This window comes from Venturia canescens, chromosome 2 (genome assembly GCF_019457755.1).
Source record: "Venturia canescens isolate UGA chromosome 2, ASM1945775v1, whole genome shotgun sequence".
NCBI lineage: Eukaryota > Metazoa > Arthropoda > Insecta > Hymenoptera > Ichneumonidae > Venturia > Venturia canescens.
The window spans coordinates 26910589-26973367 of record NC_057422.1 but is presented as its reverse complement, the minus strand read 5'-3'; the positions used below and the strand labels follow the sequence as shown (position 1 = coordinate 26973367).

General features: G+C 36.1%; 3 protein-coding genes and 1 long non-coding RNA gene across 14 annotated transcripts; 3 read left to right on the top strand and 1 right to left on the bottom strand.

Annotated features, from left to right (window-relative positions):
• Positions 1 to 3432: 3432 nt before the first annotated feature.
• LOC122405738 (E3 ubiquitin-protein ligase MIB2-like) lies at positions 3433 to 9982 on the top strand. 2 transcript variants are annotated; one of them, XM_043410674.1, is made up of 7 exons: positions 3433 to 3481; positions 3630 to 3730; positions 7561 to 7671; positions 8233 to 8389; positions 8834 to 9008; positions 9101 to 9389; positions 9615 to 9982. In XM_043410674.1, exons 4-7 carry the CDS (start codon positions 8375 to 8377, stop codon positions 9874 to 9876), a joined length of 741 nt encoding a protein of 246 aa, XP_043266609.1. In that variant the 5' UTR covers positions 3433 to 3481; positions 3630 to 3730; positions 7561 to 7671; positions 8233 to 8374; the 3' UTR covers positions 9877 to 9982. The 2 variants fall into 2 exon arrangements, with proteins under 2 accessions (XP_043266609.1, XP_043266610.1); XM_043410675.1 differs by lacking the exons at positions 3433 to 3481; positions 3630 to 3730; positions 7561 to 7671 and having other exon boundaries at positions 8161 to 8389.
• A 1303-nt stretch (positions 9983 to 11285) lies between these two features.
• LOC122405737 (uncharacterized protein K02A2.6-like) lies at positions 11286 to 29466 on the bottom strand. Of its 7 annotated transcripts, none has more exons than XM_043410670.1 (3): positions 29386 to 29448; positions 23639 to 23695; positions 11286 to 17401 (listed from the first exon to the last, which is right to left on the bottom strand). In XM_043410670.1, the coding sequence occupies exon 3, from the start codon at positions 16929 to 16931 to the stop codon at positions 12681 to 12683; it is 4251 nt and encodes a 1416-aa protein (XP_043266605.1). In that variant the 5' UTR covers positions 16932 to 17401; positions 23639 to 23695; positions 29386 to 29448; the 3' UTR covers positions 11286 to 12680. The 7 variants fall into 7 exon arrangements, with proteins under 7 accessions (XP_043266605.1, XP_043266604.1, XP_043266602.1 ...); XM_043410669.1 differs by lacking the exon at positions 29386 to 29448 and adding an exon at positions 26026 to 26544; XM_043410667.1 differs by lacking the exon at positions 29386 to 29448 and adding an exon at positions 25530 to 25697.
• On the top strand, positions 17336 to 23202 carry LOC122405740 (uncharacterized). 4 transcript variants are annotated; one of them, XR_006259809.1, is made up of 4 exons: positions 17396 to 17519; positions 17975 to 18134; positions 18230 to 18337; positions 23081 to 23202. It is a non-coding gene; the product is annotated as an uncharacterized lncRNA (long non-coding RNA). The 4 variants fall into 4 exon arrangements; XR_006259812.1 differs by having other exon boundaries at positions 23078 to 23119; XR_006259810.1 differs by having other exon boundaries at positions 17336 to 17428; positions 17975 to 18337.
• Positions 29467 to 29500: 34 nt separating the features above from the next.
• Positions 29501 to 39341, top strand: LOC122405739 (golgin subfamily A member 7). The gene is made up of 3 exons (XM_043410676.1): positions 29501 to 29828; positions 30559 to 30723; positions 31354 to 39341. Exons 1-3 carry the CDS (start codon positions 29820 to 29822, stop codon positions 31642 to 31644), a joined length of 465 nt encoding a protein of 154 aa, XP_043266611.1. The 5' UTR covers positions 29501 to 29819; the 3' UTR covers positions 31645 to 39341.
• Positions 39342 to 62779: the final 23438 nt, after the last annotated feature.

The window sequence follows — 62779 nt, the reverse complement described above, 5'->3', positions numbered from 1 at the left end:
AAAATCAGTGAGCTTTCACATCACGATCACGATCACAATATATATAGGTGTCATCCATGGTCACGATGTTAGGTCAACTTGGACACTGACAGCGTTCCAACCTCATTATTTCATGCACATAATAGAAATGTCAGACACGGAAATATATAGGCATACAAAATATGTTTGGAACCAGATATCCCTAGTTCTTGAAACAAATAAACATCAAAAATGTGTGCGAAAAAATGCACAATTTTCTGATGAAATTAAAAAAATAATAATTAATATCTTTCGAATGCGTTAAGCTACAGAGTTGCAAGAGGTCGCAATCGATAGAAAAAAATAAATAAAAAATACGTCAAGTGGAAATATCCTATGAAATTCTGTGATTATTATTTTATTGAAGAAAGAAATTTTCGAAACAAGTAGAAAAGCGATGGCTCCTGTAAAGAGTCTCTGGCAGCGACGTCATAAATGTACTTGTCTTTGAGTCACTACCGCGACTCTAGATCGTTATGAAATGTACGAAACTGGACGGAAATCATTGGAATTTTTTCAACTTCACGTAAAAATATTTTCAAAACTTTGAAGAACCATATTGAAAATCATTTTCTACCATTCAAAACTAACATATATGAAAGATTACAAATGAAACCATAAAAATCTATTTTCGGGAAAAAAAATTCGGAAAAGTATATTGACGATCGCCTGGTTTCGCATTATATCACAAAAATTGTGAAAAATAATTCAAATGCACCACTTAAAAGCATTACGTTCCTATAACATCTAGGAACCTTGCTTGAAAACATTTTAAAAACTGATGCCCTATCCTTCTCATTTTTTTTTCACGGTTTACAGTTACATAATAAATCAAGCCAAGATTGAGGAACTCCTGAGAAAAAAGATGCGATATCAAACCAAAAAATTCCCCTAGGAAAAAAAGGTTGGGACAAGTACAATGATGGTCCCTTGTTTCCATGAGGAAAAATTCCATAAAAAAAAATATGAAAAAAAATTTCATAAAAAAAATGTAATCATAACCAGAAAAAATAATATAAAAAAACCATGGGGGAAGAACATACTTTGAAACATTATGAAACAAATATATACGAAAATAAAAAGAAGTGACCATCTAGCTTATTGCATACGGCACCAAAATTTATGATATCAATTTGAGGCCAAGTATAATCGGAATAACACGTCTTTACTCTGAAGATATATCAACATTCACACGTGCTCAATCGTTAACTTAACCTCACAAAAAGTTGTTAAATAAATGAAACCTATGGAAAGCATAAATAGTTAAATACATCCCCGAAAGTAGCCTCACAATAAGTTGTTAAATAAATTTCCGAAAGTAGCCCCACAAAAAGTTGTTAAATGAAATAAACCGATGAAGAAATATAAATATTTAATAATAATCAAATACATTAAACTTATTAACCTTGAATGAATATTTTTTAAATTAATTGAAAGTATAGTTGTTCTACACATAAAAACATTTTTGACTGTAAAAAAATTGAAAAGAAAAAAATTGACCGAAGTAATTGGCGAGTGTTTGTTCATATAATTTTTATTATAATGTATTGATTATTACCACAAACTCGCCAAGTACTTCGGTCAATTTTTTTCTTTTCAATTTTTTTACAGTCAAAAATGTTTTTTCAATTAAATTTTCTGTTTCATTTTTTTTCCTTCAATCAAATTGTTATTTTTCAATGAAATTTTTTTTCGTTTGGAGTTTATTTTCGCATCGGAATTTTTTTGTAATTTTTTTTACTTTTATTTTTATCGGATTTTTTTGTGTAGAACAACTATACTTTCAATTAATTTAAAAAATATTCATTTTTAATCATCCGTTTAAATTGTTTATCCAAATAAAAATCAGGGCTTGTCTAGAACTGATGGTTCACAAGTCACAAGTATTCATGCAGAGGGAATTGAGAGAATTATCTTCAAGTAATTTTTACTTAGTTGCACTAATTTAATAAAAAACGGAAACAAATTATTCCGCAATATACAAAGGATTTTATTCTGCATCGATAAATGAAACAAATTGTACATAATATATATGTTCAAGCTTCCAAAATAACTCGCCAGTTTATATTCAATGATGTCAATTTTTACTTCCTACTTATTCTTCCAGCGAACGAATTCCATACGGAATAAGAACTAACCTATACTATTATTAAAAGCATTAAACTAATAATGAATCGCATTTCAACAAATTTTTAACCAGATTCTGCCGTACAATTTCGTTTTTTTATGATTGATTTTTTATTGAATGAATAGTGATGGGCCGGACAAGTACTTTTAACACTTATTTAAACATAATTTGTATCGATCCAATCGACGTTGAATTTTGTGAATAATACCAAAGGATCCTGAAAGTCTGAGAAAAATCGATTTTCTTATAAGTCTTTGCCACCATAGAGTAACGAATGACTAGCTTTCGTGTGATTTTTTTTGAATTTAAAAGCTTCTTAGAACAATTTAATAATGTCAAAATTTGGAGTTACTAATAAAATACTTGTCCACTGATTGATATCATAAATTTTAGTGCTGCACGTAACTCAAGTGGTAACTTTTTTCAATTCATTAGAAAATACTTGGCCTCGAATTGATATAATAAATTTTAATGCTGCACGTAAATTAGATGGAATTTTTTTCAATTGATTTAGCTGTTCGAATCAAATAAGAAGAATGAGGCATCGATTTCCAAGATTTTTTTTTATGGATGGAATTATCAGCAAACACGATACCATCAATGTACTTGTCCCAACCTTTTTTTCCCTAGGGGTTAAAAAAACGTAGCACGGTAACAGCAGTCATAAATTCGATCGATATATATATATATATAAATAAATACAAACAATGTGTCAGTTTTTGATTTTGATCGGATAAACAGAGTTTCGACATTACGAAGTGCGTGCGGGATAAATAAAAATAATTTTCGTCATCTAACGAAGTGCATATAACTATTTATTTTGTTAAAATTTGTCATATACTACACCGGTATCAAAACGGCCGCGTAAATGTAGTCTGTGATGTGTGTGAAAAAGAATATAAAAAAAATGCGCGATGCATATGTCAACGAAACTTTTCAAGATTTCATTATTTCGTTCGATTGTAAATAAGTGTTAACTGAAATGATCCTTCAATTAAACCAGAGTGCGGGAAATATTGTCCAGTGTAAATATATCCTCAGTTGCGTTGTTATATATCATGTGTAAATAGGTTATATATACGAATTAATAAAAGAAAAACACACGGAACTGTTAGAATGATGTCAGAAACTTTAATTGATTAAATGTTTTCTAATTTATTTCTTGTGTCATCATTATTTTTAAACATTCCTATATTTTGCTTGATATTAAGTTTGGCTCTGCCCTCTCCGATCCTTGTTTTCACCCCATCGGTTTGCAGCGGATCGATACATATTATTAATTCGTTGCCTGAGATGTGTCCTCTGATTTTCTACTACTTCTTCATGCTGATTGAGGTAACATGATTTGAGAGATTTCTAGCCATGATATTTAATTGCACATTTTGTAAATCATATTTTTTTAAAAATTTCTGGTCTTGGTATACGTATAGTCATTCTTTTTCTACTTGGTCTGTCAAATGATAAATTTGGAAACTTGTTCCAGAAAGCCATTGGATGCTTTTTTTTCTGACGATAAGAAAAGTCGTATGATCGGAATGCAGTGGGCAAACACAAATTTTGACAATAGAACTTATGAAATGACATGTATGTTGAGTATTCCCACTTTGCAGACTGCAAATGTGGAATTATTAGTGAAAAGAATCATAATGATAAGTCTACAGTTGCTCAGTTTTGGATACGATCAAATATAATGCCTGCCAACATCATGGAAACCTACAGAATTTCTAAATGTTATGTGCGCTATGTCATTTTAATGTAACATCATGACTTCTAACAACTTTTTATTATAATACTATAGATTTGGATCATTGAAATACAGCAAAAATCTGCAAACTATAAAATTTATATACTGCGCCATTCATTTTACTTTTTGACTCTTACCGTAACATATATATAAAATGAAAAATTCATTACAAAAGTCTTCAGTTGCTCATTTATGGATAGATTTGAAATTGTTGTCTTTAAAACTCATTGCGTAGATACATTGAATCGCAGCAGATCCCTGCGAACTCTGAAATTTCTGTGCATAAATATGTGTGCTAAGCATCACCCCCTATCTTTGATTATGGTAATATGAAATCGATCTTGGTTCAGCAAGATTTAAAGTGTTTCTTTTCAAATAGTATTGAAGTTTGTATTACTGCTATGAAGCGAATACCTCCAAACTTTCATATTTCTGTGTCGCAGCATGTGTGCCAATCATTCAAATTATTTACTCCAACCGTAACATGTAATCTGGAAAATTCACCACAAAAGTCTAAATTTTCTAAATTCCTAAATTTTCCTTTTTCTAAATTCTATTCCGAGTTTTTAAATTTCTAAATTAATTTCTAAATTGTCCTGAAATTGTTTTCTTTCAAAATCAATGCAGGTACCGTAAACCTCTTTGAATTCTGTTGCTCTGTTGAATTCTGGCATAATAAATGTTAGAAGTTTTCTAGTGCTTTTTTTCGGTAACTGTCAAACTGTAGACAATTGGACCTCAGCGGCCACTTGCAAACTTTGAAAATATTTTTGATCAGGGGCACGTTTTGGATGACACGAAAATCTCTAGATGCAGAATGCAAAAGCGACATTTAAAAATGGTCAATTCTGTTGGATTTGTTGTGCATTGAATTTTATCTATCTTTCACTTGAATTTTGGAGAAAAGAGATCAAAAAAATCTGTTGTATTAAAGAAGTCTCTACTTCTCTTCTTTCTTGGTATGAAGATTTGGGAAAAATCGCCAAAGTCTAAGGATAGATCCATGGCGATAATTTTTCATATCAAATTTCACGAATAATCGGTCTTTATTCGACGAAACAAATGTTACAAGCCGAAAATCATATCTCGGCCTCCAACCCGCTTTTCACCGTGCTCTTGGGTTCCTAATTCACAAAACATATTAGAGTACGAGGAAAAAAATCGCCAAAGTACGAGGACAGACCTGTGACGAAATATTTCCAGTACAATTTTGACGAAAAATAGGTCTTTTTTCGTGGAAACCAAAGTTACAAGCCGATAATCATATCTCGGTCTCCAACCCGGTTTCCACCGTGCTCTTGGGTTCCTAATAGACAAAACACATTAGCAGACAAGGGTTAAAGTCACCAAAGTCCAAGGTCAAACCGGTGCCGAAATATTTTCAGTACAATTTTGACGAAAAATAGGTCTTTTTTAGTGGAAACGTTATAAGCCGAAAATCATATCTCGGATCGCTACCCGCTTTCCACCGTGCTCTTACGTTCCCAAAAAGCATAACATATTAAAGTACAAGGAAAAAAATCGCCAAAGTCCAAAGATAGACCTGTGACAAAATATTCCCAGTACAATTTTGACGAAAAATAGGTCTTTTTTCGTTAAAACCAACGTTATAAGCCGAAAATCATAAATAATTCATAGAAATTTAAACTAAAATCCTATAGTCATCTGAACACAAATAAGGAACATTTGAGAAAAAAGACGTGATATCAAACCATAAACTTCCCCTAGGAAAAAAAGGTTGGGATAAGTACATTTATGGTCCCTCGTTTGCTGATAATTCCATCCATAAAAAAAAACTTTGAAAAAAATAATAAAAAAATTGTAAAAAAAATTATTTTATAAAAAAAAATACAGAACAATTCGAAAAAAATTACACAAATATTGAAAAAACATTATATTAAAAAAAAACTAATCTGTATCTATTTTTTAAAGTGTCAAAAGAATCAAATAACAAGTAAAAAATAAAAAACCGAAAAATCGCGCTTAAAATCATTTTAGAAACCGATGCCTCATTCTTCTTATTTGATTCGAATAGCTAAATCAATTGAAAAAAATTCCATCTAATTTACGTGCAGCATTAAAATTTATTATATCAATTCGAGGCCAAGTATTTTCTAATGAATTGAAAAAAGTTACCACTTGAATTACGTGCAGCACTAAAATTTATGATATCAATCGGTGGACAAGTATTTTATTAGTCACTCCAAATTTTGACATTATTAAATTGTTCTAAGAAGCTTTTAAATCCAAAAAATCACATGAAAGCTAGTCATTTGTTACTCTATGGTGGTAGAGACTTATAAGAAAATCGATTCTTCTCAGACTTTCAGGATCCTCTGGTATTATTCACAAAATTCGACGTCGATTGGATCGATACAAATTATGTTTAAATATGAGTTAAAAGTACTTGTCCGGCCCATCACTTTCCGTTTAAATTGTTTATCCAAATAAAAATCAGGGCTTGTCTAGAACTTATGGATCTCAAGTATTCATGCAGAGGGAATTGAGAGAATTATCTTCAAGTAATTTTTACTTAATTGCACTAGTTTAATAAAAAACAGAAACAAATTGTTCCGTAATATACAAGGGATATTCCTGTGCATCGATAAATGAAAAAAATTGTACATAATATATATGTTTAAGCTTCCAAAATAACTCACCAGTTTATATTCAATGAAGGCAATTTTTATTTCCCACTTATTTTCCAGCGAACGAATTCCATTCGGAATAAGAACTAACCTATCCTATTATTAAGAACATTAAATTAATAATGAATCGCATTTCAATAAACTTTTAACCAGATTCTGCCGTACAATTTCGTTTTTTTATGATTGACTTTTTATTGAATGAATAGTGATGGGCCGGACAAGTACTTTTAACTCATATTTAAACATAATTTGTATCGATCCATCGACGTCGAATTTTGTGAATAATACCAGAGGATCCTGAAAGTCTGAGAAGAATCGATTTTCTTATAAGGCTCTGCCACCATAGAGTAACAAATGACTAGCTTTCATGTGATTTTTTTGGATTTAAAAGCTTTTTAGAACAATATAATAGTGTCAAAATTTGGAGTGACTAATAAAATACTTGTTCACCGATTGATATCATAAATTTTAGTGCTGCACGTAATTCAAGTGGTAACTTTTTTCAATTCATTAGAAAATACTTGGCCTCGAATTGATATAATAAATTTTAATGCTGCACGTAAATTAGATGGAATTTTTTTCAATTGATTTAGCTATTCGAATCAAATAAGAAGAATGAGGCATCGGTTTCCAAAATGATTTTAAGCGCGATTTTTCGGTTTTTTATTTTTTACTTGTTATTTGATTCTTTTGACACTTTAAAAAATAGATACAGATTAGTTTTTTTTTAATATAATGTTTTTTCAATATTTGTGTAATTTTTTTCGAATTGTTCTGTATTTTTTTTTATAAAATAATTTTTTTTATAATTTTTTTATTATTTTTTTCAAAGTTTTTTTTATGGATGGAATTATCAGCAAACGAGGGACCATCAATGTACTTGTCCCAACCTTTTTTTTCCTAGGTTAAATAATCCCTCTTGGTGTGAGATTCAAGCTTACAAACTTTATCTCTACGTAGTCATACTTGAAGAAATAAGCATCGATTATTCATATATTTGACATTTTTGTACCATGTTGTAGACCGTGCTGCGTGCTATAGACGATAATGCAACTTAACTTTTAAGCGTATCGTCGTATCAAGCAATATTGTGTTATGCTGTAGCTAATCATCGAGCATCGAATCAACAAAAGGTAATAATTTTGTAATGTAGCGATATTTAATTTGTAAATGAGCGATATTTCAATTTGTTTCCGGATAGCAATGTGCTCCGAAAATATACAGAGAAGATTGCTGATTGAAAATTCTCCGAGCTAGTGCTCCGAAAATGTCGACCGCATGGTCGAAAGTGTCTACCATGCGGTCGATATTTCTCTGTTTTATACATTTTCATGAAAATTAATGCATCAATAGTTAACTATAGTGTCGCTAACGAAGAAAGCAATTCAAAATATGGAATAAATAGCATATCAATATTGCGTAAGAAGTGTAATTGAATATGTAAACTTGGTGTCGAGCCGCTACCACGTCTTTTGATTTCATGATCAAAATGTGTATTTTGCGAGCCCATTATTTATATTATAAAAATGCTACATATCTATTTCAATTTTTATGTAATTATTTCATTTTCTAATTCTTGACTTATCCTCTTCATCTAAGATTATAGTCTCTGCTAATTGAATTAACAGCGAGAACATTTCAATCATTCCCATAGCTGTATGAATTTGACTGGAAAATCATAAAATCCTGTTTAGATCCTCTACACGAGAACTGGTTTTGGTTACCATGAAGATAGGCTGCATCGTCCAAGATAAAAAATGACACTTTGTATCCTGAAATCACTCATGGACACCAGTCTTTCCGAATGGAGAGACATGTATAGAGAGTAGCATAAAAATGCCGAACACAAAGGTAAGTACTGTAAATCCCTTAACTCCTTAACTGCTAAGTGTTATCTATATAAGAAGTGATTCAACATAAAGATATCTTGTCAAAACCAGTCAAAGAAGAAAAATTAGTGTTGGGCATTGGGGGTCCTAAGCTTGGGGCCACTATAACCGAAGCTTTGGTCCAGAATTATAACTGGGGCGCTGACATTGTTTTTGGCAAATGCATTACGGGAAAAAGTTATACTCAAATTCAAAAATCACCCGCCTCCTTGACGCAGGTGGCTAGTTTCAATTTTATCAATTGACAGAGGTACTTTATATTGAGATAAAAGCAGTTCCTGGGTAATATTTTCACTGTGCAAATATCTGATAGACACTGGGGTAAAATAAAAAATAAAACAACAATGAATGAGTTTGTTGTATTTTCAAAAAGAATTTTGGACCATTCATCTAATTTGCATTCTAGACTCTTGGAAAAACGGAGAAAGTAATCAAGATTTGTCCTGACGGTCATTTGCGAGTTACTCTAGACGGTCACACAGGGACATTTAATCCATTGAGCTTTATGCGTGTCACTTCGAACAGTGAATCAGGCAATATATCCAGTACAGCGAGTAAAGCAGGTCGTGAAAACCTCTCAGGTAATATGGATGAAAGTCATACACAAATTTAAAAATTTTGTATTCACTCATTCATTTATTTAAGAACGCGTGCATGAACTCATGTTTTTCAGGTGGTTCCTTATTTCCATTTAAACGTGCTGCCCGAGAAATGGAAAAGCTGATGAAAGATACGGCGAAAGGGGAAGCCAGAGTTTCAGCACTTCGTGAATACCTTCGAAAATATTCCGGAAATGTAGACGCAAGACCCAGCAGTCTGAATGGTGAAAAAGAAACGGCTCTACGAGTTGGAGCCCATCAAGGGCATCGTGAACTTTGTGTGATATTACTGGATGGCGGGGCGTCCTTAAGGGTCGTCGATGAAGACAGCGAGCCTCCTCCATTTCATTATGCAGCGTTCGGGTACGTTTTTCTTCGTTATATATAATAAAATCGTTATGAATTCTTCATTTACTTGTATTTTCAAGAAAATATATGAAAACATTTTTTTTTTTCAATTTTTCCAGAATAATTCGAAAAAAAGTTCAATTTTTATTTCTTTATAATCGGATATAATATTTCATTGAATTTTAGGATTAAAAAAATATAGTTGTATCGTTTGGAAATAACTTTTTGAAATATGTGTAGAAATGAACCGGAAGTGATGGAATTTTTACTGTCTCTTGGTGCGCCGAACGATGCGGTTAACAACGGTCGCTGCAGTGCCCTTCACGTTGCCGCTAATATACAACATTCCGGTTGCGTTCGTGTTCTACTGTGTCACGGCTGTGACGTAAATCTTCAGGATTCGTATGGCGCTACGGCTCTTCACGATGTTATTGGCAATGATACGCTTGACATTATTGGCAATGACGGCTCTGAATGGACGATGAGGAGTGTAATGTTTTGAGGGGGGAACAAAGATAAGGAGATCCCGTCTTTATGAGTAGCAATGGGAAATCTTTATTATTAGCGTCAGAGTATGTACATATGTGTAAATTACGATTTAATTGTACAGCGATAGGTTTATTTCGGAGCTACGCATAATTCGGTAGTCCAGAGTCAACTGGGAGCTCGGTCCTCGGTCTCAGTAAGCCACACTTGTTACGAGAGATTGCCGCGGGCGCTGAAAACGCTTCCGGGATTTAAACACTACATCCCTCCATATCCAGTCTGAGACTCATTCTTTACATTCTTACCGAATCACAATTTGTCCTTAAATGACTTACACAGCCAAAACTTATTTACGTGTTACGTCGGGTGGTTGAATTCCCGGATTTATCGGAGAAGTTCACGGGGAACCGACGTGTAAGTCTATGTTGGATCCTTACCTTTAAGAGGGGGAGATCTTCCCTCTTGGGAGAAGAACCCGTGTACGCGAAATAATCGTAGGTGATTCGGGGAACGAACGAGTAAAATGAAAGAGAAAAAGGTAAAAACAGGGGGGGAATACCGTTATTTTACTCACCCCTAGTCGAGGGTTACCGTCTCGACGCCTGCAGGTACGATCGGTGCCGGTGGTGTAGGCGGTTCAGCTGTAGCGGCGACGGCGGGGCGAGGGGTCGGGCTTACCACCGCGACCGGTGCGTTCTTTGGAAAATTCGTGAAAGAGATGTGGCGTACCACGTAGGTGGATCCGCCAGGTGTTGACGGTGCGGAGTCTGTCGACACGTCCGAAAGCTCGCCCGATTCGGTGACGGTTGCCGGGGTTGGAAGACCGGTGGTGACGGACACAACGCTAATTGACGCGGAGGGTGAACCGCGACTGGTTATCACAATACGGCTGTTCGGTGTATTTTCGTTGCCGGTTCTCTGACTCTGGGCCTGGTACAGGAGGGCTTTCGCCTTGCGAACTTGGAACGTCCTGCCGGCCCGGCGCTTAGGCATGGTACTCGAACATCTTAACAATTTTCGCGGGGATCAGGATCTGCTCACTGTAGGTGGTGGAAGGAATTCTACGCTCCGTGCCGATTTTACAAGGCGCAGAGGGCGAAGAATAAGGGGTCGCAATACGCGCCGATTTGGTAGGCGCAGTGATTGCGAGGGATGAGAGGGTTTCCTGTGCCGACGTGCCGAATAGTAAGGCTCGGAAGGCAGAAATCAGGATTACCCGCGCTTATCGTAACAGCGCAGGTGGTTGAGAGCAGATGATGAACCCCAAAAAAATTGTCAAGAACCAAAGGATTTAACGGGTAGCCGGTTTTTGGAAATTTGCGGTAAAACCCGGAAGAAAAATATTGGAAATCGACGGCGGAAATAAATAAAGAGTATTTACCGATAAACGCGAAGGAGCCGAAAATGATTATGAATGATGCGGAGTATGATGTGCACACTTGTAGTTTATTGTGAATAAAAACGAGCACGGAAGTATCTCCGTAAAGGGTTAACAAATGGTTTACAGAAAAAGTGACGATTTTAGCCTTGCGACGTTTTACAAAGGTCCTCCTCGGATTGAGAGACGCAGTGGACTGATGAGAGATCGAGAACTGAGCGCGTTACAATCTTGCGCTCTTAAATAAACACCCCGAGAAGGCACCCCGAGAGAGAGAAAAATGACGTGATTGCAACTAAGCAGTTTTGGCCATGGTTGACACACACGCGCGCACATACGTGCGTCGCGCGACTCGAGGGTGTAATACGATTCCTTCAGATAAGCGGCCGTCTTCGGGAGTGACTTCTCGAGCGTAGGTACAATGTTGCGCTCCATATACTTTACTTTTTCTATAGATTGTAGTCTTTCGCTCGCTTAATTTTTTTTATCTTGCGTTATGGAGAAATACCCCTGTATTCCCGTTGAAATCGTTGGATATATAATAGGAATTAGTTATCCATCGATTACCCTTATTTTTACTCTTTTTATAATTACGGCGCGTACCATGTTCGTTTATTGGAATATCAACGATCAACTAACCTTGGTTAATTGGTCGTTGATTTGACAGCTGATTGTTGCGGGGTGATGACCTTCCGAGTTCTAAAGAGATGAAGCGAGTGAAAATGTTTGACGATCGAGTGTAGGTCTAGCTGGTTACAATTTTCTATGTACGGATCTCGAGCGTACAGGTTTGCGGGCGTGGCCCTCGACGGTATCCACGACCGCGGTACGGGGGACCGAATATTGCAGGTAGGAATTCGTGGAGCGGATATTTCGTAAATGGGCTATTACCGAAACTGATTATCGTAAGTATACGAGAGTTAATTTTTTCAGGAGGTCGTACCGCGCTCGTGAGATCGCGCCAGCACCGGATGAAGCTATCGGATATCGTCTGGAGACTTTTGCTGATAAGGGTGATCAGCAAAACACTTCTCCGCTCGCGTGAGAAAGAAATTGTGATGACTTCATCTCGCGAGCCGTTGTGTATCGGATATTCTCAACGGATGCGAGCGCGGCGGTGAGCCACGTGGTGCTCTTGTTACCACGGGGCTAAATAGCAAGTAGGCATATCTCTTTCCTTCCCTTTCGTTTACGAATTCAATAGCGGCCACTCTCAAGTGTCTTCGCCGGTTCGAACTCGAAGAGCGTGCACATCTCTGTGCGTACAAGTATATGTATGTATGCGTATGTATATGTATATGTAAGTGTGCACAATAAAATTTATATATCTATAGTATGGGCTTCGGGATTGATTTCGAAAGTCGTAGTTAGTCGTCGACGAGGGGGTAGACCCTAGGACGTAACATACGCTTACACACGCAATGTAGCTGTTATGTTACCCTTCACAGATCTAAGATTTTTCGAGGTTTCGGAACTCTCGTCGATCGACGAGGTATACATAGATCCACGTAACGTGGTTTGCTCTCGCTTTCGACCTTTATGTTGCCCCCCTGGTTTTCCTCATTATTCTCAATTTCTTCACTAATTTCATTATTAGATTTAGACTGGCAAGTTTCATGTGTTGAAACTGTTAAAGGCGAACCCTCCGTACTCTTAGAATTCCCTTCCCGATATTCCGGTTTACACGCAAGAAGTTGGTCTGCATGCCGTTTCCCCTTTTTCCCTTCACTTGTTTCCACACTGTAAGTGACCGGGGAAAGACGGTCTATAATACGCGATTTCAGCCACTTATTCTTAAATGCATCTTTGACCATCACAATTTCGTCTCTCACAAATTCCGTTTTTCGATTTCCTCTATGAAATCGTTGTTGATTATACTGATTTTTTTCCACTGTGCTACGCAACGTCGGTTTTATTAAATCTAGTTTCGTCCTGAATTTTCTCCCAATTTGGAGTTCCGCCGGGCTATATTCGGTGGTACAATGCGGAGTTGCTCGATAACTAAAAAGAAATTTACATAATGCTTGGTGGGAAGTATTTCCTTCTTTTATCAGTATCTTAAATTTTTTTTTGAAAGTCCGGACCGCATTCTCCGCCGCACCATTTGAAGCTGGGTGGTATGGCGCAGTTCGAATGTGTCTCACGCCATATTCTGTCAAAAAGTTTTCAAAGTCGCTTGAACAGAAACTCGGCCCGTTATCGGTCACCACTGACATTGGAATCCCCCATGTAGAAAAGTATTCTTTCAGAGCTTTAATAGTGGTATCTGTTGTTATATTCCGCATTTCTTTAACGTCTAACCACTTCGAAAACGCGTCAACAATTACAATAAACATTTTCCCGTCAATTGGGCCTAAGAAGTCTGCATGTAACCTAATGTTCGGGCCATCGGGCCACTTCCACGAGTGTAATGCTGCTTTAGGAGGGTTGTCGGCTGCTTCCAAACACCACTCGCATGATTTTACGACGTTCTCAATTTCGTTATCAATTCCAGGCCACCAAATATATGATCTGGCGACCGATTTCATTTTAACAACTCCCAAATGCGAATCGTGCAGTTCTTTCAATAAATTCTTACGTAAATCCTCTGGAATGATCACCCGATAGCCCCACATCAAGCAACCATTCTCGACTGTCAGTTCATTCTCTTTTGCTTTATATTTCCTTAGGCTCTCGTCAACCTTTTCCGGCCACCCGTTACAGACAAAGTTTTTAACTTTATTTAAAGTCCGGTCCGACTCCGTTTTTTTACACACCAATTTATGATCGATAATACCCATGTTTTCTGCGACGTAATGAAGATACGAGTATTCACTTGGGGAATTTTCGAGTCCCTCCATACTTTTCAACGGTAGAGGGAGTCTCGATAAGCTATCGGCTTTAGCATTATCGATCCCCTTAATGTATTTTATCTCAAACTCATAGGCTGATAGAAACACTGCCCATCTCTGAACGCGGTTTGCCGACATTTGAGGCAATCCGCGCTTGGAGCCAAAAATATAAACCAGAGGCTTGTGATCCGTCTCCAGCGTAAAAGCGCGACCATATATAAATTGGTGAAATTTTTTTACACCAAAAATGAGACTCAAAGCCTCTTTGTCCAATTGTGAGTAATTTCTCTCGGCTTTCGATAGTGACCTTGAGGCGAAAGCTATCGGTCTTTCAACTCCATTTGGAAAAACGTGTGACAAAACTGCCCCAAGGCCTACTGGAGACGCATCACAAGTTAGCTTAATTGGCAACTCGGGGTTATAATGTACAAGGACATTAGACTCCGTCAGGCTCCTTTTTGCGGCCCCAAACGCGGCCTCACAATCGTCGTTCCAATTCCATTTCACGTTTTTCTGCAATAAATGATAAAGCGGGTTAACAATTCTCGCATAATTTTTAATAAATTTAGCATAATAATTCATCATTTCCAAGAATGCTCGTAACTCCATCAGATTTGTCGGAACTGGTGCTTCAACTACCGCTTTAACTCTTCCTTTAGACACATGTGTGCCTTCGCTATCTAAAACATAGCCCAAAAATTCTACGCTATTTTTACCGAATTTACATTTCTCTTTTTTTAGCGTTAATCCATTCTCATTTAATCTTTTTAAAACTTCTTTCAGCCTTTCGTTATGAATTTCTTTCGTTTGGCCCGTAATGAGAATGTCGTCGAAAAAACAAATGACTCCATCCAGGTTTTTTAATAGTTGTTCCATTTCTCGTTGAAAAATGCCCGGTGCCGAGGACACTCCGTAACACAGCCTTTTATATGCAAAGAGGCCCTTGTGGGTGGATATCGTGACCAATTTCCTTGATCGCTCGTCTAAAACAAGCTGTTGATATGCTTGCGAAAGATCAATTTTGGAGAAAATTTTTCCCCCATTTAGGCTTGATAAAAGGTCCTGTACCCTTGGAATCGGGTAACGATCAATTTTAATATTAGGATTGACCGTGATTTTATAATCCCCGCAGAGCCGCAATTGCCCATTATTTTTAAGGACCGGAACAATTGGAGTAGCCCATTCACTATTTTCTACGGGCTCCAGAATCTCTTCTTTAACTAAACGGTCCAACTCTTTTTCCACTTTGTCTTTAAGTGCGTACGGCAACGCCCTCGGCTTACAAAAAATTTGGTTGGCATTTTCTTTAAGATGAAGCTGGATTTCTTTCTTTGAATATTTCCCAAGCTTCTCTGCGAAAACTGGGGCAAATTCTTTAATAATATTATCTATATCGTTACGATTCGAATTGGATAACCAATCAATGTTTGAATTATCCCCCCCGTTGATTATCTCTGTTACTGGCAAAGCCAATTCGCGAATCCATGTACGACCGACCAGAGGGGGTCCCTCCCCCGGTAGGACAAATAATTCCAATTTCCTTTCAATTTCTCTAAATTTAACTTTGACGCTTAAAACCCCTTTTGGCACAATTATATCACCCGGATGCGACTTGAAACATCGTTTCGTGCTTTTGAGTGACAACAATAGCAAATTTTTATTTTTCCGATAATCTTTTTCCGAGATCACTGCTACGTCTGATCCCGTATCCAGTTGAAAGTTAATTTTTGTTTTTCCTACCTCTATTTCTACCTCACACGGCCTCATACTTAATATTTCATCAAATGTTTGTTTTTCAGCTTTATTCCCTTGGCCGAGGTGAAATAGATTATCAAAACTATCGTTGTCACTCTCGAAATCGTCTATATAATTTTGATTATTATCCTCTAGCTTCTGTTTATTACCGCTTCTCGACTTAATCTCTTTGTTTTTGTTTTGGTTACACACACGTGCCAAGTGACCCTTCTTATGGCACTTATTACAACTAGAGTCTTTAAATTTGCACGTAGAAAAAGTATGCCGCGTACCTCCACAATGATAGCACCGAAGAATCCCCTTGTTGACTTCTTTTTCACTTGTTAGCCTTGAGTTTCTTGCTCCCACGAAGTTGATTGAATCTTGCGGGCTCTTTGACGATGTTGAGCCCATTTCCGCAACGTCCCTCGATGCCATCTCCAATGATTGCGCCAGCTCCATTGCCCGCGCAAATGTTAAATCGCTTTCACCCAGTAGTCTTTTTTTAATCGAGTCCGTCCGCAACCCCCATACGAATTGGTCTCGAAGATGAGAGTTCAAATTTTGTCCAAATTCACAATTTGCCGACAATTTTTTTAGATTGGCCAGATAGGTTTTAATGTCTTCACCGTTTTTCTGCTTACACTCTTTGAATTTATATCGCTCCGTAATAATGCTGGGCTTGGGCTGAAGATGATTTTTTATTAAAGTAGTTAACTCAGCAAAAGTTTTTGTAGCTGGTTTAACCGGTGTACATAGACTGCTCAGTAATGCATACCCTTCGCTGCCCAGCAATGTTAAAAATAGCGAGACTTTCTTCGCTTCCGGGATATCGTTAGCAATAAAATATTGTTCTAACCTTTCCGCCCATAAGGCCCATTCCTCCTGTAGATTGAACTCCTTCATCTTTCCAATCCTCGAAGTGTAGATTGTTTGCCTTGTTTCACGAGGTGCGACATTTGATGCTTCCCGTTGCGATTGTCTCTCCGCTGCCCATTGTTGTTGCTCTTGGGTGACTTGTGCTTGAAATCGCTGTAGTTGAGTCCATTTCTCCTCCAGTTCTTTACGTTTTTCCTCGAGAATTTTCCGCTCTTTTTCGAGTTCTTTCTTCGATGGCGGATCGCTCATTGTGGCACGTGTTACCCCCAAAATCCACTATTTATTCGGCAATTTCAGTTTTTACCCTCACTTTTATCCTCGTCGCCAATGTAATGTTTTGAGGGGGGAACAAAGATAAGGAGATCCCGTCTTTATGAGTAGCAATGGGAAATCTTTATTATTAGCGTCAGAGTATGTACATATGTGTAAATTACGATTTAATTGTACAGCGATAGGTTTATTTCGGAGCTACGCATAATTCGGTAGTCCAGAGTCAACTGGGAGCTCGGTCCTCGGTCTCAGTAAGCCACACTTGTTACGAAAGATTGCCGCGGGCGCTGAAAACGCTTCCGGGATTTAAACACTACAAGGAGTTTCAGCACTTTCGCTTTTGAGAGGTGATGGTGGAGTTCGTGTCGATTTGCGTAACAATTGATGTCAAACCCCTCTTCATCTTACCGTTTCTCAGAGTTTCGTTAAATTGTTGCTGAAACACAAAGCTGACATATCGAGTACAGATGAGGAAGGTGATACGTTTTTTACACACATAGCGATTGGAAAAAGTCGCCATCAACATTCAATTCTTTTCCAGTACCTGATAGCAACAAAGAAACAACGGTGATTTACGCTGTATGAATATTTTTTTCAAACTATTCATATTTTGTCATCAGGTTCACCACTTGAATGCAAAGTTGATACAAAATCTCATCAGGTTGAACTTTTTGTCCATAACGATTTTTCAATAGGTCACTCAATTCTTTATTTTTCATCATAATAAACAACATTTTTCACTTTTCAATTGGTCCCATTCTTCGTCCAAATTGGTTTTTTATATTCTACTTTTTAGTTTTCGAAGTTCATGAAACTGTTCATTGAATGTCTTAGAACTTTGGTAACGTTATATTAATCCTTCCAAAAGTGCTAAACGTTCCATTGTACAATGCTGCAATATTTATGAGAAACCGGTACCTTAAATTTCAAAAAGAAATTTATGAATAGTTGACAGATTATTCGTTACTCCCTTGCAATATTTTTTTTATCTCTTTTTCTATTTGTATGATTGATTTCGATAGATTTGGCAAGAATTATTGAGACGAAATGCGTCAACGGAATCGGCACTAGCGTGTTTTGTGGTGAGCATCGATATGAGCGGTCTTCTCCTCGAACGTGTGAATTTCAAGGAGAAAATACCGTCGAATCTCTTGCCTCCGGAGCAGCATACACCCGGAATTAGTAAGCTTCTAATATGATCATTTCGTCACTGGCGAGAACGGAAGCCAGAATCTCAGTCATTCGTGAATACATTCGAAATTATTCCGGAAATGTAGACGCAAGACCAGCGGTGTCTGTGTGGTGGAAAAAAACGACTCTATAAGTTGCATCCCATCAAAGGCATCGTGAATTTTGCGTGATGTTACTGCATGCCAAACACAAAGGTGAGTACTATGAATTCATTAACTTTTTTTCGATTCTGCCTTGCCAAAATTCAGTAAGAAAGAAAAATTGTAATATTTTAGAAAGAAGTAAGAAAGTGGTATGTACTGGGGATCCTAAGCTTGGGGCCAGTATAACCAAAGCTTTGTATATTTAATAATGCGATCATACCGCGACTTTTCCGAAAATCATTTGAGGAATTTCGAAACAATTTTCACCACTTGCTCAAAGACTTGACTGCCCAGGGCTTTCGCATTGCTCAACTCTGATTTCGCTATAGTTAATATCCAGAGCTATGGTCAAGTCCAATGTCAGCTGTGTTGACAACATGATTATGCAGAGAATTACCCTGTTGGAGAAATTCGACAAAGATGAAAATGCATTTAGCATGCGTATAGAAAAAGATGTTTACATTGCTCTTCGTACTTGAAAGTTTCCTTGCTAGTGTATCTATAAAAGGTTTTTTTTCAATATATGTCAAATGTTTTCTAGAACATGAATATATAAGTGTTACGTCCCAGGAGGGAGGATTAGTTGGGGGCGCACAGTCGCCGATTTAGAGAAGCAGAGTGTACGTTGAGTACCACTGCCAGTGAGTCTTCTTTGGGACTTGTGCGAGGCCCGAGAACATATACTATATTTTCAGGTATACGTGACCTTTTATTGAGGTTGTGCCCGCGAATTGGAAGGATTTTCCAATTGTTGAGCGGTGTCGAAGGCTTGATGAAATAAGTACACTCGATGATATTTTGTTTATTACAAAATATTCTGATGTGTTTATTGAGACACTTATGCACTTATTTACTTTAAAAATTAAGAAATTAAACTGTTAAACAAAGAGTTAGCTATTATTCGGAGCTCTCTAAGATGAATTAGGATTTAGAGAAAGGAGAGTTCTCTGATGTTAATGTCTTTATAGTTCGATGCTAACTGACTAACAACTAAGATTCTTAGCCTAGTTAGAGTTCGAGAGGAGGATGTGTTTTTTGGGGGTAGGATGCTGTAGAGGGGGTTTGTTCTCTGTGGTTTTTTAGTTTGGATTGGGTAAAAAGTATCGTCTGATTTGATGATTGGATTTGAATATGGGGGAGACTTTTCCGGAGATATGATTGGAGGAAAAGTCGCTCGAGATTTCTTAGAATTAGGGAAAGTGTGTTGAGCGGAGTTCTGAGATGTGCACGTGTTGCACTTGAGATAAGATCTGGTTTCGGGACTCGTGGGAAACGCGAGTTTCGGAACGCATCTCTGGAATTTTGTGTGGATTTAGGAAATGCTGCATTGATAATAAATTCAAGGATAGGAAATCGGTCTTGGAGTGTTTATTTCTGGTTTTCCGTGCTCGTCTTGTAGGATTATTTATGGCGCCGGAACGTCGGGGAGAGTCTAGGGCACGCGTTGTGAGTGTTTAAAGAATGGACAGTTGAGGAAAAAAATATGTGCGAGCGCCGAGTGTCTCGCAGGATGTATTTGTTATGGATGGTCTGGATACGCTCTGTGTTTATATATATTCTTAGATACGAACTATGTATCGACAAATGATGATAAAGGTTAGAAATATACTCGTAATAGCGTTTGAGTTGAAGAGAAAAAGTGAGGGGCGTTTAGCGTAATGCTAGGACGTAACATAAGTACCGGCATTTTTTTTTAACAATCAAATAATTTATTTGTATTTTTTTTTCAAAAATGATTAAATTGTTTGGAAATAATTTTGAAGATCTACAATTTCAAAAATATCAATCTTAACAAATCAACATAATAATTATTTACTGAAATGTGCACAGTAGATTTTGTAAGGTTAGGGCGGGAAAATGTAACAAGATTCGATAGAATTCGATGTTTTTCGTGGAAAAAACAATACAACATTGCGGCCGCGGTAGTTCAGTGTTTTTCGTGGAAAATATATACAGGGTGTCCCATTTTAATCTTACACCTGACTTTTCTCGGAAAATATTGCTCGGATCAAATATTGTGTGGAACAAAACTTTTAGGGGTTGAAGGGGGACGTTTGATAAAAATTGGTTTGTGGATCCAAAATTCAAAATGGCGGCGTTAGAATGGCCGACATGTTTTTTTCGAATGGAAACATAACTTTTTTTCATCACCAAAAAATTTTTCAGCGCAAAACCAACAACTTTTGTTGGAAAAATTTTTTGATTAAGTTTATATTTTTTAAGTGAGAACATCATTTTCAACTATTTTAGAGGTATCCAGGATGCACCGCGGGGAGATCTTTAACGTACCAAGTGCAAGTCCGTTTGCGTGTCCGTCTGCATATGCGTGCGTACGTGGAGGTGCATGTGTGTGTGTTTTTTATTTCCATTTTATTTTTCAACTTTTTTAAAAAGAGGGGCATGCAATGCCTTTATGCCCATAGGTACGAGCTCACAAGGATTAGGTCTCTGCGGTTCGTCACTACCGCAGTATTTTCGGACTCCAAACCCTCCTTGTGAGTGTACTCTGATCCCTCCCTAGAGATGTTCAAAGATCCCTCCATTCATGTTTAAACATGCCTGAACTCTTCTCTCAAAACCACCAACTGTGCGTAGGAGAACATCTCTCGGGATCGCACGGTAGGCAGCTCTTATCCGCTCCTTCATGTTTTCTCGTGTTGTTGGAGCTTAACGGTAGACAACGTCTTTTAAGTACCCCCACAAAAAGAAATCAGGAGACGTAACATCTGGTGACCTTGGAGGCCAATTTACAGGACCGTCTCGACCAATCCACCGTTGACCAAATGTTGTATCCAGATGATTTCGAACAACATGAGCCCAGTGAGCGGGTGCACCGTCTTGCTGAAACCACATCTGTTGACGTGTTTCCAAATCCAGATCTTCTAGCAAAAGAGGCAGTTCATTTTGTAGAAAATCAAGGTAACGGACAGAGTTCACATTTCCCTCGAAAAAATGGGGACCTATTAATTGCCCGTTCACAATACCACACCATACGTTCAAACTCCATCGATGCTGGTGATCGATCTGTCTCAACCAATGTGGATTCTGATCAGACCAATACCGAAAGTTCCATCGGTTCACTTGACCACGGTTGTTGAAAGTAGATTCATCACTGAACATAACGTATCGAAAAAAGTCCCTGGATCGCTCGATTTGTCTCAACGCCCACCGACAAAACACCACCCTTCGCAACGGATCTGGATTAGGAGTGTCTTGGTGGAATTGTAGTCGGTACGGGTGAAGTTTCGCACCTCTCAATACACGGTGCACTGTCGATTTGGGAAACCCCAGTTGTTCCGAGATCACTTTGGCACTCAAATGAGGATCAATTGCTATCATGGCTAAAATAGCCATGTTTCGGGCTTCATGCAATCCACCAAAATTATTGACGCTTGGGAAATGTCGACGGTGGCGGATCATCCGACCTGCCCTCGCTCGCTGCTCAAGGGTTCGGATTATCTGCCGTGATGGGCGACGACGATCAGGATATTCACGTCGATACAAATTTTCAGCTCGGAAGTAATTGCCCCGACACCTCCCTAAAATAAGGAGCATATTAACGATTTCGTTGGGACTGAAATCAGCCATTGTTGCTAATTTTCAGAATTTTCCTCTAATTTAAGAGTTTTTAAAAATTTCGAGAATCAAGAATTTTTCTCTGATTTCAGAACCTTTACAAATTTTCGATTTCGTCTCTTGCTAATGGCTGCGGAGTCAGAAGATAAACGTTTCAATTAATTTTTCATCCGTGGGCGATCACAATGACTTCTAAAATAAAAAATTCTTCTCTGATTTACAACTCAAAAGTAGACGTAAGTTTTGCTTACGTGAACTTATCTTTAAGCGTAAGCCTCGCGTACGATTAAAGGTAAGTACACTTTATAAGAGATTAAAGAAAACATCATTGGTAGTACTGACGTAGTCTGACTTTGTGTAGTTCTCTTACTTTAGAGTTTTAAATCAGAGAAGAATTTTTTATTTTAGAAGTCATTGTGATCGCCCACGGATGAAAAATTGATTGAAACGTTTATCTTCTGACTCCGCAGCCATTAGCAAGAGACGAAATCGAAAATTTGTAAAGGTTCTGAAATCAGAGAAAAATTCTTGATTCTCGAAATTTTTAAAAGTTCTTAAATCAGAGGAAAATTCTGAAAATTAGCAACAATGGCTGATTTCAGTCCCAACGAAATCGTTGATATGCTCCTTACACGCAAACGCACTTGCACTTGGTACGTTAAAGATCTCTTCGCAGTACATCCTGGATACCTCTAAAATAGTTGAAAATGATGTTCTCACTTAAAAAATATGAACTTAATCAAAAAATTTTTCCAACAAAAGTTGTTGGTTTTGCGCTGAAAAATTTTTTGGTGATGAAAAAAAGTTATGTTTCCATTCGAAAAAAACATGTCGGCCATTCTAACGCCGCCATTTTGAATTTTGGATCCACAAACCAATTTTTATCAAACGTCCCCCTTCAACCCCTAAAAGTTTTGTTCCACACAATATTTGATCCGAGCAATATTTTTCGAGAAAAGTCAGGTGTAAGATTAAAATGGGACACCCTGTATATACTATACAATGGTGGCTACGGCAGTTCGCTGTTTCTTGTCGAAATACCTGTAACTGAAGGGTAACATTAAAATTGCTTGTGATTCGTACGGTGAACGTGGATTATGGATTGTAAATCATAGAAAAACAGATTGTGTAATTACGAAAAACTGTCATTCTTTTATGATCATAATTAAAATGATGAAGTGTGCAAGTGTGTCAATTTTTTATATTTCGTTCCAGTAGCAGTGTATTTACAAATGCTGGAGTCTCAAGCGGGTCGTGGATTACATTTTCAGAAAATCTGAAAACTCCTCACCGATAGCAAAACTGTCTCGTCTTCTCAATCTAGTCAAGAAGCAAAAAAGGTAAGAGTTATTTGTAAAATCGAGTTATAAAAATATGCTGATAATTTTGAGACCTAATGTTATGTTAAAAATATGTAATCGGCAGTACTTTTTTTTTCGAGACGGCCAAAATCGTATCTGTCATAAACAAATTTTTGGTAATAGATGAATGAAAAAAAAATAATGGATAAATAACTGAACGAAAACGATGATAGCATATGTTTCAAAGTTTACTTTTAATCGAAATATAAGATGAGATTCTACAAATATTAGAAGGCATGATTTTATTTTCAAGAGTCGACCGCCTAGCGTTTCCGACGAAAAGATTGTTTTATTAATCCAAAAGTACATACAGTACTTTTCAATAAACACTCTGCCGTCCAGTTCTGCACAAGTATGGAAAGACATAAGCAACGAACTCATGGGGAAATGGAAACCACACTCCGTATATACGCACCTCAGAGACAACAAAAAAGGACATCTCGACATTGCTCGGGAGAATTTGAAGGTCCACCTAAAATACGAAAAGCCAAAGACTGTTCTGATCAACTATAATTGCAGTGATGAACTATTGGAGGATTCTGATGATGAATCAGAATTCTGACCCTGACCGTTAGCAATTCTGTTTAGTTTTGTCACAAACAGAATGGGAACAAATAAAACCGGATGAGACTTCCAAAAGCCAGGTCAAATTAAAACCCTGGGTATGGGTTAATGTTATTTTCAAAGCATTTTGGATTCAATATAAATTGCCTTGTGCGTTTCTTGGGCTAGATTCGTGTATAAGGAAAGGTTTTTTCGACCACAATGACAATAATATCGCAGGCTCCGGTGAATTTTACTTAAAATTTATCGGGTATTGCAAACTCAAAGAATGTGGCAACAAAATTGTTGGCATTGCGCACGAACAACCAATCAACGGCAAATTAACCCTGATCGTCGAGACGCGAGATACTCGTAAAACATACCACGACGTCGCCATAAGGCCTTTGAATGGTCCCGAAAGGGTACGTACTGGACGCGAACTCAAGCGAAAAATGCCTGTTAGGCATCGTCAAAAATTACTAGCAGAGACAATGGAATATGGTGAAAACGAACCACCATGGATTCAAAAATTTAACATCTATAGACAATCGAAAATGGAATATAACCAGCAAGAACTTGGCAATAAGAATGCTGTGAAAACCGATATGATTACAAACATCCGCAATATGCTGTTGAATCGTTTGTACAACAGTGCTATCCGCGAAATAGGAGCTAAAACCTTTTACGTTTTTTATTGCACTCCCAAACAAGTTTTCGTCGAAAAGGAGTATTGCCGAGTGATGAAACGATTTTCAAAAGTTTCCTTGGATGCTACGGGTAGCGTGGTTAAAAAATTTGAAAAATATCCTGAGTTCGAAATTGAAAAATTGAATTTGAAAATTTTGAGTTCGAAATTTCGACTGTTCCTTTAAAGTCCCAGTATACACACGCCGGGTTAATTCAAATAACATTAAATCTGAATTTATATTGCATTCTTCAGAAAAAAAAAATTAATGCCCTAAATAAATTATAAATAGACGGTGGAAAAATCCGATGCATTTTGGAATTTTCACTAAAATAATAAGCATTACCTAATGACTCAATGGAACTTGGAACTTTTTTTTGTTAATATAACGATTCACTCAACGGAAATTGCAGTTTAATTAAATAAAAAGTTCAAACTTATGCCATTTTTATATTTTAGGTTATAAATAACGGAACAAGTATAAATAATCGAACGATACAATTATTATAGTTTAAAGAAGACGTACTATGTCTAGTCGTCTGGAAATCGTATGAATAAGGTTATGTTATGAAAACAGCGCTAAACCAAAGAACTCAGGCTAAACTGCTACAAGTCCGGATGGTCCGGACTACGGATTACGAAAGTACACACGACAAAAGTTCTCAGCAGCAATATATAATCCGGACGAATAGGCTAATGCTAAATATACGGTAACCGGACGATCAGACAATGCGTTTAAAGAAAAGTGTGTACTTTCATAATGTGTCACTGCTTTTGTTAAATTTATTCCACGCATTTTCATTTTTCGCTACATGCAGTTAACAATTTCTCTATGAATATTTCCCGCTACTATACTTGATTCGATTACATTATTTTTTGTCGTCGCATCGATGTCATCTGGAAGAATAAATGCATATTATTCGCCCGGATATGTAGCAGTTTAGCGCTGTTTTGGTAACATAACCTTATTCATACGGTTTCCAGACGACTAGACACGGTCTTTCTCAAAAACTGTGTAGGCAATATCGATTTAAACGTCAAACATCAAAAAAATCACGTCAATAAAACTATGTCAAACCTTTCGGAATGCAGACAAAATTGTTTGCTCCCGCTGAGACAAATGACGCGCGTGCAGTTTTGACAGTGCAGAAATGTTGTACTTTCGGTACTAAAATTGGTGCAAAAACTGCGTACTTTCGACCGAGGTGTAAAGAAAAGTTATTGACGAGCACAAGTCTCCAAAAGCAGCCAAACAAAATAAACCAAAAAAAAGGAGTCCCATTTAGTCCCTACTACTACCTAGATTTTTTAGAGGGGGGGGGGGGGGGGGTAACCGGAGCCTGCCTTCTATCGACAAGAAAGAATTTTGAGTTCGAAATTTCGACTGTTCCTGTAAAGTCCGTATACACGCCTATAAAGTCAGTATACACATGCCGGGTTATTTCAAATAACATTAAATCTGAATTTATATTACATTCTTCAGAAAAAAAAAATTAATGCCCTAAATAAATTATAAATAGACGGTGGAAAAATCCGATGCATTTTGGAATTTTCACTAAAATAATAAGCATTACCTAATGACTCGATGGAACTTGGAACTTTTTTTTGTTAATATAACGATTCACTCAACGGAAATTGCAGTTTTCCTCTAAGAATAACTTCGTAATGTAGTATTATTATAAATTATTCAATTTTGTAATAATCTAAGAACACGATATTATACTAAGTCACATGATTTCCGAAAAAGTTTCCACAGCGTTTTGTGACAAGGTCGATAGTTTCGCCGGAACAGTGAAAAAATGACGAGATTTTCTTCAAAGCCAATTTTGACGTTGAATAACTTTTGTAGGAGTAGCAGGTTTAGCGTAAAACGATAACGAGACTTTTTTTATAGAGCGTTCAAATCCCTACAAAAAACCACCTTGGGCGTTGTCATAACCTCATCCGTTGCCGAGGAATAAAATTCAAAAGCAGCTAGTATAACGTCTTCCCCGTGTTATTTAAATGAAAAATAGAAAATCGCGATGAGCGACCTCTAAAAAATTTTTTTAAGGGCTCAAATTTTGTCAGGCATCATTTTTCACCTCACTGCAATAATTGGAACCCGGGCTTTGAAGAAATAAAAATAGTCGATTTTTTTGAAGTCTACACGTCTACACTCGCGGTATTAAAACGTCAAATGTAAATTAATAATAGCATTAAATAGCAAGTAAAGCATACTAGTGCACGCACGCATTCTGCATGTACAGCATGTGTACACAACGAAGATGGAAGATGATGATCAGATGGCGGTCAGCTGTCAGCTGGGTACACCAGGGAAAATCCATTGATTCAATTTTCGCGTTATTGTGATAAAAAAATCACTTTGTAAATTATTCAATATTACACATGCATTTCCCAGATAATTTGTGGTTGATTTTGTAAAAAATAAACGATTTTCAAGTTACTTTCCGCCAACTATACGCCCAATCTTTTTTAATTTACTATTAATAAAATAATTTTTCGAACGTTATAATAATAACGGCAAAAAATTGCGAGAATAATTCCCAAGATATAGCAACAATAAAAAAATAAGAATTGTTGTTTTATTCCGCTAACTATACAGAACTCTGACAGCGATGCCGGAGGTATTTTGAAAAAAAGGTTATGTTGTTTTGACAATGCGAGGTTCGGGATATGTGTATCGTGTGCTGTGCTGGATAGAAATTCGTGGTGATCAGTTACTTGTGTCATTCTTTCCTATTGTGAATTGTTTCTAAACATAAATTTATTTGAATGAAACGATAGATGTATCTAGATTTATTTGAATAAATAATTGGTTGAATGTAAATGAATTCCAATAAATTTTTTAAAACGTTTATCAAATAAAAATGTTTAACCCAGTGTACTTTTGTCATATTTTTATTACATTTAGTTTGGCTGTGCCCTCTAGTCCCTTTTTTCCACCTCTTTAGCTTACAGTGTATCCATACCAATTTCTGTTCATTCTCTGGACTATGTGTAATGTTGTGTATTTCTATTTCCTCTCATTGAGTTTATCAATATAGTTAGAAGATTTATGACAATAACTCTTGTTCAATCTGATTGGTTGTTTATACACCTGAGTATGAAAAAAAACTTTGTGCCAAGTAAATGTATAGATATTCACTTGAGTTGTTACACAATGAATTTAAAAATTTATTTCAATAAGTCATTGGGTACTTTGTTCCTCGTGATATCAAAATTTGTATCTTGGAAATGCAATGGACACCTCAAGTTTGACAACACGATGAAGCGACATGTAAATTGTGTATTTCCATGCCATGTTTGGGATTGGCATTATCGGTTGAAAAATTCATGTTTGCAAGTCTACACTTAATCATTTCTGGATGCGATCAAATATTTTATCTGCGTATAACCATGGAGATATACAAAATTACTCCATTTTGCTTGCTCCAACATGCATTATGTCTCACTTTTTTCTTGAATGTGTAATAATAACTTTTAAAAATGTGGCTCAGAAAATTTTGAAATGTTTTTCCCTGTAGTATGAAAGATTGTATTGCTGGTTGCAACGAGTACCTATAAACTTTGATATTTCTGTAAAGTGACCAGGCTGCAAATCGTTTCACTTTTTGGTTTCAACTGTAGCAGAATATGAATTGAGAAATTCATTACTAAAATCTTCAGCCGCGTACTTCTGAATAGGACTGAAATTGTTGTCGTTGAAAGCCAATGCACATATACATCAAACAATTTGGAGTTTCATTTGCTTTTAAGTACGCTGTCTTTTTTACTTTTATTTTTGGCTTAATTAATTTAATGATACTGTCATAGGAAAATGTAGATGAATAAACCACAACGGATACTTGCAATCTATGAAAATTCTGTGTATTGACATGGACATGTGCACAAAGTATAATGAATTCCTATTTTTTGATTTTATGTAATATGGATACAAAAAAGTAAATAATAGAAATAATTCAAAATACCACAAAAAGTCATTGATGACTCATTTATGAATGGCATAAGAATTTATGGTTTCAGAATGTAATGCATATATTGAAAACTAAGCAATTCTGTGGGTCTTGACACATTTTATATCTAGAGTCGCGGCAGCGACTCTGAGACAAGTACATTTATAACAACAACATGACATGATTTTTTTTTCTCCAGTTGAATCTTGGTGGCTACAGACTTTGAAAATTTTGTGCATCAACATTCTATCTCTGGGTATGGTAATATGAATAGAAAAAAATTCAAAAAGTCATTGAAAGCTAATTTTTTCAATGAAATAAAAATTTCTAGCTTCAGAATGCAATATTTTGTTCTAAAAATTGCCAAATTCTGGTGGCCTTGGTGAGCATATAGGTTTCTCTCTCTCTCTCTCTTTCTATCAAATTTTGGGAAAAATCAACAAATACATTTGTTTCATTAAAAATCCTTCATATCTTTTTTATTAAAAATGATTTCATTAAAAAAATTAAAAGCAATATTTATAAATAGGGCGAAAAAAATATTCTAAAATATTTAAAAAATGGTACATTAGGAGAAAAAGCAATTTTAAAGTTATAATTGCTTTTTCAGGATTTATCTGATCCCTGAGAATATTTAAAATATTTTTATCGAAAAGCTGAGGTTTTTTCACATAACATGACTACGTTTAGTGTTCCGAAAAATAATTCAGGGGTTCGATATTTTCAACACGAGAAAGTTAACAATTGCAAATTTTCAAATTTTCAAACTCTATAACTTAGAAACGGCGCTAGACAAAAAAAATTGAAAAAAATCATGAAAGCTCACAGTATATGACACGTCCTTTTGAAAAGCAATGACCATTATGCATAATTCAGACCCTCCAGCACAAATTAATTCCATAATTGGTGGAATGACCCATACATCTGTACGTTGCGAAAAAAGTTTTACTTCAGTTGTGTGGTCTAAAGCACACTCACATTTTTTTTGGGATGTTTTTTCAGAATTGTATCTTCTCATAACGAGAGCCGTGCGGTGAGATGCGCGACCTGTTCGCGACGAAAGCGAAGAGCAAGATGCGCGCGCAGATTAAATGGCCTCCAGAGCTCGTGTATTATGCGATTATGGTGACGCTGGTTCGCTGGTGGTCGAAAATCGCGCGTCCCACGGGTATAGATTATAGGTTGACGAGAAGGAGATAAAAGTAATGTGTCACCGAATAAACGACAGAGATTATTCATAACGCTAGGTTCCATAAATTTGTAATTTAAATAAATTTCGTTACTAAAAAGTGATCGGTTTTGATAAATGCGTCGTGATATTTGCGAACATAAAAGAGAAAAAAAGTATTATTCTCTTCGAGTCCGGCCGTGAGGTGTAAATTTTTCATACAACTGCCGAATCGAAGCTCAAAATGCCACTGGTGAGTTTTTTTCAATTTACTGTCAATTATTTTCTATTGTCGCATGCCGTTACTGATCACCAATTATTTAACCCTTCAAGTACACACCTCCAGCTCAGTTCCGAAAAGAAAACATGTAAAATCTGGGGGCTACTGGACCCCCAGTGTACTCGAAAGGTTAAATAACTTCGAACCTCTCAGGTTTTCTTCTAACATCAAGGAACCGCCTATATGATCTCTCAAGCTTCTGAATTTTTTTACGATCATCATGACTGACGGAAGAATATTTTTCCAGCTGGCGACGTACCACGATTTTTGTTTCTTTTATTTATTATTGAAGTCGCTAAGGCATGAATTCGAAATCTAACGAGTTTTCAAGTGTATATTGAATATTTGCGTAAATATTTTCTGACACTCTTTTTCCGGCTATTCTCCAGCAGTTCATTCGATTCATAAATATTGTATAGTTCTATCGGTATTTTATATTTTTTTCATGTGAAATAAATTCGTAGAAATTTTTCATATATGTTGACAAGGCTGACAAAAATCTTTTGTTATGGATCATATGTTTACCCCAATCATTGAGAATTAATGCATTTTTTATAAATAACTTTCAGAAGTTTCAGTAATTTTTCCAACAAACATGAATTAATAGATTCAAGAATTTGTCGTTTTGGATTTTTTTTCATGATAGACATTCCTTATTTTGGTAAAAATTAAGTATGACATGGAAGCAATTTTCACTTCGTAGGGCAATCACGTTGCTCTTACGCCTCTGGAGGATATGTCAAGTGGTCGTGGACAAGCAGGTAGCGGACCTCCACAAAATTGTCTGAAAGTTTTCATTCAACGGGACTATAGCCAGGGCACCATGGTCAAATTTCAAAATCGTTTTCCAACTGAACTTGCTGATAGAGTAAGTATAACATTTGGTCATAATGTATCAAATCTTTACAGCATTGATTTTGACCATAGAAATTACAGGACAATTTTTGTATTTATCCAGAATGTTTTTAAATTCTATTGAAACCAATGAAAAGAAGAAATCATTCTATTTAAGCTTTCAAAGATCTAAGTTTATTAAGAGAAAAGCTAGAGAATAAGGAAATCCGAGTTTAAAATCTCTTTACAATATGTAGTCAGCTCAAATTCAAGAGTTCTTATTACAGATACCATTGATAAAGAAAAATTTGTTCTCAATGATTTCTGAAAATTCATTTAAACTAAATTAATGAGCTTCAGACAACCTAATTTGAATAATTAAGAGTTCCAATTAAAGGAATTAATAGCGCAGTAGGACTGTTTTTCACATTCCACACTCAACTCGCCTCTGAATTTTTCTATGATTTCTAAGACTGATGAATTCTTGTGCAAAAATCTAGAATAGAATTTCTTTTTCTATTGTAGCCTGATGAGAACGCCAATGTTGTCTGGTCCAAGAGTTGATACCAAATTGCATGATCAGGAATTTTTTTCCTACGTATCCCATGTTAACAAATTTTCAGTAAAACAGAAATGTATGAAATGATGAAATTTTTTTTTGCAGTTGGATATTGAATCATTCGAATATACAATCAACCAGTTAAATAACTATTTTGCGGAGGCAGAAAGAGCAAGTTGTTCAACATACTGCGAAGGCTGCCTGGCTTGTCTGACTGGTTATCTTATTTATATATGCACCGAAACGCATTATGAGAAATGTTTGCGGAAAGTGGCAAAATTTGTTTGCGAACAAAACGACAGAGTTTACAGGCCTCGGGGTTTACTACTTACGGATCCAACTACGAGAGGTCTTAGACTAATAGAGATCTCGGTTTTGGACAGGCCACCATCGTGACTGCATGTCAGCCGATCAACGGAATTCTTCATGTGACCCGCCTGTGAAGGCGTTTCTTTCGAAAACCAACGTCGTACTCGCACTTAACGTATCTTCGAGCCAGTAACCTTGAATCTCGTGTCAATAAAAATGCACGGACTTACTCGAGCTGACCTCATGTTAAAGAACAAACACAGAAACCAGACAAAATGTGAAACAACAGAGAGCGAGAAAACATCAGAGACTGCGAGTTATTTTCATATTTATTTATATTTACGTATCTTCATACCCTCTTGTATGAATATGTACATATGAATAATTATGACGCGAAAAATCTTGGCAAATATGAAAGAAAAACAAGAAACTAATGAAACATTGTTTAAACAAGATTGCGTCATACCAAAAATTGTTGTAGTGTCGTCTAGTCTTTCAGACATTATTTCATGCACTGTCAGCTTTGGAAGTTGGCAACTAAATGTTTCGTTTTTATTCTTATAATTAAACTAAAAGAGTGAAAGTCTCACGGAAACACTGAAAGAAAAATAATTAAAAATATTTTGTATATTTAGAAATATGTTGGTTGAGTAAAAAAAAAATCTCCAAAGGTACACGTAAAAATTTCCCATAAAATTAGTATTCAATTTTTATTTTGTTCGTTGCAAACAAATGTATTTCTTCATCGAATTTCCCTACTTCGAGTATTTTTCAATGCGGTCAATGAAGGACTCAAAAGCTCGTACAGAATTTCTGATAGATTTTTCGAAAACTATCAAATAACAATGTGTTAATACAAATTGGCTGAAAAATTTCTTACATCTTGGTGAATCTTTAGCAATTTTTTTTTTATTCCATGCATATAAATCCTTACGTTTCACAAAAAGTGGATCTTTTTATGGATACCGTAAAAGATTCTTACGACACTGCTCAATTCGGGTATTTGAGGTTGATCTTTATGACTATCCTGCGATTTGCAAGTATGTTGCTGTGGATAGGAATTAAAATACCAATAAAAATCTGGAGTAGACATCGCGATTTTTATTCGCAGTAGTAGATATTCGAAGATGAGCGAGTTTGTTTCAGTAAATAATGAAAACTTTGTCCATCCTTTCTCGAATAGTTAGTCGTTAATTGATCCACATAATAAATCTGTGGTAGTTGTCAATTTTTCCTGCTGCAACGTCTCAGGTGAAAATGAGAGATAGAATATACTTTTTACGCTGTCAACCCAAAGTTGAGATACAAATATAGATGACAAATAATTGACAACTAACGAGAAAGAGAAGGAACGTAAACAAAGATTTTTGCTGGTGTACTACTCGAATTCACTCATATTTGGTTGAAGTATATGAAACAGGATACAAAACATGGCTCACATCTTTCTATTGATACAATTTATATTTTTCAATTATTCGCTGTTAACTTCGTTAAATAGATGATTTCAATCAGTCAATAGGCATACAAAATAGAACCAAAAACCATGCATTTACTTGACGCTGAATGTTTTTTAAGAAATTTAAATCTCGAAGAATCTACCTGGTTAAATAACGCAAAAGATTATTTTTTAATTTCACGTTTTCAATCATTTTGTAACGCCAAATGGAGAAAAAAGTGTTGGATTAACCAACCGCACTGACAAGATAAAATATTTTTGATGCTATCGAATTTTTTTCATTCTAACCATGAAAAACCTCGATGACTTTTCTTTTAGAGTCTCATATTTTGATGTCACTCTCGATAGTCTGTATCTAGTCGTCCGGAAGCCGTATGAATAAGGTTATGTTTTTCGTCCGGAAATATATTAAATCGTCTCATTATTTCCTATACCAAAACAACATTATACTACTACAAATCCAGACGAATAACAACAACATACGTTTATTCGTTCAGATGGAATCAATGTGAAAACAGAAAAAAATATAAACAGAGTAATAAAATGAATATAGCCATCCAGAATAATGATGTATTTTCAGGTCCGTGAGAAATTTCATATAAATTGTCAACTACATTGAGAAATAGATATGCGTGGAATAAATTCATCAAAAGTAGTAAAACAAAAGTAAACAATAGAAATTCTCAGCAATATATAATCCGGACGAATAGTCTAATGTTAAATGTGCGGTACCACTGGACGACTGTACAGTACGTTCTTGATAACCGATCGTAGGTTTGTGGGAAACAACCACGACAGAATCAATGATGAATTGGCACTGAGTTATAACGAACCATAATTAAGAATGTTCGACTAAACTGACCAAAATTGGCTAGCAAAAGATGTGTAAAATGTTTGTATAACGGCTAAAATTATTCGGAATATTGTAATCGCATATTTAGACTTTTAAGGTAACTATTATACTGTATGCTAGTCAAATGAGTGCTAAATTTTCAAAACTCTTTTAGACCAAGTTTAACGCATTGATTAAACATATTGTTAGTAGATATGCATTAAAGCATATTTTTGGCCTGCAGGGCCAAAAAGACGGGAGTTACGCGTTTCATCACTGTTATTTTTCAAAGAATGTATTTTTTGATCGATTTTATTGCACCAAGTCTGATTTTGTTCCTCAACTGATCCTGTACGAATTCACCACGTAGATTTTTAAATTCATTCCATTCAGAAATTATTAATGAAAAAGTTTTTTCGCTTAATAAACAATTAGATGCAACAGTGAAATGCTCAAGTAAAAAAAACTACATGATGGATTTGTGGAAGATCAAATAAGGAACAAAATAAGACGTGGTGCAGTAAAATCGGTCAAAAAATGCAGATAATTTTTTGAAATATATTAGTGAAAATGTGTTACCGCTGAGATTTGCATTTATCAGTACATAGTTTTGCAGAACTATCGTTTTCAATATTTTTACATGTTAATAAGATATGGAGCAATATAGAACCGGCGCTCTGGTCTAGTGGTTAGCGTGCTTGCCTCCAAAACAGAGCATCGGGAAGTCCTTGATTCGATTTCCGGTCTCGTAAACTTTTCGCAATAATTAAATATGTACGTAACGTAGCTCCGATACCACGAAGCGAGTCTAGAGTCGGGCTTTAATGGCACAGGTTTTCCGTAATTTCCCTGTGCCCGTGGAATCGTGTGCCATGGCAAATGCGTTACAGAGGGGAGAGTCGGGTGCGGCCGCGTGGGGGCCTGGTTACTGATCCAGACCAGACCCCTAAGGGGGACAGGCTACTAACTCTGGCCGACCCTGTAATAGGCAAAAAAGTTTCTACGCAGGGGGACAATATGAATAAAAAAAAAGATATGCTGATATACAAATTCACTAACAATACATTTAATCGGGACGTTAAACTTAGTTTAAAATCGTTTTGAGAATTAAGCACTCATTGGACTAATATGCAGTACAGTAGTTACCGTAAATGAACCTTTTCATGCTCTGACATATTGATTTTTACCACATTAAGAAAAAAAAAGTCATTGGAACAACGAAATGTGGCGTTACGGGGTGGGGCGGGATTGAAATTCCGAACTGTGAGAAATCAGAAGACTCAAAATTCTGAAAATCTAGCTGGGACTCGAAATATATAGATTAGGGTGGTCCTTATTTGAGGTTGACATTTTTTTTCAAATTCCCCCCCTGGTTCGATTCCAAATCATTAAAAAAGACACCACGAAAAAGCTGGAGTCAGTGGGGATGATGAGAAAAGGTGCCGGCAAGTTCGAATCGATTGAAAAAAAGGCATTTTATATAAAAGTGATGTTTTTCTGCTGGGGCCGGTTATTTATCATTTTATTCGAAACTTTCTTCCTTTTGTAATCTCTGCGTGCTTTCCTATTATAGTCTCTGCGGCATAGAGTCCGACTATCACACTTCCCTGGGAAAGCCGACGCCGTTCCGAATATCATGTCTCGTGGCACAGCGTCCAGCTAACACGATATTCTTCCCGATATCTTTTAAGTTTTCTCGGCATAGCCCAAGCCACCTTAACTACAAATTCTATCCTCAAATATTAATCTTCTTAAATAATCATTATTCTTTAATAACTTTCATATAAAATGCTGACATCCGATGGTTCAGGAATTGCATGTTATTGCGAATTATTCATCAAAACTCTTTCGGTGTTGCGTTCGACTTTCTTTTGACAAACAAATTCTCAAAACAGTTCTTTTATTCCGTGTCTCTCAACATAGCGCCTGACTATCACGTTATAAAAAAATTCCTCAAATGTAAGAATTCACATCAAAACACCGACAAACTGACATAAGCCTACGAAACAAGATTACTTCGTTTCATTGGCCCTTAAAAAAGGCTGTTCTTGAGCAATGGATCCCGAATACGACAGATATATAAATTCAGTAATAGCATGCAAATAGAACCGTTTACCTCCAGGTCATGAAAAAAATATTAGAGGAAGTAATAATCTAGAAATTTTAGAAAATATAATTCTCTCAACGAATAGAAAAACGATAGAAAAGTTGTCTATTATCGAAATTCAGGAGCAAAGAATAAAGATGATTTATTCCTGGGCATACGGGAAAAAATTGTAGTTCGAATTTTCAACGACTATATGTTAAATAAATCCTTGAATGGTTGTTCTTAATGACGATTGACAAGGGTTTCGAGTACCTTTGGATGGCTCGATGTAATTTATACATAGAAAAAGAATAGCAGCTAAAGATAAAGCAAACACGAATTTGACTGAAGTAGAAACAACGACCGGACTTGCCGGCACCCTTTTCCATCATCCCACTGATCACAGCTTTGTGTGGTGTCTTTTTTAGTGATTTAGAATCGAACCAGGGGGGAATTTGAGAAAAAAAATTCAACCGCAAATAAGGATCACCCTAATATAGATATATCACACTAGCGAGATTTTCGGACTTTTGAGCCTTCTGATTTCTCACAATTGGGAATTTCAACCCGGCTCCTACAGGGTGCCAATGAAATATACGATCATCGCAAGCTTGAATATGATTAAACGAATATAAGAATTTTAGATCAAATTAAAGACTCATTCTCTCCAATGCTGCATTCTCTCCAAAAACGTTGCAGTTCAATGAAGAAAATTCTTACAATAACATCAATTGTTATTGATACAACCATTTTTTTTTCTCAATGCAGGTCTTCGTTTTTTGAGATATGTCAGAATAAGCATGAGGATATCAGAGAAACTTTCAAGTTTCATCGTTAGGACGCTCGTTCAATCCGGTGATCTTTTCGATACTCTCCCAGTATCCCGTATATCTTCCTGCTGTTGATCTCATTCTGATAAACAGCTAATCGATCTCGCATGAGATCAATGTCAAAATAGACCGATGAAGTTCGAGTTTTTACGGGTCTTTAACTGAATGAAACAGGTACTTCTGTTTTTACGACTAAAAGCATTGAATTTGTGTTGATTAGGGGTTACGAAACGAATCCTCGAATGGACTGCCTGAAATAAAACTGAGTGAATAAAAAAGAACATGAAAGACTTCACTTAATGAGATCATGCCCACCACACCAGCGTTAAACAACTGAATTTTTTGTCATGACAGGGGATTGGTGCTATTATATTCTCTCAAAATTTATAGATTTAAAAATTAACATAACTAATCAATTAGTCCGTTGTAATTATCAGTTATATAAAAAAAATATCATTATTAGTAAAAATTTGACTAGTTAACTTTTTGATTTGGCAACTTTGTTGTTGGTGGAGAGATATATCTACCTTGCCAACGGTAAACTGATGGCTTGTCGCTCACATATGACTTGATACACATAACCAACAATTTATTTGAATTTGAGGTTACGTCATTATTTGTGATTACAAATATTTTTGTTATCACAATATTTGTATAAATATGAACAAAAAACATTTTTCTGTTAATTATACCGAGAAAGTATACACGCTTGTACAGTATCGATACACTAATGTAAGCACATCACACCTAAACACGATATACGTTGATATACATATATATAAACAGCTGATAGAGCGGTGTTGCCGATGTCGTACCGAACCTAGTATTCAACGACTCATCGTGAGTGATAATCGTAGTTAATTTATGATTTCATTCTTAAAGTTTCGGTGACCTGATATTTTTATAACGCCATTAATAAGATAAATGTTAAACGAATGATTTAATTTTTTTTCCAGCATTTACGATCCCTTAAATTTGATTGAAAAATCACGATCCATTTACTGCCACTACGATGTCTAATTTTTAATACTTATTTTCTTGCTTAAATGTTCGGTAACCTCCCCTCAATTTTTTTTACCGTCATTTTCGAACGATTTTTCTATGCTGTGTAAAAAAATCAGATTTTTCTGCAGATTTTTAAATAGTGGCCATGATCTCATTAATGAAGATTGAATAACAAAAGCTCACAAAAGTTCGTTAACCCCTTCGGTGGCATTGATGTCAGATTTTTCCCGTGCCCAAAGTGTCGATGACGCCATCGGTGGCGTCAAAAATTTAAAACGGCGGATCCGAAAATATAAAAATTCATTCGGATTCCATGAAATTTGGTACGTGGGGGTTTTCGAGGGCGCTGATCACGATTCCGCCTTCACAAGTGCGAAATAAAAAATGGCAGATTTATATAAGGGTTGAAAATGTCAACATTCATATGAATTAGACGAGACTGCTCTCAAAATGCAACAATTGTAAATTTTGAAGTTATTGAAGTCGCTTATTATGAAGATGTTCTTAGAATTCATGTATTGCAATATTCCGACGAAACATGGTGGACTTTGATGCTAAACCTGATCACATTTGATTGACCGGTGAGGATGATGAGTCCGGAGACCGGAGAGGAGATGAGAAAGAGCAAAGCATTCGACATCTTCATTGACAACTGCTGAAGATACAACACAGTCTTTTGAAAACATTACCCAATTCATATTGCTAGTCATTTCAACTGATTCTTATCACCGTCGGCAGGATACATATAACTAACCTCGGACATTTATGTCGATAAGCATAGAGGTATAAAATTTTGAAAGAAGATATAAATGTGTATTTTAAATCACCAGCTAATGCACGGGGCAATTTTATGTAATATTCATACTGAGTACTGAAACTCGAGTACCCAATAAATGTGAACAAAGGTTCCCTTCCAATCATTCAACGTCTTGAATTCGCGTGCGTCAAACTCAATCCAACATTTGGACTTTTTGCGTTTCGAGAGTAGATTCATAATCACTGACCTTAAAAACCACTAAGTACCAATTTTCGTCTAATTCAAAACAACTTTTGGATTTTGAGTACAGATTTTCAACCAGCGACCTCGAAAACCCTTGAGTACAAAGTTTCATTCGATTCGAATAAATTTTTCCATATTGGTCCGCCATTGTGAATTTTTGCATTTTGACTGCAAATTCGTAATTAGCGACCTCAAAAACCCCCCGCTACCAATTTTTATGGAAATCTGAAAACTTTTTTTCAGCGTTTTAAACACTTCGAGTGAAATATATCTTGCCACCGAAGGGGTTAAATTAGCAAAAAAACAAATTGATTTAATGAAATTGTCAATAGGATGACAAAGGATCAGTCCATTTGATGAAACATTTATGGAATTGCCCACTAAAGAATAAATTTGGTAATGAAGTTGTTCATTAAAGCAGAATAATGTCCAATCACGACAAAAATTTTTATAAATCCCAATCACAGATTCAACATTGAATTCGTTTAAGAGAACAGATTAATTTAGAATGATACATAAGAAATTGTGGTTATTCCTATAAAAATATCAGTCCAATAAATTTTATAATTTTTTGATGCTGCTTTTTTTATAACTATGTAGCAATAACATCTGATAAGTCTGATTATGAAACAATTCATAATATTATACATTAAATATGTACATGCTCTGACAAATATATCGTAAAACTTGACTGTACAAAGCTATTTGCGTTTATGTATGGGTCATTCAACCAATTATGGAATTAATTCGCGCCGGTGAGTCTGAATTATGAGTAATGGTCATTGCTTTTCAAAAATACGTGTCACCGTGAGCCTTATATAGGAAGTTATATAGGTTTGAAAATTTGCAATTGCTGATTTTTTGTATTTGAAATATCGATTCGCTAAATTATTTTTTGAAACATTAGACGTAATGTTTTTCATGTAAAAAAATCTCAGCTTTTCGATAGAAGTATTTTGAATATTCTCCGTTTTCAGGAAAATTCTAGAAAAAGTAACTTTAAAATCGCTTTTTCTCCTAATGTGTCAATTTTGGAATTCTTAAAAATATTTTGTGTACCGTATTGCCGCAACGGTCGTCACGTCATTTATAGGTTGAAATTCAAAGTTCTCGATAAGTTATGGTTGTATTCAGTGGTTATGTACGTCAATATGAGTAGTAAGGCTATACCAGTTCTAACCCACGGGGCTCTCAGGGGGGAGCGGGGACGGGGGAGCGCGGGGACCGTTGCGGGGCTGCGCGGCATGTGGAGGGGAAGGTTCTCGCACAGCGGGGGTGCGGCGGCACTTTGAAGAGACAAAAGATTTTTTTACACCATACCCTCCAATGACTGATTTATGTTTCTGGTATATCAGATTGAATGGAATTTTCTTTTTAAAGTGCTCTTGCCGAAGATGATCTTAATTATCGGACTCCGTGACGAAAGATGTTTACATGTCACACTAATGACAAATTTATGTGTCCGGTGTTACGTATTTTGTATTGTGGCGCAAGTTCCGACAAGATTTCTTTTTCAAAATGCCCCTCCCCCAATTTTTGCTTAGAGGAATATCAAGAGACTCGGTAGAGTCTCGGGACAAGTACATTGACAGCCCTGTCGTCTGCTGGCCTGAGGCTCTCGCCGAGACTATCTTTTCTCTGAATAAAACGATTCGCGGTGGTGGGGGTAAAACTGGCATGTCATTTTCTAGAATTGCGGAGCTCAAGAGATGTTTTGTTAAGCGAAAATTAGTTTGGAGACTAAATTTCAAAATCTCTTTCGAATGAGCCCGAAACCAACACGATCAGTAGCGTAATTGCTGAGAAAAAACTTTGCACAGGCTCAAGATTATGCAAAAGTTACTAACACATTTAGAAATTTGACATGTCTGTATATAATACCATCAAAGGCCTCATGTCCCTCGGTCTAACTTCGCGGCGGTGTCGGTCGCGGACTGACGTCACATGCCGAGAGCTCGAAAGTCACCAGCCGAAGTTTCACGTCATGTTGACGTTTCGGGTTATGATGTTATGAAGTGCGTGCGGGATAACTAAAAATAATTTTCGTCATCTAACGAAGTGCATATTACTATTTATTTCGTTAAATTTTGTGATATACTAAACCAGTATCAAAGCGGCCGCGTAAATGTAGTCTGTGATATGTGTGCGAAAAAGGATATAAAAAATGCGCAATGCATATGTCAACGAAAACTTTTCAAGATTTCATGATTTTGTTCGACTGGAAATAAGCGTTAACTAAAATAATCTTTCAATTAAATCAGAGTGCGAGAAATATTGTCCGGTGTAAATATATCGTCAGTATAGGCCAGGTTATATATATGAAGGCGTCAGATTATATATATGAATAAATACAACAAAAACACACAAAACTGTTAGAATGATGTTGTAAAATTTCATTGAATAAATTTTTTCTAATTTATTTCTCATGTTTCCCATATTTTGCTTCATATTCAGTTTGGCTCTGCCCTCTCCGATCCTTGTTTTCACTCCATCGGTTTGCAGCGGATCGATACATATCATTAATTAATTGCCTAATATGTGTCCTATGATTTTCTACTATTTCTTCATGCTGATTGTATGGTAACGTGATTCAAGAGGTTTCCGGCTATGATCATCAATCTCACATTTTGAACATCAGATTCTCAAAACAGTTTCTGGTCTTGATATAAGTGTAGTTATTCTTTTTCCACCTGGTCTGTCGAGTAACAACTTTTGAAACTTATTCCAAAAAGTCTTTGGATGCTTTGTTTGCTGATCATATGAAAAGTCGAATCTTTGGAATGCAGTAGGCAAACACAAATTTTGACAACAATACTTATGAAATGACATGTATGTTGAGTATTCCAAAGATTCGACTTTTATGCTACTGATCGTGTTGGTTTCGGGCTCATTCGAAAGAGATTTTGAAATTTAGTCTCCAAACTAATTTTCGCTTAACAAAACATCTCTTGAGCTCCGCAATTCTAGAAAATGACATGCCAGTTTTACCCCCACCACCGCGAATCGTTTTATTCAGAGAAAAGATAGTCTCGGCGAGAGCCTCAGGCCAGCAGACGACAGGGCTGTCAATGTACTTGTCCCGAGACTCTACCGAGTCTCTTGATATTCCTCTAAGCAAAAATTGGGGGAGGGGCATTTTGAAAAAGAAATCTTGTCGGAACTTGCGCCACAATACAAAATACGTAACACCGGACACATAAATTTGTCATTAGTGTGACATGTAAACATCTTTCGTCACGGAGTCCGATAATTAAGATCATCTTCGGCAAGAGCACTTTAAAAAGAAAATTCCATTCAATCTGATATACCAGAAACATAAATCAGTCATTGGAGGGTATGGTGTAAAAAAATCTTTTGTCTCTTCAAAGTGCCGCCGCACCCCCGCTGTGCGAGAACCTTCCCCTCCACATGCCGCGCAGCCCCGCAACGGTCCCCGCGCTCCCCCGTCCCCGCTCCCCCCTGAGAGCCCCGTGGGTTAGAACTGGTATAGCCTTACTACTGGCAGCTTAGCAAAGTTTCAATAACGTTTCTCAGAGCTTTCTAAGAAATAAGAAAAATAAAAACTACCAAAATTTAGTTGAAGCGTTGTTGGTAAATTTCAGAAACTTGGGTTGCTTGATGAATCTCAAACTGCACTTTCTACACTCCCACCTTGACTACTTTCCTGAAAAGCTTGGAAATCTAAGTGAAGTACAAAGAGAAAGATTTCATCAAGACATATCAACGATATGGACAATCGGTATCAGGGAAGGTCGAATATCAATATGATAGCATATTTTTGCTGGACGCTAAAGAGGGAAAGAGGAAAAGAAATCCGCTGCATAGGTCGTTCGAAGGGAAAAGAATCGGGCATGTTTAAAACATTTGAAGATATTTTTTGTCGTTTTTTTACCATTTTTTGTTATTTTTCACGATCTTCGACAGATGTATCCATGATCTGGACTACTAGCTATCGGATTCGCATTGGGCTGCTCGAAATTCGTAAAGAACAATTTTAGCCGGTTTTTTTCAGGAAAGTAATATTTTGGAGATGTACGAGTTAAATAGACGCCTGGTTTCAATTTCAGCGCATCAAAATACAAAAAGAGCATACTCGATCTAGATTAATAAAACTCTCCCCATACCCATGGTAGCGATTTTGACACAGTTTTAGCGATTTTTGCAGTTTACTGAAAATTATGCGGGTATATCAGCCAATCTAACTCTAGATTCAGATTCAGCGCGTCAAATTGCATAGAAAACACTCCCAAGGAAGGTCGAACATAACTTTTATTATGCTTTTAACAGTAATTTTCCGCAATTTTTGCGGTATTTTTTTGGAATTTCCTCAAAATTTGGGGGGTGTATCGGCGAATTTAACCTTGGATTCAGATTCAACGCATCAAATTACATAACAAACACCCCCGAGTAAGGTCAAAGACAACTTTTAGATGTGCTTTTAACAGCTATTTTCCGCCATTTTTTCGGTTTTTTGCAATTTACTCAAAATTTTGGAGGTATATTACACAATCTGCTCCCGGATTCCGACTCAGCAGGCCAAAATACGTAGAGACTGATGGGTTCGGTTCTATGCGCAGACCACTTTTTTTTGTGTTCCGGTGTAATATACATTATTGCATGATTATGTTACTGTATCTTGGGTCTATACCAGAATATTTTTGGATGTAGAATAACATTTTTTCCTTCATTAGATTTGAAAAAAGTGTCCAATTATATTAGTAAATATTTACAAGTGTTGCTTTTGTATAAACGGTTCCAAAATTGACGACGTGTGATCTTGATGAAAAATTATTTTACAATTCATTTTAAGGGGGGGGGGGGGGCGGGCAGGGGGGGAAGGAAAAAAACAATTTCATTTCTATAATAGAAAATTTACATTTCTTAACTACTGTTATCATTCATTCTTTTGGTGTTCATTGTTCCGAACCTATACAACCCCTTATCTTCAATACGTAGAAGTGGTTGAGTAAATCCAGAACATCTTCCAATAACATTTTTGAAGTAAAACTCATGTCGGCGCGCTGGGCTTGGGAGGTAAACTGGTGAAAATCTTGTTACGGAAGTGTGTAACGGAAGTGCTACGAAAAGTGTGAATGCGCATGCGCATGTACATTTTCGTTTTCTCTCACGCTCATTGCCATGAGCTCATGGCGAGGTAAACGATAATTGAGAGATATACGTTAGTAGAGATAGAAATACCTAATACACAGTGTAGGCCCATCATCCCCACTCTTATGCCCGTTTTCTCCAACGTTAATCTGAATTTAAACTCGGTTCATCCTATCTCGAAACTATATGAAAAGAATTGAACTGAATTTGAACCGCGTCGGAGAAAACGGCCATTACATTTAATCTTGAGCCCTGACTTTTGGAAGTATTGTAGAAGCAAGAGAGAGAGAGAGAGAGTGATGCGCACGCACATTTTCTTTCTCTCATTTACGCAGTGTTAGTGCATTAGCCTGCTTTACACGAACATTGATAAAAGCCCTATAGGAGCAAGTGATAGAAATTTTGCGCGTATATTTTCTGTCTCTCTTTTCTCACTGCCAGTTCATGAAATATATACATCTCAATCAGTAAAGCGTGTGGGAGTTTTGAGTTCAATAGCTTTAAACGAGCGATATGAAAACCAAGCACGAAATAATAAAAATAAGTGATTTTATAAAAGATTTTTAATTGCAATAATTGTAACATTTTTTTACTAGAGAAAGTAATCCTCTACGAAAAACCACAAAAATTTCATGTTTTTTATATACATATTCAAGTACACAGCTACTGAATATAATGTTATATGTCGAGATCTTTGAATTTCATCCCATAAATGACGTGACGGCCGTTGCTGCCGTACGGCACACACCGATAATTCATGACGTATCATTCAACTTGATTGTTTTATACTTGATTTTTTAAGAATCTCAAAATAAATTAGCACTGTTTCTTTGTAAAAAGAAGTTTGAACTTTACGAAAAAAATATTCTAAAATATTTAAAAAATGGTACATTAGGAGAAAAAGCAATTTTAAAGTTATAATTGCTTTTTCAGGATTTATCTAATCCCTGAGAATATTTAAAATATTTTTATCGAAAAGCTGAGGTTTTTTCACATAAAAATGACTACGTTTAGTGTTCCGAAAAATAATTCAGGAGTTCGATATTTTCAACACGAGAAGTTAACAATTGCAAATTTTCAAATTTTCAAACCTCCATAACTTAGAAACGGCTAGACAAAAAAAAATTTTTTAAATCATGAAAGCTCACAGTGACACGTATTTTTAAAAAGCAATGGCCATTATGCATAATTCAGACCCTCCAGCACAAATTAATTCCATAATTGGTGGAATGACCCATACATCTGTACGTTGCGAAAAAAGTTTTACTTCAGTTGTGTGGTCTAAAGCACACTCACTTTTTATTCATTGGGACAATATTTACAAGTGGTCTTTTTGTGAAAATTATCAATTCCATTACATTACATTACATTATTAATTTCAGATGGCGGAGGGCGGGGGGGGGGGGGGGGGGGGTAAAATTTTGTTTTAGAATCTGAAAAAAATAACGAAGGGAAAGTAAGAAAATTACCGTTTTCACAAAAGGACCACTTGTAAATATTTACACCGAAGATATTCCAAGAAATCATGCAATGATTTATATTAACAATCTCCGACGAAGATCTTATTTTTCTATAAAATGGCGAAAAAACACAAAAATGACTTGCGCCACCTTTTCAAATTGAGCTACAGCTGCGTTCATTTGACAAGGTTTTTTCTTTAATAATATAAGAGCTTTTAAGAGACGGTAAATGAAAAAAAAAATTGCTTATTTGGGACACTCTACTATACATATGGGTCATTCGACCAATTATGGAATTAATTTGTGTCGCAGTATCAATTACGTGTCACCGTGAACTTTCATGATTTTTTTCAAATTCATCTATCAAACCATTTCGAAGTTAGAGGTTTGAAAATTTGCAATTGTTGACTTTTCGCGTTGGAAATATAATATTTTCAATTTTCTCCGTTATCGGAAAGACGTCATAAATCGACATATTCACGTATACAAGAGTGCAACAGGGCTCACGCTGGCTTTTCTTTTGCATTCTCATTTTTCTTTTAATACTAGGCGTCGAGCCGCCACTCGTCTCTTAATCGGTGTGTGCCGTGCTGCTGCGACAGTCATCACGTCATTTATGTATTGAAATTTCTTGTTAAAAATGTTTCTACGTCGACAGTATGAAAATGAGCGAAGATAATAATGATATAATATATCTCATCACCTTTCCCGACAATATTTATATTTCCTCGCACCTGTCATGTTTTTTATATACATATTAGTAGTAAGGCTATACCAGTTCTAACCCATGGGGCTCTCAGGGGGGAGCGGGGACGGGGGAGCGCGGGGACGGGGGAGCGCGGGGACCGTTGCGGGGCTGCACGGCATGTGGAGGGGAAGGTGCGGGGGTACGGCGGCACTTTGAAGAGACAAAAGATTTTTTTACACCCTCCAATGACTGATTTATGTTTCCGGTATATCAGATTGAATGGAATTTTCTTTTTAAAGTGCTCTTGCCGAAGATAATCTTAATTATCGGACTCCGTGACCAAAGAGAAGCTAGAAGAGAGCTGTACCAGGGATCTCAGGGGGGTGCGGGGACGGGGGAGCGCGGGGAAGGGTCCGGCGCGGTGTCTGTTGCGGGGCAGGGGTCCAGGGAATGTGGAGGAGGAAGGCATATGGAGGGGATGGTCAGAGGGCGAGACTGGAGGCGATGCGGGAGGGGTACTACTATTAAGCGAGATTTAAAAAAACATTCTTATTTATTCTTATATCTAGATACATATTTTTTTCATACTAATTAAATGCTATATAAACCAATTTTTTTTTCACATATATTATCTTATAATTAATATTAAAAACTATTTCGTAATATCTGCAACAGAAAAAACAATACCCCCAAAAATTTATAATTTTTTCTAATATCAATAATATTGAATATAAAATAAATTACTTACCAGTGCATGCATATGCGGCACATCTCGTGGGCGATGAATAGAGATAGGGGCCTCTCGCAGTTGCAGCACCACCGATCATCCAGGACGTTATACACCCCCCTCATGTGTGTAAAATGGGCGGTGACGGCCCCATATACTTCCGGGTCCCGTGCATAGCAGCCTGTGCAAACCCAATATTCCCGATCATCCGCATAGAATGACTGAATGCGGCATATCTCGGTCATCGGTGTTACAACCGATTCCAGACGCCGCATCATTTCTAAGCGGGAATCTTCGGGTGACGTCGCATACACACTTTGACTGGATTCAAATTCCCACGAATTGAAGGATAAATTATCCTCATTCCTCCACAACTCTATTTCGCTATCGTTCACTAGGTCGACAATATTTGGCCCCCGCACTTCATCCGCGTCAAAAATATAATCACTGACCGCAGGAGTCTCACTTGGTTCAAACTCTTCATAGAGAGCCAAATCATCCTCAGTGTCATATGTACTTTCCGCCATATCACTCATAGCGAGGTCAATCAACACGACCTCGCTATCAACATCACCACCACCACACTCCTCAATCGTGAGGTCGACAATTTCGATAAAACACATTTTTTTACTTTAATATTTTTTCCCGAACTTCGAAAAAAACTGTGATGAGTCGGTGAAGACTTGTTAAGCGCAGAATGATCTTCCTCATGAGAAAAATACCCTTTTAACTCTTCGTAGAAAAACAGAAGAAGAGGGAGGATTCCGCATACTCTAATACTTCAACTAATGGCGAGCATTGAATCCCCTCCAACGACTTTCCACCAAAAAATTAGAAAATGTACAACTGAACTTTTCCAGCAAAAAAAAACTTCTACTGCGGGGACAAAAAATCTAAGGACCCGCAATGACCTGCGAGTGAGGAACGAAAAGGAGCGGAAGTTTTTTTCAACCACTTCAAACTACCCATGAAATTCATAATCAAATTTATGACATTCGAAGTATGTCGAATATCCACCATGGTGTAACTAACTGAGATTTACTGACACTGAAAAAAATGTGTTTCGAAAACTTTCTACGGAAATGCCCACCCACGCAACTTTTCTCAAACCAGATTTATCTTGACCACTTAATGGGTTTTTAGGGGGGGCAGAGTATTAAAAAAAATATATCATGAAATGATTTGGGGGTAGTAGAAGGGAAATTCTAATGATGAAAGTGGGGAGGGAAATATTTAAAAGAGATTGGAATAAAAAAAATGGGATCATTTCTGAAGTCGAGGTCGAGATGGAGAGGTGTGCAAGTATGTATGCTATCCACCCGGCGAAACATCCATTGGCATTAACAGCAAATGAACTTGAATCATTACCGAAGGCTTTGCTTTTGAAGTATTATAGTGCATTCATTCCTGTTTTATGGAATCGTTTACCCAAGTATTTGCAGTGTGATAGTGAAGTGCAATCATATCAATTGTGCTACGATCATTTTAATCAACCCTGGCTACATACGCATATTGATTCTTGTAGACCTAAACGACGAGATTGTGAAAAGTGTCACATAATGGAACGACTTGTGAATATCTATACGACTCTACGCATAAAAAATCCCTGTGAAATGACATCGGAGGAGCTCCAAATTATATCTCCTACCGTCTTTAAACAATGTTTTAGTGAATATACAGATATTCTGTGGGATCGTTTACCCGAATATTACAAATCCGATAGTGAGATTGCATTATTACGTCGTTGCGTTGAACATTGGAATGTATCATCGATGGACGATCATATTGACGGTCCGGCTCCGCAACGTCGAAATTGTAGGAAATGCTCTGAACGTGTTTGAACAAGTTTAGAATGCACGTGTTCATAACGTCGGCGGAATCAAAGAGATGACCCGTCTGAGCCTGTACAGAAAAAAGAACCACCGGAGGAGACTGCATCGATCACAATATAGATCACGTTTGAACCTGTTTGAAAGCGTGTGGAAGGGGATGATCCAGTTTTGGGGTAGGGATAGATGGAAAAACTACAAATAGCAGAGTCCAGAAGAAAAAAGCATCACTTCACGTCTTCGTAAAGTTGAGTCAAGACTTGCTCTTTAAAGAAAATCTCAAAAAACTATATCCATAATGGAGTTCTCCGCCATCAACAATATCATCGCAAAGTCAGAGTATCTCCCTGCCAAGAAGCTGAAAGAACTTCAAGTCAACGAAGAATATCGCGTCTCGGACGTGAGGACAGCAAATACCAAATGGGGAAAAAGATACGTCGCCGAAATCAGGAATGAATTCACCGTATTCCTGCCACCGCGAGTTGTCAAGGCATTCGATCAGAATCCAGCGGTATTCGAGAAACTTCTGGAAACGGCTCATTGTGGACAACTATACATGAAATATCTCGGTGGTGATTGGAACGCTATTGAATTTTCTCAAAGAGATTTCTAATATTCTCAACGCAAAAATGTATATATCTGAATCACCGATGAAATGTATGTTGAAGGAGGAGGAGGAGGAGGAATATTGTATAAATAAAATTACACATTTATGAAAAAATTGTTTTGTTTATTCCAAGATCCCTCTATTACATAATGCATGATATACGTATAACCAGCTTTGCAAAGATTTTACATTCTTCGTTGCACAATTAAATTTCGATTCGTTGGTGTGGTGGTGATGGTCGCAATTCGATGGACTTTTCGGCAGTTTTTTCAACGATGGGCAGTCCAAAGTCTCCAAATCGACAATCTCCGTTGACAGATCCAAAAAGTTCGTCGTTTTTTTGCTATTTTTTGTTGATTTTTTCACGATATTCGACGGAAGTATGCATGCTCGGGACTACTAGCTACCGGATTTGCATTGAGCTGCTCGAAATTCGTAAAGAACAATTTTAGACGGTTTTCTCCAGGAAAGCAATATTTTGGAGATGTACGAGTTGAATAGACGCCCGGTTTCGGTTTCAGCGCATCAAAATACAAAAAGAGCGTACTCGATCTAGATAAATAAAACTCTTCCCATACTCATGGTAGCGATTTTGACCCAGTTTTAGAGATTTTTGCAGTTTACTCAAAGTTGGGAGTGTATCAGCCGATCTGACTCCAGATTCAGATCCAGCGCGTCAAATTACATAAACAACAACCCCTAGGAAGGTCGAAGACAACTTTTATCATGCTTTTAACCGCAATTTTTGCGGTTTGTTGGAATTTACTCAAAATTTTTGGGATGTATCGGCGAGTCAGTTCGACCTTTTGGTCATATTTTGTCGTTCGTTTGCTTCGCCATGTTTTTTGTTAATTTTTACAAAACGACAATTTTTATCCCGGTAAACTGTTTTACCGCCATTTTTTCTCATTTTCTTCTACTGCAATACTACTTTGGACACTTCATACTCTACAAAATCTGTAAAAAAAACTGACAAAGTGACATCAAGCGGTAGCTGTTGCACCACGCTACTCAAAATGAACTTTTCAAACGTTTTTTTTTAAATAAAATTTTATAAAAATGTTGGTTTTCTATCGATTATATTTCTAAAATAATAAAATGATTGCATTTAAGGTAAGTTTCGTTTTTTGAAATTTTCAAAAAATATAGTTGGTGCAAAGATCACGCAGTCGTCACCCATCTACCTTAACCGGTTGACTGGTGAGCTTTTTTCAGTTTTTATGCCAAAACTGGAACGAGCCAATATGTTACCGAAAATCACGATAATATTTCTGAGGGTTTTCAAGGTTGCTGATTCCATTTTCATGCGATAAAGCATGAAATTTTCGCAGTGAAAAATTAACAAATTTCACCCTGAACCCTTATTTTTCCCATTTTTTGGGGTAGCGAATTTTGTTTGATTTCGATGAAAGAGTCCAGTGTGCAAAAAACTAAAAATTTTCATGTCATATAGGATGAAAATCGATTGAAAAAACGAAAAATTTCACCCACAACCTTCGATTTTCCCCATTTCCAAGGGTAGTGAGGTGAAAATTAAGTTCAAAAATTGACTCAGCGACCCAAAAAACTATTGTTTACCAATTTTTGTCCAAATCGATTGAAAATTGGAAAAGTTATTTCAATATGTACACTAGGGTGGTCCTTATTTAAGGTTGACATTTTTTTTTTAAATTCCCCCCCTGGTTCGATTCCAAATCATTAAAAAAGACACCACTAAAAAGCTGGAGTCAGTGGGATGATGGGAAATGGTGCCGACAAGTCCGAATCGATTGATATAAAGAGATTATATATAAAAGTGATCTTTTTCTGCTGGGGCCGGTCATTTAATTATTTTATTCGAATCTTTCTTCCTTTTGTAATCTCTGCGTGTTTTCCTATTATAGTCTCTGCGGCATAGAGTTCAACTATCACACTTCCCTGGGAAAGCCGACGCCGTTCCAAATATCATGTCTCGTCGCACAGCGTCCAGCTAACACGATATTCTTCCCGATATCTTTTAAGTTTTCTCGGCATAGCCCAAGCCACCTTAACTACAAATTCTATCCTGAAATATTAAACATCTTAAATAATCATTATTCTTTAATAACTTTCATATAAAATACTGATATAGATCATCCGATGGTTCAGGAATTACATCTTATTGCGAATTATTCATTAAAACTCTTTCGGCGTTGCGTTCGACTTTCTTTTGACAAGCATACTCAAACAGTTCTTTTATTCCGTGTCTCTCAACATAGCGCCTGACTATCACGTTATGAAAAAATTCCTCAGATGTAAGAATTCACATTAAAACACCGACAAACTGACATAAGTCTACTAAACAAGATTACGTCGTTTCATCGGCCCTTAAAAAAGGCTGTTCTTGAGCAATGGATCCCGAAAACGACAGATATATAAACCCCTAGGAAAAAAAGGTTGGGACAAGTACATTGATGGTCCCTCGTTTGCTGATAATTCCATCCGTAAATAAACTTTAAAAAAAAATTTTATAAAAAATGGCCAAAACAATTATTTTATAAAAAAAATACAGAACAATTCAAAAAAAATTTCCAAATCTCGAAAAAACATTATCTTTAAAAAAAAACTAACCTGTATCTATTTTTTAAAGTGTCAAAAGAGTCAAATAACAATTAAAAAATAAAAAACCGCACAATCGCGCTTGAAATCATTTTGGAAACCGATGCCTCATTCTTCTTATTTAATTCGAACAACTAAATCAATTGAAAAAAATTCCATCTAATATACGTGCAGCATTAAAATTTATTATATCAATTCGAGGCCAAGTATTTTCTAATAAATTGAAAAAAGTTACCATTTGAGTTACGTGCAGCACTAAAATTTATGATATCAATCGAAGGACAAGTAATTTATGAGTAACTCCAAATTTCAACATTATGGAATTGTTCTAAGAAGCTTTTAAATCCAGAAAAATCACATGCAAGCTAGTCATTTCTTACTCTACGGTGGCAGAGGCTCATAAGAAAATCGATTTTTTTCAGACTTTCAGGAGCTGCTGATATTATTCACAATATTCGACGTCGATTGGATCGATACAAATTATGTTTAAATATGAGTTAAAAGTACTTGTCCGGCCCATCACTATTCATTCAAATAAAAATCAATCATAAACAAACGAAATTGGACGGCAGCATCCGATTAAAAATTTATTGAAATGCGATTTATTATTAGTTTAATGTTCTTAATAATTGTATAGGTTCGTTATGCCGAACGAAATTCGTTCGCTGGAAAAAGTGAGAAGTAAAAATTGCCGTCATTGCAATACAAACTGGGAAGTTATTTTGGAAGTTTGAACATATTTAATGTGCAAAATGTTTTTTATTTCTCGATGCACAATAATATTCCTTGTATATTACAGGACAATTCGTTTTCATTCTTATTAAATTAGTGCAATTAAGGGAAAATTACTTGAAGATAACTCTCTAAATTCCCTCTGCATGAATATTTGTGCTCCATCAGTTCTAAAAAAGCCCTGATTTTTATTTGAATAAACAATTTTAATAGAAAGTAATGGGCCGGACAAGTACTTTTAACTCATATTTAAACATAATTTGTATCGATCCAATCGACGTCGAATATTGTGAATAATATCAGCAGCTCCTGAAAGTCTGAAAAGAATCGATTTTCTTATAAGCCTCTGCCACCGTAGAGTAAGAAATGACTAGCTTGCATGTGATTTTTCTGGATTTAAAAGCTTCTTAGACCAATTTAATAATGTCAAAATTTGGAGTTACTCATAAATTACTTGTCCTTCGATTGATATCATAAATTTTAGTGCTGCACGTAAGACAAATGGTAACTTTTTTCAATTTATTAGAAAATACTTGGCATTGAATTGATATAATAAATTTAAATGCTGCACGTAAATTAGATTGAATGTTTTTAAATTGATTTAGCTGTTCAAATCAAATAAGAAGAATGAGGCATCGGTTTCCAAAATGATTTCAAGCGCGATTTTTCGGTTTTTTATTTTTTACTTGTTATTTGATACTTTTGATACTTAAAAAAATAGATACAGTATAGTTTTTTTTAAACATAATGTTTTTTTAAGATTTGTGAAATTTTTTTCAGATTGTTCTGTATTTTTTTTAAAGTTTTTTTATGGATGGAATTATCAGTAAACGAGGGACCATCAATGTACTTGTCCCAACCTTTTTTTCCTAGGGGAAGTTTATGGTTTGATATCACGTCTTTTTTCTCAAAAGTTCCTTATTTATGTTCAGTTGACTATAGGATTTTAGTTTGAATTTCTATTTATTTATTTATTTATTTTTTTTTATTTTGTTACCAGTGTACGGCATTCTGCCTTTTTACAATCCCTCCCTATTCCCTTATTCCATTTTTTCCCCTCCTATTGCGGCTTCAGCCGACTTACTCCCCACTGTATCGTATTTGCCGAGGGCGAAGCAGTGCTGTCAGATCGTGGGTAAAAAGTACCCCTTCTCAAGCGCCTCGCGCGATCTCACACAACGTGAGTGCGTACGTCGGTGTGTCGAGATACCGAGGCTAGCCGAAGGAAGCCGAGTCAAGCTGCGGCTAAGCGAGGAGAAATGTTTCCCCTACTAAGCGACTCAAGCGTCGCGGAGAGCGTACACACACAACGACGCTGTGTATACGTGTATCGTTCTCTCCAAGAAACCGAGCGAAGCCGAAATCGGCCGAATGTAAAATAAGGAGCGCGGGGAAAATCCTGCTTAGAACATTTATTTCTTTGTTTTTTTTTTATCTATAATAAATATAATCATAAATCTTTGTATTAATTTATTTCTTTTTACTGTTTTAGATATGAAATGTTATTTATTTAAATTATTTTTTTTATTGTATTGCTGGAAATACAACAGCTTGGCATGCTGTTCTATCGACACTCCTATATAAATCATGATTATAAATGCGATAGAACAGCACACCGAGCTGTTGTATTTCCAGCAATACAAGAAAAAAAAAGAATTCAAAAAAATTAAAAAAAAAAAAATACATCCATGTGTGGGGATCGATCGCGGTATCCTTCGATCCGAAGTCCGATGCGCTATCCACTGCGCTACCAGCCATTCGATGATAGCCATTAAACGGACCTGCTATATAAATCGTGATTCACGATTTGCATATATATATTTATAAATATATAATATTTAGAATTATTATTATGCTTATGTAATTTATATATTATTTATAACCACTAAACGAACCTTCTATATAAATCGTGAATCACGATTTATATAGCAAGTCCGTTTATTAATTGTTATCAAATGGCTGGTAGCGCAGTGGATAGCGCATCGGTCTGCAGATCGAAGAGTCCCGCGATCGATCCCCACACATGGTTAATTTTTTTTTTCAATTCTTTTGAATTCTTTTTTTTTAATTGTATTGCTGGAAATACAACAGCTCGGCGTGCTGTTCTATCGCAATTATAATCATGATTTATATAGGAGTTTCGATAGAGCAGCATGCCAAGCTGTTGCATTTCCAGCGATACAATAAAAAAAAAATAATTTTAATAAATAACAACAATATCGGGAACAATATTAACTGCAATCGATATTGTTAATAACGGTTACTGGTTACTCGTAACTCGTAACACGGGTATGTGTTATCCTGATATGCGAAGCTCCGCGATTGATTCCGCGGCAGATTATTTTTATTTTAATAGAAAAAAATTCAGATTTATTTATATTTCATATAAATAATTAGAATAGCCTTGAGGAAATAAAAATTGAAATATTTGTTCATGATTATCGAAATTCTCTGATAGTACTGGTGGTGAAATTATTATCGGGTTACAGACAAGTCTTGAGTTCAAGTTATTGATGCCTTCTGATTGTTCTGTACTATATTACATTTGAAATATTAATTATTTCAAAGTCTATTTCTGTGTGATCGATTATAATTTACTCGACATTGCTGATTTTTCACGATTGCTCGCGCTCTCGCTCTTTCTTGACGTGTAGGTGAAACTAAAATTTTTGCAAGTATCATTGCGTCTGTGCTTTCAATTTTTATTCCATCATGGAATTATCAGATGAGCCCTCGACTAAGAAACCCAAAAAATCCAAGAGCTTTCAGCATCAATGGTACGACACTCATCCCGAGTGGAGGAAATGGGTTAAAGAATGTTCGTACGATTCAACAAAATATGTATGCGATGCATGTGGTAAAACTTTGTCTTGTGGAATTTCAGAAATTCTGAGACATTCCCAATCTGAACCACATAGAAAAAACATGCATTTGAAGGGTTTTAATTTTGATAACGCAGTATCTGGTAGCGTAGTGCCTCCGGTAGTTGATTCTTTTTCAAGCGATTTTTCTCGAGAAGAGGTTGGTTCAATTTCATCTCCACCTGAACTGAACTTTTCTGAGCGTGTACGAGCAGCTGAAATACGGTTTGCGGCATTTGTAGCTGAAAATAACATTCCTCTAGCGATGGCACCAAAAATTTTAAAATTGTTTAAGTGCATTGGTAAAGAACCTGCTCTCTTACAAGCTATGGAAATGGGCAAAACGAAAACAACTGGAATCATCAATAAGGTCGTCAGTGTTCACGAATCACAACGGATTATTGAAAATCTTCAGAAGACGAAGTTCTCTGTTTATGTTGACGAGACTTCTGACATTACGGGTGATAAGTGGATGACATTGATGGTTCGCTACGTCAATCCAGAAACTTTTCTGGTGAAAACCGAATTACTCCAGTTAATTCATGTCAACGCAGTTGATTGTTCGGCGGAAGCTCTTTTCAAAGAATTTAGTGATGCATTGGCAGAAAATAAAGTTCCCTTCGACAACATCATCAGCTTTGCATGCGACAATGCATCTGTGATGATTGGAGATAAAAATTCTTTTAAGACTCGTATGGTCCAACGTCTTCCGAACATTTTGACGCTGCCGTGTATTTGCCATTCTTTAGCTATAATCGCTAAATATGCATGTTCGGCTATACCAGAAGACGTCCATCGCTTTGTCACGGGAGTTCCTACTTTTATCAATGGAAGCCCTAAAAGAGCAGCTTTGTATCGTGATTTTCAAATTACGTTCGATCATCACCCTTCCAAAATTTTGAAGTTTGCTCCGACAAGATGGCTGTCTCGTCAAATAGCTATTGGTCGAATTTTGGATAATTGGTCCACGATACATGTTTTTTTAACAGATCAAGCTCGGGATAAAAGTGCAACTGCCGTCGACTTGCTTGATATCATGAATAAACCCATGACGAAAGCGTATCTGCTCTTCTTAAGATTTGCTCTTGCTTCTTTTAACAAGATAAATGCTTATTTTCAAGGGAGCGATACATTGGTTCAGCAGTTGCAACCTTCGTCGACGAGATTGCTTCGTGAAATTCTTCAGAGATTTTTGAAACCGCTGTTGTTGAAACCCGAAATTTTTAATAAAGAGGCTCGAAATATTGATTTTAGTCGTGGCGGTAATCAGTTCGGTTTGTCTGAGATTGATATCGGAGCAGATTGTAAAAATTATTTGATCGCTCTACAGAGTTCACCGGATGGTCAAAATTCAGACATCAACAAAGTTCGCTACAATTGTTTGCAATTTTATCTAAGAGCTGCACAACAAATTCGCGAAAGGCTTCCGTTCGATAATATCTTTTTGTCTGATTTAACAGTTCTGGAGCCGGAAACTGCTCTTCTCGATTCTGACAGAGAAACATCGTTTTCTCGTTTAAAAAACGTCTGCCGTACTCTTGGTGTTCCGGAAGAGGTATCCCTGGAAGAGGAATGGCGTTCTTTATTCTGTGCGGATTTTAATCTGATAAAACGATGGAGGGAATTATCATTTGACCAGATGTGGGTTAAAATTTGCACTTTCGTTGATTCAGATGGAATCATTCAGTTTCCAGCTTTACGAAAATTATTGAGCATTGTTAGAGTACTCCCCCATTCAAATGCTGCGGCTGAAAGGGCATTTTCTCTCATTCCTGACGTTAAGACAAAGAAGAGGAATAGTCTTAATTCAGTAACCCTGAATTCGATTTGTGTGCTAAAAGCTGCAGCCAAATCGCGGAATGAAAGTGCGTCGGAGATGGTGGTTGATAGAAGTTGGATTGATTTAATGTCTTCCAGTCATTTGTACTCAAGAAAGAGTAAGCCTGAGGTGAAGAAAATGAGTGTGTTTGCGTATGATGCTAACGATGATTGGGAAATTAAAGAATAATTATTTATTAAGAGGTTCAAGCGTACCTTATGAAAAAATTATTTTCCAACTTTACACAACAAAATTTCTTAAACACGAAATACAAAATATTTTATCACAAGATACAACCGAAAAAAATCAAAACGTAAAAAAGAAAATCCAAATGCAGAAAAGATCATCAAAACACAAAAAATAAAATCAAAATGCAGGAAATGAAATCGAAACAAAAAAAAGATAATCAAAATGGAGAAAATACCAACAAAACTCAAAAAAGGAAATCAAAATGCAAAAAACATAATCAAAACACAAAAAATGAAATCAAAATGCAGAAAATGAAATCAAAACGCAAAAAAAGAAATCGAAATGCAGGAAATGAAATCGAAACAAAAAAAAGATAATCAAAATGCAGGAAATACCAACAAAACTTAAAAAAGGAAATCAAAATGCAAAAAACACAATCAAAACACAAAAAATTAAATCAAAATGCAGACAATGAAATCAAAAGGCAAAAAAAGAAATCGAAATGCAGGAAACGAAATCGAAACAAAAAAAAGATAATCAAAATGCAGAAAATACCAACAAAACTCAAAAAAGGAAATCAAAATGCAAAAAACACAATCAAAACACAAAAAATTAAATCAAAATACAGAAAATGAAATCAAAACGCAAAAAGAGAAATCGAAATGCAGGAAATGAAATCGAAACAAAAAAAAGATAATCAAAATGCAGAAAATACCAACAAAACTCAAAAAAGGAAATCAAAATGCAAAAAACACAATCAAAACACAAAAAATTAAATCAAAATGCAGAAAATGAAATCAAAACGCAAAAAGAGAAATCGAAATGCAGGAAATGAAATCGAAACAAAAAAAAGATAATCAAAATGCAGGAAATACCAACAAAACTTAAAAAAGGAAATCAAAATGCAAAAAACACAATCAAAACACAAAAAATGAAATCAAAGTGCAGAAAATGAAATCAAAACGCAAAAAAAGAAATCGAAATGCAGAAAATGAAATCGAAATAAAAAAAAGATAATCAAAATGCAGAAAATATCATCAAAACTCAAAAAAGGAAATCAAAATGCAAAAAACATAATCAAAACACAAAAAATGAAATCAAAATGCAGAAAATGAAATCAAAAGGCAAAAAAAGAAATCGAAATGCAGGAAATGAAATCGAAACAAAAAAAAGATAATCAAAATGCAGAAAATACCAACAAAACTCAAAAAAGGAAATCAAAATGCAAAAAACACAATCAAAACACAAAAAATTAAATCAAAATGCAGAAAATGAAATCAAAACGCAAAAAGAGAAATCGAAATGCAGGAAATGAAATCGAAACAAAAAAAAGATAATCAAAATGCAGGAAATACCAACAAAACTTAAAAAAGGAAATCAAAATGCAAAAAACACAATCAAAACACAAAAAATGAAATCAAAATGCAGAAAATGAAATCAAAACGCAAAAAAAGAAATCGAAATGCAGAAAATGAAATCGAAACAAAAAAAAGATAATCAAAATGCAGAAAATACCATCAAAACGCAAAAAAGGAAATCGAAATGCATAAAAGATAATCAAAACACAAAAAATGAAATCAAAATGCAGAAAATAAAATCAAAACGCAAAAAAGAAAATTGAAATGCAAAAAAGATAATCAAAATGCAGAAAATACCATCAAAACGCAAAAACGGAAATCGAAATGCATAAAAGATAATCAAAACACAAAAAATGAAATCAAAATGCAGAAAATAAAATCAAAACGCAAAAAGAAAATCAAAATTGAGATATTTATTGTTGGAGTTCGCAATTTTTTGAAAGCTTCCATGAGAGCCCACGTTTAACGAGTCATTTTCAACGATTTACTGATTACGATTTTTGATAGAACACAGTTTCGATAGAACAGCATGTCGAGGTTGAGCTCTTTTGTTGGCAGAAACACAAAAACATTAAAAATTGAATTAAATCGAGAAAAAAAGGTTGCTTTGACCGAAGAGCGAGACGCAAAGATAAATCGTGAATCACGATTTATATAGCAGGTCCGTTTAATGGCTATCATCGAATGGCTGGTAGCGCAGTGGATAGCGCATCGGACTTCGGATCGAAGGATACCGCGATCGATCCCCACACATGGATGTATTTTTTTTTTTTAATTTTTTTGAATTCTTTTTTTTTCTTGTATTGCTGGAAATACAACAGCTCGGTGTGCTGTTCTATCGCATTTATAATCATGATTTATATAGGAGTGTCGATAGAACAGCATGCCAAGCTGTTGTATTTCCAGCAATACAATAAAAAAAATAATTTAAATAAATAACATTTCATATCTAAAACAGTAAAAAGAAATAAATTAATACAAAGATTTATGATTATATTTATTATAGATAAAAAAAAAACAAAGAAATAAATGTTCTAAGCAGGATTTTCCCCGCGCTCCTTATTTTACATTCGGCCGATTTCGGCTTCGCTCGGTTTCTTGGAGAGAACGATACACGTATACACAGCGTCGTTGTGTGTGTACGCTCTCCGCGACGCTTGAGTCGCTTAGTAGGGGAAACATTTCTCCTCGCTTAGCCGCAGCTTGACTCGGCTTCCTTCGGCTAGCCTCGGTATCTCGACACACCGACGTACGCACTCACGTTGTGTGAGATCGCGCGAGGCGCTTGAGAAGGGGTACTTTTTACCCACGATCTGACAGCACTGGGGCGAAGGGAAATTGCAGAAAACCTTGCCGATACAGCCGGTACTTGGTTGATCCCCTCTGGTGGCAGTGCGAGCACGCTCAAGCGCCTCCATCAGAGGTGCTCAATCATGCACCCCTCTACTGTGATACGTTGCGCCAGCCAGTACACGGCCAGAGGGCCATCCGCACGATGAGAACCGTCCACGGAGGCCCCCAAAGTCGTACACCGCGACCGCACACGTATCACATAGAGGTGTTAGGCCATGGATTTATAAAGGTGGAGTCCGAACCACCCGCGGTAACAGCAGAAAACACTTGAAAAACATTTTCAATTTTTCATTGGTGTCTTGGCCGGGATTCGAACCCGGGACCCGCGGATTGCGGGCCCGGATCTTTGTCCATCGGACCAGCCGCTCTCCCTAGTTTGAATTTCTATGGATTATTTATGTTTTCGGCTTATAACGCTGGTTTCCACGAAAAAGGACCTATTTTGCGTCAAAATTTTACTGGAAATATTTCGTCACAGGTCTGTTCTTGGACTTTGGCGATTTTTCCCCTTGTCTTCTAATATGTTTTGTCCATTGGGAACTCAAGAGCATGTAGCAATGCGTATTGCGGGCTGAGATATGATTTCCGGCTTATAACGTTAGAAAAAAGAAAGGAAAAGAGGAAAGACAGATCAAATTCAAGACACAACAAATCCAACAGAATTGGCCATTTTTAAATGTCGCTTTTGCATTCTGAATCTAGACGTTTTCGTGTCATCCAAAACATGCCCCTGATGAAATATATTTCCAAAGTTTGCAAGTGGCCGCTGAGATCCAATTATCTACAGTTTGATAGTTCCAGATAAAAGGCACCCGGAAACATTTATTATGTCAGAACTCAAAGAAGCAAAAAAAACTGAGCGTACTTAATTCAACAGAGCAACGGAAATCAAAGACGTTTAAGGTACCTGCATTGGTTGTGGAGGAAAACAATTTCATTTCAGGATAATTTAGAAATAAATTTAGAAATTCAGAAATTTAGCATGGAATTTAGAAAAAGGAAAATTAAGTTAAATAGTAAAGATGAAAACTTTTGTGATGAATTTTTGAAATTACATGTTACGGTTGGAGTAAAAAATTAAAATGATTGGCACACATGCTGCGACACAAAAATATCAAAATTTGAAGGTATTCGCTCCATACCGCAGTAATATAAACTTCAATACTATTTGAAAAGAAACACTTTAAAACTTGCTGAATCAAGTTCCATTACATATTACCATAATTAAAGATAGGAAGTGATACTTAGCACATATATTTATCAAGAGAAATTTTAAAGTTCGCAGCTATCTGCTGCAATTCAATGTATCTGCGCAATGAGTTTGGAAAACAGCAATTTCAAATTATTTTCATTCAATTTCAAAGCATAAATGAGCAACTGAAGACTTTTCTAATGAATTTTTCACTTCATATTTATGTTGCAGTAAGAGTCAAAAAGTAAAATGAATGGCAAAGTATATAAATTTTATAGTTTGCAGATTTTTGCTGTATTTCAATGATCCAAATCTATATAGTATTATAGTGAAAAGTTGTTCAAAGTCATGATGTTACATTAAAATGACATAGCGCACATAACATTCAGAAATTCTGTAGGTTTCCATGATGTTGGCAGGCATTATACTCAATCGCATCCAAAACTGAGCAACTGTAGACATATCGTAATGAATGTTTTCACCAATAATTCCACATTTGCAGTTTGCGGAATAGGAATACTCAACATACACGTTATTTCATAAGTATTGTTGTCAAAATTTGTGTTTGCCTACCGCATTCCGAAGATTCAACTTTTCATACTATCAGCAAAAAAAACATCCAAAGACTTTTTGGAACAAGTTTCAAAATTTATTACTCGACAGACCAGGTGGAAAAAGTATAAGTACAATTATATCAACACCAGAAACTGTTTTGAGAATCTGATATACAAAATGTGCGATTGATGATCATAGTCGGAAAACACTTGAATTACGTTACCACAATCAGCACGAAGAAATATTAGAAAATCATAGAACACATATTAGGAAACCAATTAATAATATGTATCCATCCGCTGCAAACCGATGGAGTCAAAACAAGGATCGGATAGAGCAGAGCCAAACTCAATAGGAAGCAAAATATGGGAATATTCAAAAATAATGATGACACAAGAAATAAATTAGAAAACATTTATTCGATTGGAGTTTCTCACATTATATATACTAACAGTTCCGTGTGTTCTTGTTTTATTAATTATCAACCATAATATTTCAGATCGGAAAAAGAAAATTTGACGTTATAGGTTGACGAACATTTTTCCTTACAACTTCCAGACCTATTTTTGATAAACTGATTTGCCTTATTTATATTATATTCACTAACTATGCGAACGTTTGTTACATTTGTCCCGCACTTCGTAACGTCAAACCCCGGCCGGTTCGTTACCACACAGCTATCAAAGAGAACTCGTATATATAACCTACATTATTAGGCCTGCTACACACGGTCAATAATATTGCGCAATGTAGGTGATTGCACAATATTATTGAACCTGTAGATGTAGTATTGAAACATTGCGCAATCATTGAACAGAAGTTTGAGCTATCTTAAATTTATGGCGCACTACACACCATACAAACTTATTGTGCAATATTACTGTGCAATATTATTGACCGTGTGTAGCGGGCCTAACAGACGGTAACAGACGATATACAAGAAAATATAGAGGACTA

Coding starts and splice junctions, on each gene's coding strand:
- LOC122405738 (XM_043410674.1), top strand. Junction 9,009..9,100: donor AGGTCGTGAAAACCTCTCAG/GTAATATGGATG, acceptor CATGTTTTTCAG/GTGGTTCCTTATTTCCATTT. Junction 9,390..9,614: donor TTTCATTATGCAGCGTTCGG/GTACGTTTTTCT, acceptor AAATATGTGTAG/AAATGAACCGGAAGTGATGG.
- LOC122405737 (XM_043410673.1), bottom strand. CDS start 16,931: ATGAGCGATCCGCCATCGAAGAAAGAACTCGAAAAAGAGCGGAAAATT.
- LOC122405739 (XM_043410676.1), top strand. Junction 30,724..31,353: donor CAACTGAACTTGCTGATAGA/GTAAGTATAACA, acceptor TTTTTTTTGCAG/TTGGATATTGAATCATTCGA.